The 72089-nt window shown below is 39.1% G+C and overlaps 5 protein-coding genes across 5 annotated transcripts in view; 2 read left to right on the top strand and 3 right to left on the bottom strand.

Moving 5' to 3' along the window:
* Nucleotides 1-15777, top strand: part of itgb8 (integrin, beta 8) — a gene marked incomplete at its 5' end in the record, with an annotated part of 16994 nt that extends 1217 nt beyond the window's left edge. Inside the window, 13 exons of the mRNA XM_079258397.1 lie at nt 1852-2023; nt 2156-2262; nt 2432-2571; nt 2938-3103; nt 4202-4360; nt 4476-4571; nt 4683-4775; nt 5687-5827; nt 6888-7296; nt 7413-7635; nt 7760-7863; nt 11801-11964; nt 14429-15777. Coding sequence (XP_079114523.1) covers nt 1852-2023; nt 2156-2262; nt 2432-2571; nt 2938-3103; nt 4202-4360; nt 4476-4571; nt 4683-4775; nt 5687-5827; nt 6888-7296; nt 7413-7635; nt 7760-7863; nt 11801-11964; nt 14429-14557 — 2103 coding nt within the window. The 3' untranslated portion in view covers nt 14558-15777. The remainder of the gene's footprint in view (nt 1-1851; nt 2024-2155; nt 2263-2431; nt 2572-2937; nt 3104-4201; nt 4361-4475; nt 4572-4682; nt 4776-5686; nt 5828-6887; nt 7297-7412; nt 7636-7759; nt 7864-11800; nt 11965-14428) is intronic.
* Nucleotides 15778-17061: 1284 nt separating this feature from the next.
* sp8a (sp8 transcription factor a) lies at nt 17062-18397 on the bottom strand (the record flags this gene model as incomplete). Its single annotated transcript, XM_079258744.1, has 2 exons — nt 17062-18270; nt 18380-18397. The coding sequence occupies 2 exons, from the start codon at nt 18395-18397 to the stop codon at nt 17062-17064; spliced, it is 1227 nt and encodes a 408-aa protein (XP_079114870.1).
* Nucleotides 18398-35337: 16940 nt separating this feature from the next.
* Nucleotides 35338-40535, top strand: sp4 (sp4 transcription factor; the record flags this gene model as incomplete). The annotated part of the gene is made up of 7 exons (XM_079258435.1): nt 35338-35582; nt 35862-35932; nt 36920-37270; nt 37367-38570; nt 38849-39047; nt 39795-39994; nt 40267-40535. Exons 1-7 carry the CDS (start codon nt 35576-35578, stop codon nt 40533-40535), a joined length of 2301 nt encoding a protein of 766 aa, XP_079114561.1. The 5' UTR covers nt 35338-35575.
* Nucleotides 40536-44189: 3654 nt separating this feature from the next.
* cdca7b (cell division cycle associated 7b) lies at nt 44190-52711 on the bottom strand. Its single transcript, XM_079258619.1, has 10 exons — nt 52688-52711; nt 50918-51043; nt 50728-50825; nt 50335-50554; nt 50137-50199; nt 49018-49200; nt 46054-46200; nt 45797-45946; nt 44770-44906; nt 44190-44260 (listed from the first exon to the last, which is right to left on the bottom strand). Exons 1-10 carry the CDS (start codon nt 52703-52705, stop codon nt 44239-44241), a joined length of 1164 nt encoding a protein of 387 aa, XP_079114745.1. The 5' UTR covers nt 52706-52711; the 3' UTR covers nt 44190-44238.
* Nucleotides 52712-54134: 1423 nt separating this feature from the next.
* LOC306769975 (C-type mannose receptor 2-like) lies at nt 54135-59891 on the bottom strand (the record flags this gene model as incomplete). The annotated part of the gene is made up of 2 exons (XM_079258743.1): nt 54135-54511; nt 59483-59891. 2 exons carry the CDS (start codon nt 59889-59891, stop codon nt 54135-54137), a joined length of 786 nt encoding a protein of 261 aa, XP_079114869.1.
* Between the last annotated feature and the right edge of the window lie 12198 nt (nt 59892-72089).

Here is a 72089-nt window from a genome sequence, read left to right as displayed (position 1 = left end):
GAATGTGCACACCAGTGTGTTTGTGTGTGACAGACAAAAAAGAGGAGCAGGCAAACAGTGGGAACATGGCAGACATTCAGCAGCATTCCTCAGACAACACGCACCAAAGCTTTTGTGGCATCCTCAAATGAGAATATAATGTGTATGTTTGAGCTTAGCGGTCTGCGTTATGACTTGGCTGAGTGTGTCAGTCGGTGTGTGAATATTTCCGTACATGCTTTCTCAGAGATGGAGCCACTCTTTATCTATGTGTTTAGTCTCCACCCACACGAAACACAGCATTTGCCTGTGTGTTTGTCTGTACCTGTCTGTCTTTTGAAGAGCCCACCCCCAGAACAGCCTTGAGAAGCTGGAAAGCCTCCCAGTACAACACCAGTCACTACATATCACGCTGGCTAAACTGGACTGTTAACAAGTGTGTGTATTACAGATTTCAGGTGCTTTCCCACCCTCAGTCTTCTCTGACATCATCTTGTGGGGGGGCTGGCTTGACTGTGTGATTGCTTTCAAACGTCACCTCCAGAACCTCCTACTCACACAAATTCACAAAGCCATGCTTGAGCAAGCAGTAAAAACAAAGCTGCAACGGTGCTTGTGAATATGCATGTTCACATGATGCTCTTAACGCCAAAGGGGACGAAATCTGTAAGGAAAGTCCCAGGAAGTTAAGTTTCTGGCATTCAGAGCTTTTACTAAGCAAATTATTGCTACAGGGATGCCTGAAAATAAACAAGAGTATTCAAGCCTCAGGTTCAGGCCATGGTCACGTATTCTGTTACAGCCTCAGGTCTCATTGTAGATGCTCTGCTGTTTCGCTTCAGTGGCTTTTCTGTCTGAAAAGTTGCAGAAATCCCAAATGATTTTGCTATTGCATTACCTGTCTCCACATTTTTTCTTTCTCTTGCCATGTTCTTTAAATCAGACCCATGAAATGATAATAACTCAAAGAAAACGTGCACATTTATTGGTCAGGTTTTATGCCTCTAGTGCTTCTGTACAGTATTTCTGTGTGTTTTCCTCTCAAGCTGAAGTAACAAAGGTCACTAATCCACTCTGAAGCTAGGAGGTGTGACACTGTTAGCCGCCGCATAGAAATTCCTCATTTTACTAAATGTTGGTCACTTTTTAACTTAAAAAAATATAGATTTAATTTTCCATTTTTCTGTGTGAGGTAACATGGAAATTAGACACTGATGGTGAAACATCATTAGTCATTTCAGCATCAAGTGAAACAGAAACTAGGCTACCTATTTTATGTGTCACTGAATAAACCAGTTGAACAAAAGGCAATGAAATGGAAAATGAAACTGTGTAAAAGTGAAACAGGACTAAGTTTATCTCGTGATTGTTAAACTAGGGACTTCAAAGCTGCTGTACTTTATAAAGATCAAAGATCATACAAAACAAAATGGTGGGTTAATAATTAGATGAATCATAACCTGTAAATGGTGGGTTTATGCCCCACTGCCTACATTTGTGAATGGGTGCAGTGTGATACAGTGGAAAGAGTGATCAGGAAACTTTTCCATCTTACCTTGAGACCTTTCACTACTCTCCCTGCTTTGGAGGGGCTCAATGTGTTTTGACTGAAGCACAAATGAAAGATTACAGGAGCAATAAACCCAACTTCCAGAAGAAATTCAGTAGAATATAAACTTGTGGGACAAAAAGTTGTCATTTGCTCTGTAATGAGATTAATTTGTCCATTTAAAAATATTCGTTCTTTGTCTTTTGTTGTGTTTGCATTATACTCACCAACACACACATGTTTTCATAATGAATTAAGAAGTTGCAAACAAAATATACTAAATAAAGGTGATAAAAGACTGTTTTGAACCTGCTGATCTCCAGGACTTCTTACGCGGGGCTGAGCAAAGCCATCGCTGCGACCTGTCGGAGAACTTGCACAGGAGAGGCTGTGAGCTGGAGTTTATGGAGCAGTCAAAGACAAAGGTGGAGGTCAACACTACCCTCAGCAGTACACAAGTCTCCCCACGAGACATCAGCATCACCCTTAGACCAGGTAGATGCCTGTAACTTACAATCTCTGCAAGTTCATTCAGTGCAAGATGACTGGATTTCTCATTTATACAGAGAATATGTTTTAATTTAAATTTACCTTTCCTTTTTTATGTTTTTCTTTTTCTGCTTCCAGGTTCAGAAGCCAGTTTTATTGTAGCTGTGAAGCAGTTGGAGCGTTATCCTGTGGATCTGTACTACCTGGTGGATGTTTCAGCTTCTATGCAGGAAAACCTTGATCATGTGGGTATTAAGACTAATGCCACGTTACTTCTATGCATTTGGATCATTTTTATTTTGGAAATGTTTGAATTTTTTTTTAACAAACTTCTCATAATAAAAGTTTTGGTTTTTGCTTGAGAATTTCTTTTGCTTCTCTTTTATATCCTTCGTTCTTCCATCTGTGTTATAGCTGAAGACGGTGGGCATAGCTCTGTCCCTCCGCATGACGGAGTTCACCTCAGACCTTTGGCTGGGGTTTGGTTCCTTTGTGGACAAACCTGTCTCACCTTACATCAATGTCCACCCTTCCAAGATCAAAAACCCCTGCAGGTGAGACACAGAATTTGTTGGCTGGATCATCCATTTGGGGAAAAACCAATTCATCTTCCTAATATAACCAGTTTTGTTAAATTTCTTGCTGTAAATGAACAGAGCTGTAGCACCCTCTACACTGTCTCTTATATCTCTCAGATGATATTTAATATTTTGATGAGACAAGGAGAGTGGAGTTGTAATTCCAGTGTTTATTTAAGAAAATCTCCACGAACCCTGTCGCTACTTGTAACACTACTTACATGTGTAACTAAGGTAGAGATCATAATCTGTTGATTAGCTGTGCTCGGACACTAAGACAGCAGCTCTGCATTCCTGAATGTTGCAATTAAAAACATTTGTCTGTTTTGTGTTTCTCACCAGCGACTATGAAATCCGCTGTCCTCCAGCCCACGGTTTCCACCACGTGCTTAGTATGACTGGAAACATGAGCGAGTTCACACGTGTAATCAAACGCCAGCGCATCTCTGGGAACATGGACACACCTGAAGGAGGACTAGATGCCATGCTGCAAGCTGCTGTCTGCCAGGTGAGTGGGACATTGAGGCATGCACATGCAGGAGAGCAAAAGAGACATTTGTTCTGAGACAATGGAAGCGGTCTGACTCAGCAACGCCGGTTCCTAGTGAAATCCAATTCAGCAACAACGCTTAATTATTGCTGTAGTATGACACACAAAGTGTCACAGTTGCTAACACAGTGGCTGCAGTAGACCTGTGAGTCACCCCAATGCAAGGGGGCCAAGAATAACCAGTTTTCAGGGAATCACCTTGGTGGTGGTCTTGTCCAGAAATAGACTCTCCATTACGTCATACTTGTGCATAAGCTCACAAAGTTTCTCTAAATATACACACATGTTCGCATGGTCCCATTTTCTCACACTGTCTACGATGAGTCACAGACAAGAAGGAGACTCTCTGACTGATAGAGGAATTTCTGCTGCTTTGGTTTTAATTTGGCAATATGAAATCAACCTGATCATAATGGAAACTAATCTAATTCAGATGACTCAAATGTTTGAGTTTGCATTTTTCTTTTACCACACTTGTAAATCCTTAAAATATGAAGCATGCACGATTTGCCACATCAGTCTGTTTGGGTGCTGATAAATGGTGATTTAAGACTCTGACAATGTGGAATTTGTGAAACTGTTCTTCAGAGGCTCTGAGATGATAGTTGGTTTAATCCAACCTGCTTCTGAAACATGTTGGAATGCTGATTGTGATCATTGTGATATGTTGCCAAACAGCTGGCACAGAAGCATGTTTACCTACTGTGTTGCATTAGCTCCTCTGTTAGAAATACTTGCCATAGTCTTGAGAGCAAAACAGTTTTATTGTTTCAACACAAACATATGTCACTCAGTATACATGATGTCGTTTACAAATACAATGATGGATTCTGGTTTATGGACTGTGAGTCGATTACAAGTTGAACGTACTTTCCCCTCTTTAAGCCAGAGAATACAGTGGTATAGCTTTCCAACAGGATTGAAGATTTTCATAAATTGGATCACAGGTTAGATGTTCACTTCCCTCCAGTTTAGTAACAAACAGTAAAAATCTGAATCTGAAATATACAACTCAATGCAAAATGACAGCTCGTTTTCTTTCTGTATCTCTTTCAGAGAGAAGTTGGGTGGCGGCCTGAGGCAAAGCGTCTGTTACTCCTGATGACCGACCAACCATCTCACCTCGCCCTGGACAGCCGGCTGGCAGGGATCGTGGTGCCACACGATGGTCTGTGTCATCTGGAGAACAACGTCTACACAGGAAGCACCAGGATGGTACAAAAATGAAATGGGTTTATATGCTCTGATTCTGCCTGTTCTGTACTTCAGTTGCAGACAGTTCATCAAGCTCCAAAATTATATTCTCATACTTGGATTATCTCCCTTTTAGGACCATCCCAGTTTGGGTCAGTTGTCTGACAAGCTTCTTGAGAACCATATCTACTCCATCTTTGCTGTGGAGACGCAGCAGTATCAGTGGTATGAGGTAATCTGTGATCTACATTTACATCATATAATTTGCCAAAGAGAAGATATTACCTACTGAAAAGCATCCATTCTCAGTGATCGACCTTTAACCTTTCTCTTTATTTTGTAGGAGTTGGTGGAGCTAATACCTGGCTCTTACCTGGGAAAGTTAAGCATGTTTCAGGCACCAAACCTTATAGAGTTGGTAGCTGATGCATACAAGGTACAAACCACTCACCCATGCTTTCTCTTTAAGGTTGTATTGTTCTTTCTCTGTGTTTCTTTTTTTCTTTTGAGCAAGATGGGTACAGCGTGCAGTAGTACTGCAGCACATCAAAAGCAAGATTCACAAGAGGACATACTCCTTCCTCTTTGGTGGTGAGGCATTAGTTGGCTGATCAATTGAAGTATCATTGACTTGTCCTTCCTGTAATGGAAACTCTTGAAACACAATTTATATTTTCTGTAGTTTAAAGTTTCTTTTGGCCTAATGCACCAGAAAAATGACAGATGAGGACAGAAGTTTAAGAAGCAATAGACCTGGTATTTGTGTTTGTGAGAGACTAGGGTTTAGTTCAGCTGGCCAAAGCCTGTGCTATAATCTTCCCTCCGGCACAGCGCTCCATTGTTTGGTTCGAGAATCTGCCGAATCCACAGATCTGGGTGTGTAGCTATGCATACGTGCAGGCTCACACACACACACACACACACACACACACACACACACACACACACACACACACACAGAAGCAGCAGAGTCTGAACAGAAGCTGCCATTATAATAGCTATCAGATCCCCACGGAAACCATGAGTCCTAATAATGGATGAACACAAAGATGCTATTTTTGGCCCCCACCTCCTCGGCCTCATATCCCCCCCTTCTGTGTTTCAGAATGAAAGAAAAGACAACACCAAAGGTTTTTTGGGGACATTTTGCAACTTTCAATGTCAAAGTTCCCCCTCTCTGTCTCTTTTATTCCCATTCACAAACTGTTTTACATAAAACTATAAAGTTCTGCTTCTTCTCTCTCTCTCTGTTATACCTCAAAACCAGCCAAAAAGTTTCATTTCTAAGCATCAGATTCTAAACATGATGTCTCTTGTTCCTCTCATTTTTGCCCTCTTTCTACTTAGAGGTTGCTGTCAGAGGTGGCGGTGTCAGTGTCCGTGGAAGACAAGGCAGTCAGCAGGTTCCGGGTGTCTGTGTCTCCGCTCTGTCCTGATGCCTCCACTGCTAAAGGCCAAAGCTGCTCAGGGGTACAGCCAGGCCAGACGGTAAACGCTAAAGCACATGCATGATTATAACAGTGTTTTAATTTAGCCATATATTACAATGTTTTTAACACACATTTTAAAATTAGGCCCACAGCAATACTGGAGAATACATGTTGGGATTACTTTGACATGTACAAACACATCTATGCAAACACGTTACTCGAAGCTTAACATGGCAGAAAAGATTTGGTAAATAATCCGATCTGAGCGGATTATAGCCTTTATTTAACAGTAAAACATTTCCATGTGATTCATGACCTTTTCATCCTAAAACAGTTATTTTATCTTTATGCAAACAAATTGGACATTTATATTTAGAATCAGGCCATTGGATATGTCCTTCTGGTTGAGAACAACTTGAAATAGTATTCAGCCCTGCCTACAGAGAGCTCCTTCCAATGCTTGCTATAATAATAGTAAAAATGACCTAGCATTTTCAGTACATTTGGAAATGTCTGTTTCACCGCTAACTACTTTAAACTTTACTCTGTATGAGATTTCTCTCACATGTAATGTTTTGATGGTCTTTGTCGAACACTGAGATGCTAAATCATGCTCCATAGTCACCCCATTGTGCAAACAGACTAATGCTCAGCCCTTTAATCCATGGGTGGATTAAAGTGAATTATGTAAAGTACCGGAATTTACCAGAACAGTGATAAAAATCAAGCGAAAGGCTTGACGGTAAATTTGAAGCTTCGGTATGCACAATTTTCCACGTCAGCAGGATAATTATTCACAGTCTCATTTGCGAACCAGTTCATCATCCAGCTCTTTAGTACAGTACTTGTTAGAGATTTTTTATAATTGAGCATAGAGGTTAATAATCCCTGAAATATAGTTCCTTGCAGTTATAAGACGAAAAGATAATTTCTCTAAAAGCTTCACTTCAGTGGAGCTGTGCAGGTTTTCTCCTTTGCCCACTTTTACTTACTATGAAATATGATAAAGACATATGTCATAGCCATCCACTCTGGTGATCTTTGAGCTAAGCCGTCGTGGACTGACCAGCTCCTATAATATCCCCCTTTTTTTTCTCTTTTTTTTTTTTGTCATGAAGGTTTACTTCAATATCACCATTGGTCAGGATTCTTGTGATGACGATGGTAAAGATGAAGATGTGACGGTGATGGTTAGCCCCGTGGGTTACAATGAATCCACTGTCGTTAGGGTCCACTCTAAATGTCGCTGCAGTTGTGGACTAATGGGACGCTGCCATGATAATGACCGGGACCCCTGCAGAGGGCCCCAACATGGTGCCAGTCAGGAGCAGAGGCTAGCTCCAATAAAAGACTCAGATCCAGACAGGAGCTGCAGAGCAGATGGGTCGAAAGTAGACTGCAGCGGCCGGGGAGTGTGTGAATGCGGCAGGTGTGTGTGCGAGCAAAGCAAGCTTGGGGTAACATATGGGAAATACTGCGAAATAGATGACTTCTCCTGCCCGTACGAAAGGGAATTACTGTGTGGAGGTAAGGGGACAGACTTATATTACTATGACATTCATTTGTTCCTGTCTCAAGAAGTAGTGTGTCTGAAGCGAAACATTAACGTCTACGTTTTTTCCTTGCCTGTCTGTTCCTCTCAGGTAGAGGTGTTTGCACATCAGGAGAGTGTGTGTGCCTGGACGGGTGGACAGGTGTTAGCTGCGGCTGTCCCACCTCCACAGCAAGCTGCCAATCACCAAATGGCTTGCTTTGCAGTGGGCAGGGCAGGTGTGTGTGTGGCAAGTGTGTATGTGATGACCTCAGACTGTCTGGAGACTTCTGTGAGAGATGTCCTATTTGCCAAAGGACCCAGAAATCCACCTGGTACTTTGAATGTTTCTATTCACTATACCAACATATGACAGAAAACACAACTAAATATATATTTGACCTAAATCTCTTGTATTTCATAATGTCTGTGTGTCTGTTTTCCCTCTTTCTCCCTCAGCAAGAGTGTGAACTGCAACCGTTCTCATGGTCTTTCACAAAAAGAAGCAGAGCACTGCAACAACACTTGTGCGCCACTGATTGACATAGTGGATCATGTCTCAGGTAAAACACAGAAACATGAACTGTATGTCCATGCAGAAGGGTCTTTATTTTCTGCAACCAATCACTCGGGACCAGAGACCAAACATAAAGTTAGCATAGATGTGTTGTCATTCCCATATACCTGTTTTGTAGTGTGTAGCAATTACTGACATCTAGTAGTAAAGATGGGTGTAGAAATGACTTCAAATGCAAAGCACAGTTGTGGATGGACGGTGGCCATCAGTGACCAAAAGTCTTTCAGAAATAAGTCTGCTTTCATGTTTGAGCGAATCCAGCACTGACCGCACCACGGGTAGCTATTTCAAAATTGTGTACATGTGTACTGTATTTTTCTGTGTAGCTTACCTTTTTAGCCATTTCTCATCCTGAAAGGGGCTCTAGCTAGTTATCAAAGGACTGCAGTTTTGAATCTCAGAGAGTTCTTGCTTCACCCATAGAGCTATTCTGGGACACCATTGTAAAAATGGTGGCACAAATATGGCAACTAATGCATGTGGAGCCACAGAAAGTAGATATTGCTTAATATCACTGATATTCTTGTAAAGTGATCAGATAAAACAGTTTTCAGTTATATATAAAAGTGATGTCACTGACCTTTGGCTTTGTAATACACTGCACTGTTAAGGTGAGCTGAGCAAAGTAAAAACCTATTATATCACCTAGTAAAGATATCTAACCCTGTTATGATGTACGGATTGACAACGATGTATTCATTTCTTGTCGTATATGTTTTGACCGATGAAATCATGAGCAAACAGCTTAAAGTGCAAAGCAAAATACTTTCGACTGATTCAGCATAACGTAGAGCTACATTCTCTTGCGTGCACTGGATCGTCTTAGGCCATATTGACATGTAAAATAAGCATAGAAAGGAAGGATGCACCCAGTGTGTATATGTGTCACGGGGTAATCAACCTCCAACTTTGGTTTCTAAGGGGAGCACTTTATATGAATAAACATGCCAGAAGAGATTTAAGTTAGTCTGCAAGTATTTATTAACCTTTGTATTACAAAAAGACTAAAAACGTCCCCAAGGTGAGCTGAAAAGGGTCATCAGCCACGGCCCTTTAGTAGAGTCTCTTTGCGATGTCGCTTCCTTTTCCCCCCCCCAGTCTCTTGACGTGTCTTCGATTCCGTTCTGGGGAGGGATCTGTGTGAAGGACAGGTGATCAGCAACTAAATGGGCCTGCTAGTCTGCCTGAAAGGGTGGGGCATTAATCACCACCCACAGGAAAAAAAAAAAAAAAAAAGGAGAGGCTTAGCTTAGAGGGGGGATTGCCAAACGCTCCCCCTCTGCTGATCCAACGACACGTCCTGTCACTGGCTTCTTCTTTGTCACCTCCAGCTCCACCACAAGATCCTCTTCCCATCCTGACGCGTCCTCACGCGTCCCCGCTGGCATTGTCCTTCCTTCCTGCTACTGGCGCCAGTCCTTATGAGGCCCATCAAGACAGCACAGCCCAAGCTGCTTGCCTTCCCTATTGGTCACATCCTCCTTCAGCCTGTGCCTTAAAAACCTCCTTCTCACCTGTTCCCCGTTGGCCAATTAACTCCCTGCCAACTTAGTGGCAGGGAGGAGGAATGCCAGCTGTGGCTAGTTGGCAATCAGTGACCTTGCCCACAACATAAAATTCACAGCAATTAAAACTCATGCATAAAAATAAAAAAAAAAAAACTATAAAACCAAAACCAGAGGGCAAGGCCAACTGATCACAATAGTTCTGTCACCTTAACATATGTACCAAGATTGTAGAGCCAGATAATTATTTACAAAATTGAAACTATACAGAATTCGCTGCAAACAGACTTAAAATCTATTTATCTGCAGTCAGAACTTTTGTTTACATACTGTCAGTATGCTGTCACGTGACACTCATGTTGATCATTTTTTACCATATTTTAGCTCATATATCATTAATTGTGAATAGATAAAGATTAATTATGACAGACAACCAGCTAAAGGATGTCAGAAGGCCCACGTCAATTAGAAGAATGGTTTGGATCGGCAAAAATATTATCTGATTAATATTATTTTTCACAGTGTATTAGAGTTATTACAATAACATAATATAAACAATGATTATGTAACTTTAGCTGAAAGAGCGGCTACTTCACAGCCTTTTCCCACCCCTACCCTCCTCCCTCATATTTCTGTGGGCTGATTAAGCCTACCATAGATTTTCTTCTGGTCCTTAAGTCTGAGACTTGGTCTGGGTCTTTAACATGTCTAACATGTGGATTTGGACTGTAATGACATCTGTCACTATCAGTTTCCAATGCCCTCAGGTTATTTGTTCACCCTGCGGTCAGTCATACCTAGCTTTGCATAAGCACAAGACTGGGGATGTTATAAACACATGCACACACACACACATTTTCTATCTTGCGAGGGTCACATCCGTTGCGACCACAGCTTCAGTACTACACCCTGGTGAATTCGAGTCAGCAAGCCTGCTGTCAGTGCTACAGCTGTGGCGTTGACATCCCCCACCCAGCTTACTTTTTTTTTTTTTTTTTTAGTTTTTTTCAGCTGCAGACACGCACACACACACACACACACACACACAACCCACCAGCACACGCTTGCCCTGGGTTACACACACAGCACTGCACATCCAAGTGTTACGGTCCGCCTCCCAAATTTTTGGAACAGCGCTGCTCATTGTGCATTACCATCACACCTCCCTCCCACCACCATCACGTCTCCCCTAGTGCCCCCCTCCACCCAACGGGATACTCTCTTCCTGCTCACGCCCACTCCTCCCGGGGTGCAGCAGGAGCCAGATCTCCATGGTAACCCTGTTACAAAATGTCATAGGACTCTTTGGGCTCTTTGTGTCGAGCCATCAGCTCGTCATCCACACATGCTGCCCAGCAGATACACAGCCAGCTAAGTTTTATGTCAGCACCACTGGCACAGCTGCCACTGACTGTGCTAATTGTGTGCATAGAAAATGATATTATGACATTTACCTAAGTATTGCTCTGTAGTTCAATGTTAGGGGGGATTACTTAAGAGGTTTTTGTTTCATGCTATTTTGATTTCAAACTGCTATATGTAAGAGGAAAATGTTATTTTTACTTTAACTTAAATGCATCAATTTCTTCACTCAATATTTTGCATCAAGATCACACATACCTTTTAGAGGCCATACTGAATGTAAAGCAAGTTGGAGGAGATACTAAATGCATAAGAAAAAGCAGGTCCATGTCCTTGTGATTGACAATGCAAATACAAACATGCACATCTTCGAAGTTAACACAAGAAGAAGTTGGTCATTTTAAACATTCAACACAGGTCTTTACATTGATCTCCAGATCAACATGAAAATGTCTGTAAGTCTTATGACTTCAACCTATTAGAACTGCTGAAGTATAAAAAATACATGGCACAGATTTGGATAACTTTGATGTACTTAAGGTTTGTATGAAAGTACTGGATTTTAAGCAGATTTATGGGAAATGATATTAGACAGAAGTGATCTGGATTAATATGTCTCGATATATTATGCTAATCCAATGTTAGTATTTAACTGAAGAGGTTGTCAAGATTAGGATCATGTGTCGTATGTTTTAGTGCCTACCGCTACATGTATGAAAGCTGGATGAAAAAAAAGGAGAAAAATGCAAAAAGTATCACGTTACTCTCTAGAGTTAATGATCTCTAAGCACAAAACCATCGTTCTTCAGGAGAACCCCATGTCCGCCATGTAGCCGTGCAGTGAAAGTTTCTACTTTTTGCTTTCTGTGTGATTTTGGGAAATCTCGGGACATTTAGCTGAAGCTGGGCTTTTGGTTGTTTTCATTTAATACTAACTATGATGTATCTCTGCAGGTTATGCATCATTTACTTTTCAAATGTTCTGTCAATTACACAGAAGATTAGTTTCAGCCCAACATAGAGAAACCGTTTGTGTGTTAACGTGTGCATCCACAGGACGTGTGAGCAGCGGGCGGCTGGTTGGAACATTCCTAAGTGTGTGTGCCCTGACGTTGCTGTGTGGGTTGGTTGTGGTGGCTGTATCCCGACTGTTACTCCAGCAGAGGGGCAGGTCATCGGGGGGTCCCGCTGAGGATGGAGGCTATCATTGCACTGGAAAGGTTAGCTCTTAAATGTCATATCATCACCGCAGCACGATTTTAATTGATGGGAGATTTGGTTTCCCTTGGGCCCTCACAGGGATTAGGGAGCCCTTTATTCATAAGCATATTCATGTTAATGAGTAATGTCCACTGAAACCAGGAGTGAGAAATATGATTCTGCTCCTAGAGGTACAGATGTTTTTTACATTTCCTCTCATCTCCCAGCACAGCATCCAAAGTTTCCAGATTTCTGACCTTACCATGACATACAGCACCTTTGAGAAGTGGATGGAAATTTTTGCATGTAAGGGGGGGAAGGGGGGTGTTCTTGGGACGTGCTTAAATTGCTCTACATGAATTGAACACATCTGCATGTTACCATTTATTGTCTTTTATGGCACAATTATGGATCATCTTGCAGAGGCTGATGATCTATTTAGGCAACATTTGAAATCATGCATTACAGGTTGCAAATCTCTGCTGATGTTTCATTTGTAACACACACTCAAAGGAGATTTAACACGCAGAATTGACTGTTGATAATCTTTACTGACTTCCTCTGTGAATTCATATCAAATTAATAATCTCCTCTTCTTATGGTGAATACTTATAAAATCCACCTAAAACAAGCGGCCACTGATAAATGACTATTTCTATGAGTCAGTTAAAAATTCATACTAAAAAGCCTATATTTAATAAAGATAAGTAAACTTTAATGACACACACACATTCGTCCAACTTCCAAAATAAATGTGCCAAAATCCCCTGCAGTTTCTTGATGGTGGTATGCTTGTTTTGAATTGCTAGCTGAAATTGAGGATTGCACACACTGTAAAAAGGGAAGGAAATGACACATATTGGCTATTTCTACTCTTATTTCATCATACTGTAAGGAGTCTGGATAGCATGTAGAAGATCTACAAGCAGCCAGAACAGTTTAGTAACTTCTTCTCCTCTGGCCGGTGACCAGTTTGTCACCAGTCTGGTCACATTTTGCTGTGGGACAGCATCCCATTTCTGAACCAGGAGTTGTAGAGGGTCAGCTAGCATGGCTGTGTTAGCCATTCTAGCACACACAGCATAACCAAGCTGATCCCACAAGTGTTCAGGTTAAAATCTGAACTTATGACAGGTCCTCCCGTCCTCTCACCACTCCCAAATTCTGGAGATGTTTATGACAATCCTGGTTCTGTGGGAGAGAGCATTGTCATCCTGGAGTGTGGAGTTAGGTGCCAGAATGTGGAGATATGGTCTCACCACTGGCTCCAGAATCTCACTCTGATGTCTTTTGAGTAAGTGTCATTCTGTGACCTGCACACCCCCACCAGCACATGAACCTCAAAACAAAAATTTATACCAACAGGAGAGAATTGCAGAGTATTTTGGCTCATTTTATGGAAGGTACTACCCACATGTTCATCTGTGTTGCTCATTCTGCAAATGTACAATCCTTACAAGTTATACCTCCAAGTGACTGGTCAGCTTTTCTGACAATAATTAATACAACAGAAACTGATTATTAAAAGGCAGAAATAATCAACATGAAACAAATTTTCTAACTTTTCTGCTAAGTTTAGTTGTCTGTAAATAAACTGTATTTATGACATTTATAACACTTAAATATTGCCACCCTGACTGTAATTTTACTGGTTAGATGTTGTTTTAAATCGCAATGCAAATAGTAGAGTGATTTATGTAATCAGTCCGATCCTACAGACTCTCAACAAATAGGCCATGACAGGCACACATTGCTGTGTGGTAGACGTTTCTGACACCTAAAACTAATAACCTGGAAGCATTGTGCACTTTAATTTCTCTGAAAAGCCACCCATGTGAAAACCAGACATGTATAAATGACTTGATGGCTTGAATAGAAACATATGCTCCTGTTTAGGATTAATGTAATTGTTTCACATGTTGACTTTTGAAACGTGGCACTTGGGGTGGGACATTGACTGACATCACTTCTTTGATGAGATTATTTATTTGCATATTTACACTTCTGTCCAGATGCCCTGGTTGTCATATAAGTAATCATACACAAAGGTAATGCTCTCCCACCTGGTTATAACATTTGTGGTTTCTAAGACTAATTAAAATGTTATATGTGATCATCTTTCTAATTTCTAATTTCACTTTTCTTCAATTCACTGAACCCTGAAAGAATTTGTTTTGACCTGTCTAGCAATGTAATCACTCACAAGTCTTAAACAACTAAACTTTTTCTTATGTGTCCCACATATCATAAACATAGATAGCATCATCAAAACAAACTCGGTTACATAACATACATTTTTGGATCTTTTATTTTCTTTTTGGGCTGATTGGATATCACTTTTGGCCACCCAGGAGTCCCCCCAGCTTTATAAAAGAAAAACCTAAATGTTTTTTAGGTTTCAGTGTCTTTTTTCCATAAACATGGACTTGTGTCCTGTTTATGTGTTTGTGTCTTTGCTGACTGGACACTTCTTTTGTCCTCCAGGACCTGTCATACATCCCTACAACCAATGAGAAAACAGTAACGTACAGGAGGGAACGCCCACCTGACCGCCCTGCGGAGATGCACATCCAGGTTCCTAAGATGGCCTTCGGTGACCCCTGGCAATGCTAATCATTGGATGAACATCTGAAGGAAAGCAACATTGACACACAGAAGGAGAGCGGGACTAAAAATGTCTCTGCTTGTCAACCTCCAAAAAAAGTCAGTGAACTGCATGTGGAAAATCCAGTCGATGCTTAACTAGACCATGGAACTATTTGTGAAATGAAACAAGAAAACTATGATAAACTGTTTGACGATTATGGCCAGTATCCTGGAAATGGAGATAAAAACAAATAGCACAAGTCCCACACCTCCTCTTCCTCTGTAGCAACAGGTAGGCTATGTTTTCTACAGGGTAAAATATGATCATTTCTTGCTTTTTAGCCATTCATCAATTACTGCTCTAATTTATATGTGAGGTGTGTATGTGTGTGTGTGTGTGTGTGTGTGTGTGTGTGTGTGTGTGTGTGTGTGTTTGTGTGTGTGGATGGATGCATGTAATTGAGTGTGTTACTGGTAAATACTTATTTTCTTCTTATTTATGTTTTTTAAATTAAAACACTACATATTAGAAGTTCATGTTTGTGACGTCAACGCTCTTATGGTACTGTCTCCCTGTCTTAGTCTGCCCTCATGTGGTCAACGTAATATATGACATCTCCATTAATGCACATGACTGACCTCAGCTGTATTGCCTCGACTACATCAATGACTCCATATGCCTTATTTACTTTTTAAAGTTGTGTTCTATTCTCTGTTTTTAGTGTTTTTAAGTTTTTTTGTCCAGAAATCAACCTAATTATAAACCGATGTTTGAATTTCGTGGCATTTTTATGGCATTATATTGCCTGTTTTAACAACATGTTTAGACTTGCACTAGAAAAGTTGCATTATACTACTGAAAAATATGGCATCTCTGGGAGAGGAGAAGTTTGACAGTGGGTTTGAAATCATACTTGCAAAAGTTTCTATGTGCATTTAAAGTTTGTCACACATCCATCTGAACACTGGAATGACACAAACTGAGTTTGAAATGCACATCTAAGGACTTATGTGCCATCAAACACCACAAGAAGTGACCTCTGCATGAGAACTGTGTTTGCTTGCTCCTGCTGAAGATCTGTTTTCCAAACTATCCAGACAACTTGAGGCTTTAAGAGACTTTAAGGTACAAATCAGCTCCGAGGGTACGGAGATCAGAGATGGGATTCCCCTCGACAGCAACCCTGCACTAGAAGGTACTATCTCAATCCTGATTGCCAACTGCACGGCATATAATGAGACTTTAGCTTGCTCAGTCCTGCTCCTCATTTGGATTCTTTTTTAACAGTGTTGTTTACTGCATCAGCTGCTCCCTTTCACTGTAAATTAGAAACACTAATGATTATTTATTTTGATTATGTTGTAGGTTTTTTCCATTTATGGGTAATAGTGCTATTTTATGAGCCAGTGACAAACATTACAAATATTGACTCTGACAAATGTTCAGCAATAATAATGAATCATCTCATCTATCCTGATACAGAGATTAAGTTAAAGCAGCACTTTTTTGTAGGTAGTTTTTATGTAAATTTATATGTCTATAGTTCATTACTGTTATCATCACAATAAAATTGTGCAAGATTTTTTAAATGGCTGCTTGAGTCGTCATTATTTTCCAAGAAAAATAGTTGCACTTATATTCATGAAGGTCTGCATAAACATGTGTAAAAATAAATAAATAAATAAATAAATAAATAGTCATTGATGTTTCGTGCAACTAAATTCACAAGAAATCTACTTTTTACATGAATTCTTATGAAAGCTGAAAAAGTTGGAGATTCAAAATTTAGCAGCTGACAAGTTCTGCTTGCTATTATGGACATTAAGATGTCCATAACAGATCTTTGAAGATGTCTCGAGACCTATAGTGACTTAAATGACCTGTGTTGTGATGCTTCATATCGATGCAACATAAATCATTTGAGAGCTTTGATCAAACAAATAACTTTCTCAAGTCAGCTGCAGGTTTGTACCCCATCTGATAGAAAAGTCACTAAACATTAAATCAGAGATAAGTTGAGAACTGATTTGCAGGAAACATCAAATGTTCAGCAAAAGATTGAAACTTTCTATAAGGAAAAGATTTATACTAGTTATATAAAAAATAGATACCTGCAAGAAAAAATTTAAAAGAAGAATCCCAAATCATCTTGATTTTATTCAGAACAGTTATTATCATGATTTAGACTACAACCACTGATAAATTATAAATGTATTCTCCCAAATTAATGTATTTTCAGATAACATAAACTTAAATAAACACATTTTTATTGATGATGTAAAAAATTGAGATAATCGTATATGCAATAATGCTTAAAATAAATAAACGTTGTATCCTAACAAAACAAAACTGTAGATTTGTTTTTCTTAAGGCTGCAAACATCAGATGAGGTAAGAAGACAGTTCACTAAAAAACTGAAGCTCAACGTAAAGTGCCATTTCAGCTTAGACAAACAAAAACAAAAATAACTTTCTGGTAGTTGGATGCTTTCGTGTTAATCTGTTTATGTTTAGTTTAGTAAATTATTCCATCAATCTCTGTCCGTCGGTGCTCTGGGCACCATCACCGCAGGAGACTGGCTGGGGCTGCCGGCGACGCTGTTGTCCGTGTCGCTGCTTCCTTTACCTTGTCCCGCTTCCCCGCTATCCTCTGCTCCCTCTGCGCTGTGCGTTCTCGCGTGCTTGCTGAGGTGGTCAGAGCGCATGAATCGTTTATGGCAAATGGAGCACTCGAATCGCTTTTCGCCGGTGTGCGTGCGCAGGTGGCGCTGAAGCTCATCGGAGCGCGTGAAGCGTTTCCCGCAGAACAGCCAGTTGCAGACAAACGGCCGCTCCCCGGTGTGCCAGCGCAGGTGCGCCTTCAGGTGAGAGGTTTTACCATAAACTTTACCGCAGCCCGGGATGTGACAACTGTGAAGTCCTCTTCGTCGAGGACTCGAACCCCCCGGGTCAAGACTCTCAGCCTCTTGGCAGTTCGGGCAGTCGCAGGTGGCTCTGCCCGAATAGCGCCGTGAGGAGGCGCGAGAAGACGCGGGTAGAGAAACGACCGGGCTTCCGGACAGAACAGGTGTCGCTGTGGCCGTGTCTGCGTAGGGAGTTGGGGCGGGTGGCCTGAATCCGTCAAACAAGTGTTGCGCGGCGGGGAGCAGGTGCTGGGAAGCCCCGCTGCTGAAGGCTGGGCTGTAGTCGTTGCCGTAGCCACTCAGAGAAGATGGTAAACCTGTTGGGTTCTGTGATTCCACCCAGCTGGTCCCCATGTCCCACCAAGCTGGGGACCCGTTACCAACCTCCCCAACGGGTTTGAACCATGAATCATATGGATGCATCCTGGGATATATCCCCCCTATGTTTTCCACAGATGAGGGAAACTTAGTCAGAAACACCTGCCGCTGTCCGTAAGCGGCGTCAGAAACACTGTTGTCTGATGGCGGCACAGCAGTCTGGTACTGGGAAAAGTCATTTCCCAAACAGGAGTTGGTGGCTGTGACTGAGAAGGCGCTGGAGGCCTCTGTCATTCCGCTCCCGCTACTTGTAGAAGTCCCAGAGGAAACTCCGAGCGAGGTGAGGCAAGTGTTGAGTTGGCTGGTGCCCTGTCCATTCCTTTTCCACGGATGAAAGCCTTTAATGAGTCCAGGGGCTCCGTCTGAAAGAGCGGGGGAGCAGGAGGGGGTGGGCTCGCCAATTCTACTGCAGGTGGAAGCCAGCATGGCCAGTGGGGTGCTGCCCAGCCGTGGTTCCTCCTGTGGGAGAACATATTAATAACATATTTAGACTCACGGCTAACCAGTAAAATAATTTAATATATAGAAAAAATATGACAGAGTTTACATAACAGCGATATAAACTTACCCCAAGTAGAGCAGCCATTGACTGGTTGATAGTGTGTGTGTGTGTGTGTTCTCTGTGGCTTGATGTTATCACAATGTGATTGGTCTCCAACGGCTTGTGTAGTTGTAGCTTCTTCTTGGCTTTGAAGTGCCGCTGAGGATCGTCTGACCAATCAGAAAGCAGCTCAGTCTGTCTCCAAATGTCTGCGCTTCGCTCGTCATAAAAGTCGAAAAGGTATTGCGTCGAAGTGCAACAAGTAGAGATAGTAAATTTCAGTTAGGACGAGAAATGGAGAGAGGGCACACCTCTTTCCAAAATAAACATGCCTATTTTATAGTTCTTCATCAGAAACGTGACTTTTGCGCAACGCTAGCTTGTGGAAGGCGGTGATTTTGACCACTTTATTTGTTTGTTAGCAACTTTACGCAAAATCTGAAAGGATTTTTGTGATTTTTTTCTGAGAATATGTCTTGATCTGACTTAAATTCCAATTATTTTTGTGAGTGATCTGGAAGGAATTTTGGACACAGCAACTTTTGAAAGGACTCTTCACAAAGTGGGTGGAAATTATCTGCTGGGTGGAGGTCTGTGCTCTCCAAAGTGCTTATTCCAAGTCAGATTATTCATAGCGTAAGACTTTACTCTGAGCCGAGCAAAGGGGGAAACTTGCAAAGCACCAGTTTACTCCCTTAGAAATTAACCTAACATGCATTATAATGAAGTTTAAATCTTGTCTCCCATTTGTGTAAAACAAAATATTCACCAATATCATCAGGTGTTTGAGCCACAGCCTGTTTTTACTGATGCCCACGCAGAGGGGAAGGTTGATAGATGAGAGGCGGTCTCAGGGGCGTTTCCAGTCAACCCTGGGGGTGGGAAGGGAGTACACCACCACTACCTCCTCAATTTAATCTCCTTTAACACAAAACAAATTACTTGGGGGGGGCTTTACTTTGCTTTTCTCCATTTCTTAAAATCCTTTAGGTGCAAAGTCAAGCTCACTGTGAGGAGTTAACTTTTAACACTTGAGAATGACCAGATAAATTGGTAATTCCATTCTTTAATAAGCTGTGGTTAACCAGAATGATGCCATACACCTTGAGAATAACCTAGAATGATTGCCAACCTCTTAATTTATCAACAGAAAGCACAGAGGGGGCATTTCATTTGCATTTTAAATTGAATTAAAAACAAAACAAAACATGTTTTTAATCTATTTAAGTAATTTGTTTAGTTTTAACTGCTTCTCAGACCTCTCTTCATCCTCAACCTATGATAAGCTTAAGTCAACTTAGATGGACACATATGATAAATAAAGTGATCATATCTCTTATCAAGCAAATGCAAACACTGATGCACCACTTGCATCATGTGACCGATCGGGTGCATAATTAGGCTATATTTTGTGACTTTATGTACTTATAAACAGCTCACCCCCCAGTGGTTAGAGGGGCTAGTGGTACCAAAGTACAATACAAAATACAGCAAACTAGATATTTCACAATATTTCCATATAAATGTCATTAGTTAAATAATGAAGCAGTGGTTAAATAAACAAGTAACATTTTCCTGACTGTGCACCACACTGTAAACTAAAGGTGTATAAAGACATTATTTTAGAAGACCCTCTTATACACACCTTTTGCTGAACTGGACAAAATGATAGGCTCCCACGCTGGCATCCCCCCAAAGCCCGAGGCATGGCCATGTGCACAGGTGGAGTATACAGTAGGCCCTCCTCCCTTTAACCTGATCACCATCCTCACAAGCCACCCAAACAGCTGTCCCTCTCTTTCAGGGGCATTCTTTTCCCACACCAAAAGTGTGTGTGTGTGTGTGTGTGTGTGTGTGTGTGTGTGTGTGTGTGTGTGTGTGTGTGTGTGTGTGTGTGTGTGTGTGTGTGTGTGTGTGTGTGTGTATGTGAGTGCTTTCAGCCCCCCACCCAATGAAACCCTGTCTGAGCCTCAACCTGTTCCTTTGGTGGCGATAATGACCACATTATCACGCACTATTGAACGTCAACAAAAAAAGATTGTCGTGTGCTTTCCAGTCACTTTGTGGGGATTGAGACAGAAAGCGGAGAGCAAAAAGAGTGAAATAAAGATCTGGCACTTCTCAGGGAGAGGGGTGGGTGAAGTATTTTATTTCTCTTTGCTGCCTCCCTCCTCCTTGCTCTCCTCCCTGGGTTGCCCTGACAGCCATCTTGATCAGCTGCCCTGCTGAGACAATTAGCGGGAGTATCACAGTCAAAAGACAAGCTGCTAAACATGGCACATTAATATTAATTGTAACCAGGGGGTTCGCCATCGGTTTGTGTCAAAGAAAGAGTCACATGTGACTGCTAGGTATGGAGACTAATGTCAAAGTTTCTTTTTATTTTTGCAGTTTGTCTTCTCATGCTCTTAAAACTTGTGTTACAGTTGAGGGAAGTCATCCAGGTGAGAATTGTGCCAGGATGTGCCTGGAGCAGCTCCGCCTTTGCTTCCTGTAATTATTGCTCTGAGAGGGCATGTCCGCTATCTGTCAGCGCCAGGCTGATGGACGATTGTGGTAGCGGAGTTGGAAAAATTTGTCCAGGTTGCTCTGATGACATTATAGGATCTTTAGTCGTTTGAAGTTCCAATAAACAACCAATAATTCTCTGCGAAAACCTTTTACTTTTTTATCACGTTTCAGTGCCTCATTGTGATGCCAATTTAGCTTCAGTTGTATGGATACAAAGAGCAAAGCAGTGACTTGTTGATTAACTCGTTGGTTGTCCCTGCAGTCCAGGAAGATTTTCATCAGTCTCTGATAAAATCTCCTTTCTTTATCTATCTGTCTCTCAGATATACACATGCAGGAATCGGTGAGAACATCACTAATCAGCCTATGAGGAAGATGGAGGGAATCCAGGCCTATACAATTACACTGTTCAACTGCTTCATTTACATTCATGTATAAAACATATCTGCATATGCACCAGCTGACACACCCATACATGCAATAAGAGAACAAAAGTGTTGAGACTTCTGAAAGTGTGAGACTGGATGTGAATTGAAATAGCATTTTATGAGTAGCCGGTCTTTGTTCAAAACACACAAAGACACACACACACACACACACACACACACACACACAACTTTAGTTTGGTGTTGATGGATGCTCTGGGTTTGTAAAGTCATACATCACAGAGGTCATTTGACCTGCCAACACATCTGCTGTCTCTGTCTTCAGAAAGAGAGGAAAAGGTGGAGTGTGGAGAGAGATTTATAAAGGCAAGGAGGGGAATTATGCAGGGTGAGAGAGAATGAGGCTGTGATTAGTAAGTAGAGTGGATGAAAAGCTCGGATTCAGTCTCTCTCCCTCTGTCAGACACACACACACTCATTGCACTCCAAAGCGATCGTTTTCAAAGACTATTTTCACCAAAGCTGCTTGAGTTCGGAGTTTTCTTTTCCTCCATCAACTTTACTTTGTCTCTATTAACTGCTGACAATAAAGTATCTTTATTACGCCACGGAGCGACATAGTAATGAGAAACATCTGAGGAGTCTTCATTGATTTCTAGATAAGCTGCTGATGCTCGTGAGGTGTCGTTGTGAAATGAATATGCATGAGTTTTTTATAGATTGGGGTCAAACGAAGAATTTAGTTGCAGAAATCATCCAAACACCCCAACCTACGAGGCTTGCATGCATTTTATTTACAAGCAGACAGCTTCGAGCCGGGCCCTAACTTGGCAGGACCTGGGTTAGTCCTGAAGTCTTCTCTCAGCTGAGTACAGCAGATTTCTTCTAAATGTTAGCAATGCAGCTAGATCTGACAATAACTTTGCTTAAATCCAGTTGTTTCAGCTAATGATGACTTTATTTGCAATAATTCAGAAATACATTCAAGTAAGACTTCTCTGACTTTACTTTATTCCTCCTCCTAAACTGCTCTTTCCTTTGTCATTGGGTCAGTCAGAAGCTACTGTCAATCGTGACCAACATCAACAGGTTCAGAAGTTTATCACAACTTATGTCACTATCTATAACTTTTCTGCTGCTGAAGTAAATTTATTTTCTTTTTAATGCATCATTTATTTTATTTAATTTTCACTTATTTTTATTTATCTGTAAAATCTTGCACATATGGTTCTTAAACTATGTTAATATCACAAAACCTTCAATGAATCAAAACTTTATGTAAATCAATAAATCAAATCTCCCCCTTAAACTTGCCATGATATACATCGCATGCAGCTAACCTGAGGTTTGCCCCTTTTTACCATTTCTAAATTGCTCACCAGTGGGGTTCTGAAAGAGGGAGGGAGGCATGAGGGAGGGAAAAACAGAAAGAGAAAGTAGATGAAGATTTAATGTAGGAAAGGCTCACCGCGACGCCACACTTCGCATGCTTCCGTTTCTCTGGGCTTTTTTTTTTGAGCTGCCACACCGTTTTGGGTTTTTTTTCTGCTCAGCTGAAGCTGGAAGCATCGAAGAATTCTCATGTGAACTTAAGTACAGCCACACACACTTACACAAACTTCCTCCAAGTCTCTCTCCTTGATTAAATCCTGCTCTGACCGTGATCTCTGTTCTCTTCACCAATAAAACTATTCATCGCTCTTCAACAGCACACACACCGACACACAGCTCCCAGACAAGGAGATTAATTTACCCCTGCTCATTTTTCACGTTTTTTGCGTTCTCTGTATTTAATGTGTGTGTGTCTGTTGATTGATGTGTAGAAGCCCAGGAGCATAATCATACACTTCCAGACGTCATTTTTCTCTTTCAGTATTGATGGATGGACTTGCTGCATTTGATCACTGCTACTTCAGTGTTGGGGGTCTAGGTCATCCTGAATATGTGTGTGTTTGTGTGCCTATGTGTCTTCTTGGCCAGCAGTCCATCTGGTTGTCTGAGGCTAGAAGTGATTGAGTAGACATCCCCCCTCCAATCTCCACCAGAGATGCTGTTTGGGAGGTCTACCCCTTCGTACCTGGAAGGCAACCAGCCTTGGCAGAAGGCTGTTGTGGATTCTGAAGTGAGAATCTGGTCAAGGTTTTTTATGATGGCATGTTTGTCAGTGTTATTTTTTCTTCTTAAAACTTGGCCAAATTTTTTGGGTTTATTTACTTTATTTATTTATTTATTTATTTATTTTTATTTGAAAGACTTGTATGAATTTCGAAGAAGTATTTGCCAGCACCTACAGCACCTTTTACTGAAAATCTACCACATCTTTATTTGTTTATTTGTTTATTTTTATATAAGCCAGGCAGGTTTAGTTCAGGTTTAGGTCAGCCTTCCTGATAGTCAAACATTGAAACCAACAGACACTTGACGTGACTGTAGGTTTAAGTCATCTTAAGCATTTGTCAGCAAAATAAACACTATTAGTTAGAGAAAAAAAAAATGCATACACGTCTAATGAAACTATTACTATATATAAAACTATATATAAAATGTCTCCCTAAAAAAAACCAAAAAAAACCAAGAAATTGATACTTCGAACAACTTATTTTACTGCAGTTACCTGTTGAAAGGTTATTATCAGTATGTATATTTATATCTGTATACACAGTATATATATATATATATATATATATATATATATATATATATATATATATATATATATATATATATATATATATATATATATATATATATATATATATATGTATATTTATATCTGTATACACAGTATATATATATATATATATATATATATATATATATATATATATATATATATATATATATGTATGACTTTTAATTACAAATTATGTATAAATATTATGCATATATTTTAAAGCATCCTTCAGATTTTATTTCACTTCTGGTTTAGAGCTTCTCCATCCATTTAATCGTGTAATTGAAAAAATGTCTGTCAAAGTTTTATCAGAAGATTATCTGTGCTGATTTTTGTAATTATCTGAAAAAGTCAATTTTAGTCTGTTTTTCTAGCATGTGAACATTGTGTGTTATGTTTATGTCTCCATGTAAGGTTACTGTCACATATTCCTTTAAGATCTTTTCAGCGCAACCTCACGCAATACCATTCAGCCATGCATACATATGCATGGTGCCAGACACTTACTCACACATACACACACACACACCATCCATCCATTCTCCCTTCCTGGCTAACTACTGCTCCTCCCACTCATTGCGCTTCACCTCTCCACAATGCCTGTCCTAAAATTAAGGGGTTGGGGGAGCAGAGGCGGAAAAGGGTTAAGAAAAGCACTGAGAGATAGTTTGATGTTAAATTGACTGGAAAGGAGCTGCTTGCTTTTTCATGCTAATCACATGCAACAAATTGTTAATTTATTCCACAAAGAAATGCAAAACACCCCCAAGATTTAGCTGAAAATTGTTGCAGTTTCCAAAGTATAGTTTAAAAGGGACAACTAACCTGCGCATGTGGCAGTCTAACATTTGCACAGTGAAACAAACGAATCAAGCCTTGCATTATCATCCATCAGGGCCGGTTGGATGAAGGTACAAAATACATTCAGAAAGAAAAAAAAAATTACAGGTCAGTGCACATCTTCGAGACTCTTTGATTCTCTCCCTCTCACACAAATTCCCCCACACTTTGTCAGACCAGGTTCAGGTGGTTTACAAGTCATTTCATGGTTGCAGTTTTTTTTTTAATGGTTCCCGTCCAACATGAAACATTTCTTTTTCCTCCTAACCACACTCATATGCACTGCCTCTGGGCTGTCATTCAGGACAAACACAGACAGTCAGGAACAAGCGCTTGGCGTCAGCTCCGCTGGGCCTGCAAGTCATGTCAAGCCCTGCCTGCGCTACACACACACACATTTACACACTTATCTAGGATCTTTATAGTTTGCTGCACCCTCCACTTAGTGCTGCTGTAAAGGTCTTCCTCAACTCATACGAGAGTACCATCTTCAAAGAAGTCTGTGCACACATACACACCAGCACAGACTGAAGATCCATGCAAACTTCTAAGTGGACTTAATCATTTCACATTTAGCTTCAAAGAGACTATTTAAACACATACTTGCTCACTGTCTGAAAGCAGCCCAGCAGGGGTCCCGTCCTCTTTAATAGTCTCTTGGTTTCATTTATTCTGCATCCTTCAGTTGTGCTACATTTAGGCTTTTTACTTATAACACTGAAACTATAGCACAGATTGCACATCTTGTAAGGCTCACAGGAAATTGCCTGTTGTGCTTTCAGCTACTTCTTATTTGAAAGTCAGTGTAAATAATATCCAGATCAGCTATCATGTATTACTAGCTTCATATAAAACTCTAAGATGATAAATGGAGTCACAATTGAACTCAGAGTTCATCCTCAGTTCAAGGTGTTACTCCTACGTTTCTCAAAAGCATGTTACATCTCCGATCATCTCATCTTCCATCCTCAGGAGCTCTTTGTCTTGACCTGTGAACTCCAAGGGTCATATGGCTCTGCAGGATGACTGCAGGTTGACTTTTCCCCTCCCTTAATGCATCTGTAATGCCTCTATGTCATCTGTGCAAATGTGTATAGAGAGGGGGAGTAGAGGGTGTCTGACCTGGAACACGGCGATACTGTATGAGCTGCAGATGAATGGAGGCATGAGCCTTTATGCTCTGAAAGCATAAATACCTGCAGTTGTCGCCAGCAGACATATTCTGTACATTCTGGTCATTCAGACTCAGCCTTTGAAGGTGCATTCTGACAAGCAGGACCTTTAATTACAGACAGTTTTGGCCGAACAGTTGATGCTTCACAAAGATCTTTAAACAGAGCAATATTAGCTAATTTCACTGTTTGATGCAATGTTTATACCCATGCTAAAGAGTAATCCCAAAACATTATCTGCTGCTGATCATTGCTTCCATGTTAATCATAACCTCAATCTTCATCTTAACGTTATTGTATTTAAAGCTTGTCCGCAGTTTGAGTCAAATATGGATCAACTAATGTTGAGTACTAGTACTAGTACTAAAGAACTAGTACTAATGATTCTATCCAGTAACGTCAGAAAATTATGGAAAATGTACATAGAAAATTTCTCAAACTCAAGTTGACCTACTTAAATGGCTACTTTCTTTTGCATAACAGCCTTAACTTGCACCACACCTGGAAATTATGACCATTAAGACCTGACCAGTGTCTTCACCATAAGATTTAGCATCAGAAATTTGCATCTGAAAATCTCAGCATTGCTGACGATGTCTAAAAACAACTGATGTGGAGTAATAGGATTAGCCTGGAGTTTTATTTTCCTTTTGGCTGCAATGATCAAGTGTATCTTTAAAGAACAAAGGGTGAAAAACTTCATAAAAAAAAACATATGTGTGTGGATATTTATGGACAGATGATTCTTTGGGCTGGTGCTGCTGCCAGCAACTTGGGGAACATGTAGCTGCAGCCGCAAGAAATGGAAATTTTAGAAAATTGCTGAAGGTGTTCAACACTTAATGTTTAACTGGGATTTTTTTTTTTTAAATGAGATCATCTCAAAATGGTATTAGCTTCCCACAGAGACAAAAATTCTAACCACTTTAATTCACATTGTTATGAATAAATATATATCTCCTATAAATCTGCATAGCTGCAAATTTTCCCTTGGGATTTCCAGATCTTATGCTTAATGTTGGTTTGGACTCACTGACAGGCAATTTTTTAATTGTATATGGGTCACTGAATGCACCTTACATCCCAGGCTGTGTTGTAAATCAGTTAGGAGAGTAGCTTGAACAAACTGTAACTAGCACATGGCTAATAGTTAGCATTTCTATACAGAGGTAAATTAGAGAATCTAATGGTCAGAACGTCATGGATAATGTACACACAGTATTTCCTCAGCTGAATAAAACAAGTAGAAATACCTAACTATTTTTTTTTTTACAAATGGCAAACCGCAGTATAAACTTTGACTCTGCATTTTAAATTATATTGATAAGGACAAATTCTTGTGAAAATGCAACCAGTAAAGTTTTTATATGCATTTGCAGATGCATTGCATACTCAAAATGTCAAATGGTTCTCTGTCAACCAATGTTCTTTTATTCATTTTTATATGTTACTTTATAGCTTTTGGAGACAACTTTTCAATTATTTTCACATTAATGTAAATTAAAGCATCATTTACAACATCTCAGTATCACATCCAAGCTAGATTCTGACCTGGACTTTGGAGAAGTCTCAGTGTTTTCATTATTTATTCCCCATATATAATTACATTATATGCATTAACAGCTTAATTAAAAAAAAAAAAAAAGTTCAACTGATTTACTACAATTTGTTGTGTTTGTGCTCACATTTCCAATTCCAATGATCCCTGATTCTCTCATTACTTTATTTTTTGTTTGACAATAAATTGCAGACTAAAAAGAATATCTTCTGGTCTGTCTTGATTTTCTGTTTTTATATAAAAAGAACTTTCCTTATCTTGGATATGCACAACCTCAGACCCTTGTCAAAAGATGCTTCACTTGTTAATACTTGGTGTCATTTACAATTACAGAAGAATTCCTATAGAAATGTTTCACCTTTGAGTATGGACAGGCACACTCAGTGCACATTCAATGACACACAAATGAATTTTAAGCATTAAAAACTTATTGTTCCAGACAATTAACCACATTTAAAAGAATCTTTGGGAACTGGGTCGAATTTGTATCCTGCTGACACGCCTGCTTACACACAGAGTAACACAAATGAAGCAAAGAGAATGTGTTATTTGCTTTTACAGCCAGACACACCTGTTTAATTAGAGTCTTTTGCTCTTTCTAACAGAGACAGCATTTTATGTAGGATGTGACAGCCAACATTTGATGTCACAGAGTAGATTTCTGCATTTTGACAGTGTTTCTCAGAAGAGATCCAATCTTATTGATTTGTTCTTTACAGCAGTTAGAATGAGCCAAAACACAAAACTAGGTGAACCAACTATAAATCATTGGTTATATCATATTATATGACCCTATATATATCATTTAATCATTAATAATAATAGTTATCATTATTATCATTGTTATTATTATTATTGTTGTTTTTGTTATTATTGTCTTTATTGTTGTTGTTGTGGTTATTATTATTATTATAATTATTATTATTAATAATAATAATAATAATAATAATAATGATAATAATTTAACACTGACAATCCTGCGTGATAATAATAACCAGAGGCGATTGCTTTAAAAACTGCTGTAATATTTCAACCCTTTAAAGTGGCAAAGAAGTCTTTTTTTTTTAATCTGATGTCTTTATTTGCCCCTTTAACAAAATGATAAAGAAAAGAAAAAATTTTTTATTTAGTTTTACATTTACTGTATATTACTGTGTGATTTGTCAAAGGTGTTGAAGGACATTATTTTTGACCTAATACTTTTTTATACTTTATTTTTTTTACCATGAAGTCACCAAAAAGGTCTCAGAAACTGTACGTATCAAACATAATACAAAGGCATTTTAGGGTTTAATGTGCAATTATTGCCATTATCTAAACAAAAAGGTAGGGTCTTGTTTCTTTTTTAAACTTTGCAAATATGAGGTTTCAACAGGCAATCAACAAATGAGGGAATATTTTCACTTTCTGTCTAGTGCAGTGATTTAGCATCCATAAGTAGAATAAAAAGATCCATTGGATGTTTTAAAACAGAGTACAAGCAAAGCTGTTTCATGAATAAAAATGATAATTTCTTAAAGGCATTAGTATGTGCATGGAGATTAATGAACACCAAAGAAGTGAAATATATTTATAACCAAACAAGAAAGATCTTCTTAGGAAAAAGTATTATAGTTGATTGACACAAGTGAAAATATGTATTCTCTATAGCTTGTGGAAAAGTAAATAAGAGTGCTGACATTACATTAACATATTGAAAGTTGATGCCTGGGATTTCAAAGTATAACAAGTGGTGGTCACATAATGATGCATTTTACCTAAACACTGTACGTCTTTTCTAACTGCTGATATTTGCTGTTAAATTTAATTTCTTTTTCGGACTTTTCTCAATTTTTGGTTGCAATTCTGCAGAATGAAAGAATATAAGCAACTTGAACCAAATTTTTAGGCTTTTTTGGAAATTAAAATATTTAATTACAACTGTTCACAATAAAAAAAAAAAAAGTTAAAATGAATAATCTTTCAAACTCTTATTGCTTTTTAAATTAAATTAAATTAAATTAAATTAAATTAAATTAAATTAAATTAAATTAAATTAAATTAAATTAAATTAAATTAAATTAAATCAGAAAACAAAACAAAAAAAACCCCAAATAAATCAAAGTCACCTTGACAGGTCGCCTTGAAAATCAGACACACGTGCTACTCACACCCTGATCTGGCACCACTGAGACATTCTGGCTGATCCAGTTAGCCAGAAACATCCGTGACATTAAAGTGAGACTCATCAGGTCTTACATGATGGGCTTTGTTTTTAAGGATAATCACTTTTAAAAAGAATATTCCCTTAAACCAGGATACATCCATCCAGTTTCATAATTGATTGAGAGATAATGTATAAATTAAAGTCAAACTAAAGTCTGTGTGTGTTTTGATGGCACATAGAGGAAGTTATGATGATGAGTCACATCTAAGCAGTGACAACACCTGTGTTTGATCATTTTTACTGACACAAAAAAGTGAGTCAGGAATGATCATCTGTTCTGTCTGTCCATATATCTGTCTACGTATAACCATAGCTTGTCTATCATTGTCAAAGAGTTATGCGGAAATATGTTTTCACTTGTCAACAAGTTCTTCAGGTCTGCATACGCACACACAGACACACAGGTGCTATGAAAAGCATCAGCAAATGCCAAAACATTAACTCATGTTAGAAGTCATAAATTTCTGGATGTTTACAACCTAACCTTCAGAAAAGGGAGACATCCTGACGCCAGGGTTGCATGTGACAAATACACACTTGCGTAAATGTGTGCATAGAAAGCTTGTGGATAACACGCAAGAAATACTACTGCAAGGAAGCATGGACTGACTCACACATGCAAACATGCACATGCATTTGAGTGCCAACTCCACTGTACATTCCTCTGCACTCACACACCTCTCTGATTTGTTTTAATGAATGATTTAAATGTCGAGTGGGCAATGCAATCACCTCAAAACTCCAAATCAATTCCATCATAGCTTTCAGACATCATGCTGTCATTCAGAGGTGCAGCACTGGGTGCAAGGTTGATGCCTGGACACTTTACCAACTCACTTAAAATCACTCTTTGAGGTCATTTAGTACTTAACATGTACTAAATGCTGCGACAGATCAGCGATCCTGTCCATGGTGTACCCTTCCCCTCGCCTGCTAATTGCTGGAATAGGCTCCAGCTTCCCCACAACCTTGAAATGGAATAAGCGATATAGAAAATAAGTGGACTTGCTAGAGTAAGTGTTTTTAAATCTAGGACAATTTATTTTGTTCACTGCTGGTTGATGACAGAAGGACATAATACAACCTAGGATGACAACTTTTAAATCTTCAAATGTTGTGGTTCGGCTTTTGAAGTACTTACAAAACAAATGATATTCACAAATATGACTGAATTAAGGAAACAACATTTTTGATGGTGGGATACTCATTCAAATATAATTTTGGAGGTATAAAGTATATAACCTGCATATTTTCAAGAAAACATATTGTATGTAATAAATGGAATCTATTCATAAATATAAATACATAATATCACTGAGCAAAAATAGTATTCAAGAGCTAACTAATAGAGTTGATGAAGTTTAATAAAGCTTTAACTACGTTTAAATAATTGTGTACAGCTATAACACAATAGAGCACAGCATGAATTATTTGATGGATACAGTTTCTGAGACATTTTGCATTGTAAAATCTTTGCTCAAAGTCCTGTTTAATACAATGTGATACTTGTCTTGTTCTTCCTAAGATGCCAGAAAACAGAAGATTAAACTAAAATAACTGTGATGTCTCACATAGCAATGAATGGCAATTATCCCTTTGACATTTTTGTAAATTAGTTTTTTTTGTTTGTTTGTTTTTTACATTTTGTTAAGGAAAAAGGTGTAAAATTTAAAAAGAAACTTTTTGCTTTTTTTAATTTATTTATTTATTTATTTATTTTTAATAAATATGCCCTAAATTATTATAGTGCATTAGTCTTCTATGTTTATTTTTCAGCTGTTCCTTTCAGGGATTGCCAAAGCCTCTTATCTGTCACCATCTAACCTTGTATCATGCATCCTCTTCTCTTACACCAACAAACTTCATGTACTCTTTCACTACATCCACAAATCTCCGTTTTGGTCGCTGATGGCACCAACCTTAGCATACTCCTCCCAAAACTCATTATCCCTTCTCAGTTCATGCCCACACCATCACAGTCTGCTCTCACTGACTTTGTCTCCAAAGCATCAAACATGTGCTGTCCCTCTGATGTACACATTCCTGATCAGATCTATTCTTGTAACCCCAAAAGAAACTCAACATTTTACTCTCTCCTACCTACAGTTCTGCCTCCTGTCATTTCCTCTGGAAAACTATCTCCAGGCCAAACAACAACCTTAACATACCTTACTATTTTAAATTTAATATTACTTCACACTTGAGTGTATATTTAGAAAGTATTACTACCAATAGCAGAGGCATACTTTCCAAATTTGTAAGAACACAAGAAATAAGCTAATGAAAAAGGTAATTTATCACCACTTTTGTAGATCTACCAACCATTTACAAGCTTAATACTGTGAATAATAATGTAATAGTGAAGAAGAAAAACAACAAGAGGGAGAGGAGGAAGGAGGCACAGTAGAAGCAGAAGCAGTAGAAGAAAATAGACCATTTCAACTTTATGATGCCGTCTGATGCTCATATGGTGAATATCTTTTATGTGGTGTTTTAACTTTTACACGTCTGAAAACTGAGTATTTCCTCCACAGAAACAGGTGCAAGTTCAAGTTACAGCCATCACTGGTACATGGCGCCATCTAGTGACAACAGTTGGAAAAAACCGCAACTATACTTCATCCCGTGGATTTCAAGAAATGTTTATTTTTCTTTCTTTCGTGCCTTTAATCTTCCCTGGATCTAACAAGTAAATCTATACAGTTCCTAACAGATTTTTTTCTCTTCTCGAAAATTAAATATGAAATATAACTCAAATTAAGTTTACAGCTGAGGACATTGCCACCTGGCAGTGCTTTTACAGAAAATACAGCTGTTCAGTGGTCTCATGTACATGTATACTTGTACCACACGTTTCTTTCTACCACAGCACTTAAATCATCACCACCATACATTCACACACAGACAACACCACTTCTTCAGACCAGTTCCCGTTGCCTAGCAACGCCCTGCCAAGTGGCCCAGGGGGCGGGAACAAGGCACCCAGCTTCCGCAGTAATTACAGTGCACGTGTGGATGACTCTGGGCCACATCGGGTGTGTGTGTGTGTGTGTGTGTGTGTGTGTGTGTGTGTGTGTGTGTGTGTGTGTGTGTGTGTGTGTGTGTGTTGGGGGGGGGGGGGGGGGGGGGGGAAGCAAAGTATGTTGTTAGAATTAGTTGTTGTTGTTGTTTTTTCTTTAGGCCTTTAGATATTTAATAAAAAATCAAAAGAAGAGTTGGCAACAATTCTTTAATAAGGTCATATTTATAAAAGAAAAAGCACAGAAAAGTCCATCTAAGACACAAGGCTGTCAGATGACATTGTGACTTGTCACCATTAAACAAGCATACACAAAAAATATGTCGCATCTCTAATGGATGACTTTTGATCACCTCCTGGATGAATGTTAGTGATTCAGTACCACTATAGTGCCTTCACTGCATTGCTTGACCAACTACAAGTCTAAATATTTCCATTGTGTACCGGAGGCATATCCTCAGTTGGATTCCCACTGATGATGCTCCTCACTTGGTGAACTGGGACTGTGCCTCTGCTTAACTGCAGCCAGTATGGTGGAGAACCCCTTGCCTAGACCTATACAGAACTATAACAGTATGTCACAACATGCAGAATGGTGAAATTGCTGAAATAAAATATAAACATCTTTCCATCACATTTGAAATGTTTTGTCACTCATTGCAAAGTTTGAACCTATACCTACAGCTACAGGGCACACTCTGGACAGGTCACCAGTCCCAACACACCACCCAAACACAGGGAGAATTTAGAGACACCAATACCCAAATGTGCATGTTTTCGGACTACAGAAGGAATCAGGCTAAATGGCTTGAACCATGCTTACAAGAGGAGTACATGCATTCTTCACATGATAGTTCAATATACATTTGAGCCAGGGACTTTACTGCCATTAGCCAACAGTGTGATCACCAAATCTCCATCGACCAAAATAAATGTACTGATGTGCAAAAATCTATCTATCTATCTATCTGTATACATATACATGTAATTATATGTATGTAATTTTATATATATATATATATATATATATATATATATATATATATATATATATATATATATATATATATATATATATACAGATAGATAGATAGATAGATAGATAGATAGATAAAATTAGACTCTCTTGCTGTTGTCTTATCACGGAACGCTGTTGATCATCCTGAATGGCCCTTTATTTGATCAGTCATCAGCAATAAGGTTTGGCCCCCAGTTTGTTAATATGGTCAAAGTGCTTTATGAGATCCCAACAGCCATATAGTACTTATGGGTAAAATAGCTCTCCCCCCTTTGCTATCTGAAGAGGATCAAGGCAGGGTTGTCCTCTTAGCCCTTTGCTGTTTACTATATCCTTTGAACCCACTCAGAGTGGGGAGGGCTGGGTTGGAGGGTTGGTTTTTTCTGTAATTTTGAATTTTGTCCTCACCTCTTTTCTTGTATTTTGACTGTTGATTCTTGTCAAGTATGTTATAATTAAAATGTATTAATAGATCTATAATTAAAATCATAACTGTAAACTTTATTATCATTGATAAGGCTAATGACGTATTGGAACAACTGCTGAAGATCACTTTTCCATGAATCTCTTGATGAACATTATTAGCTCTAAACATATCTGATTTTCATGTTGAACCAGCAGGATAATATTAAATATTCTGATCACCCCCCACCCCACAAAGAAAAATAAAGTTTGACGCCTATGCTGGATGAAGGACTTTAACGCAATTATTCAATAACGCCATGAGTTAGATATTCATGCTAACTTGTTAGATTAACTAGTTTTAGCTGTATAATACTGTGTATTCTGCAAAACCTCTGCAATGCATAACTTTTAAAATCTTTAAAGTCTATCAAACATATTTGACCAAGTTTTATAAAAAAAATAGTTATTTTAACACAGATGCTGCATTAACTATTTGTCAATTATTTAACCTCCCAAAAAAACATTAAACCATGACAGTTTCAATGTTTTGTCTTGTTCTTGTCAAACCAATACTGCCATCGAGAAACTTACACACACACACACACACACACACACACACCTCTTTCTCGTTTGCCCAACCCCCCATAAAACAGAAGTCACCACCCTTCTCTGTTGCTCTCACACCAACATGACTACCAGTACCATCGCTACAACTCGTTCCCCGCCCAACAGCATCATGGGAGTTGTAGTTCACTTTGCATTAGCCTGTTCGAGAAGGCGAGGCCTCATCAAAATACAACTCCCATCTCGACCCTCGCACGCCGAGCCTCGTCGTCCAATCTGAATATGTGGGAGGAGCGCGTCCGCCCACAAAAGCCACAGCTATCTCCCCGTATCTCCCCCTTAAAAAAAATCAATTGTGCACGAAAAAAAAAGGGAACACGCTTAAATAACAAATATTGGTGGCGGCTGTTTTTCGATGCACGACGGACGGCGACGAGGCGTCCCCGCGTCGTGTGGCGAAAGGAACGGCGGTGACAGGCAGGAGCTGCGAGGAGGGTGTTGTCCTGATGCTTAAATGGAAGTGGGTGGGCCTCTACGGTCACAGACTGCCAACTTCTCTGTGGATATCGCTCTGACAAGCGTTAATTTGCTCGTTTATGGACTGTCTATCCGGTAGAAAAGACATAAGACTGGACTGCGAGGAGTCCAAAGGAGCTGGGACGATCGCTACGCTCTTCGTTGTTTCCGTTATTTGGAGCTGCCTGATTGTGCCTGCGCTTGGCACCGCCCTTCCTGGCCGGTGGGTGGTTTCGTCAAACGGGCAGATCCGCCACGGCCCAGATCCGAACATATAGGCCGTCCTCCGTCTCTGTACCCGGCCGGCCTTCTACCGTGAACTACACCCTCTCCCCCTCGGTATATTAATGCGTTATGAGTGGTAGGTACCCTCCCCCTCTTCGTCTCCACCCCTCTCGCCTTTTCTATTCGTGTTTCAGATAGGAGGCTTCAAGCCCCTTTGATATTGATGATGAGGTTACTAGTTTCTCTTCTGTCTTTATTGATCACCTTTGTTATTCGATATTTGCTTTATACTCAATTTATTTACAGTACAGAGCACCTTCATAGGACTTGCTGATCTTTAGACTTTGTATTATTCAGGGAAACTCGTGTTGAATGTTAAATGTAGAGATATTTTGACATTTCTCTCCTTTCACAGACTCGAAGAAGGAATCATCTGGAACTGAAGGAGGGAAAGCATCTAAAAGGGGGAAAAGTTCTGGATCACAGGTAAAAAAATTAAAAAATTTAAAAAAAAATTAAAAAAGAGAGAGAGAGAGAGTTTATTATAGTTCATTAGTTTTGCCTTGCCTGTAGGCCAAAAATGTTCTCCCTCCCTCTCAGTCAGGCAGCCAGACACCTCTGGGGGCGTTTCTCTGGTGAATTCCACTTCCTGCTTCTGTGCAAGCCCTGCTGAAAACCAACCCAAAGCCTCATGAATAGGCTTATACGGCTGTCACACACCAGCCTCCTTACTTTTGAATTGTCTGTTTGAATTAAAATCAAAATAATTCAATTCTGCAGATGGATGTTTATTAAGGATCTGCGGTTTTGGTATGTGGCTGTGCAACTGTTGATTTTCTATTTTTAGCAGGTTGTAGAGGTTGTATATTCATGGTAGAGATTATTCTTAGCTAGGCCATTATTCCTGTGCACATCCTCTGCTGTTGAATGGGTTTGACAGGCCTTGTTGCTGCATTTTTTATTTATTTATTTTTTTTGCCACGCTGTTGCAGTTTGTAAAAATTCAGTGCTGTTTTTGATGCAGTGTTGAGAGGTGTGCAGCATTAAAAATTTGCCTGCGACCTAGTTCTTCTGAAAGGGAGGAGAGAGAAGGCGGCATTTTCTTCCAGTGTTCTGAGAAAAGAGAAATGTGGTTCTCACACACCCACCCACTCGCTTCCTGTAATACCGCCCACTTCCACTGACAGCTCTCTGTCTCTTAGCTTTTTGTGTTTCTTTTTTCTGCACCCTGTATTCCCCACCCCTTTCTTTTTCACTTTTTCCACTCATCTTAAAATGTTCATTGTGTAAATGTGCATAATAATACCTGCTCATCTTTCTCCAATATATATATATATTTTTTTATATCTAAATGATGTACTTTTTGTGTGTATGCATTTGAGCTCTCAGTGTATTTGTCTTGTCACTTGTGTTTAACTGCTTCTCTTTCTGATCCTCCTCTCCGACTCTCCTTCCTCTTTCACTCTCCTTCAGGATTCATCTCAGCCCTCTCCGTTGGCTCTGCTAGCAGCCACCTGCAGTAAGATCGGAGGGCAGGGAGGAGCAGAGGGGGCCCAAGCCCAGGCGGGTACCCAGCAGATCCAAGTCCAGGCTGGTCAAATTCAGCTGCAGGCAGGTCAGCTTCAGGGTCAGATAGTGGTGGACGCAGCTGGGGGTCAGGCTCTTGTGCCCCAGCAGCTGGAACTAGTCCCAGCTCAGTTCACAGGGAACGGCTGGCAGATCATTACAGCAGCACCTGCTATGGCCAAGGAGAACACCAGTCAACCTGTTGCTGTGACAGTGGCCACTACTTTGGCCAATGACAGTTCACCTGGTGGACGCAAGGTAAAGGACTTTTGGTAGAAAGTGGATTTGAGCTGGGGTTTTTTTTTTTTTTAACTTTTCTTCTTTTGACTCACCTGGACTCTTTCTGTTTGGCAGGTAAAGGCAACAGTTGGTACCAACAGCGTCTCAACCAATCAGCAGCCGCAACAGTTTCAGATCATCCAGGTTCAGAACCTGCCCAATGCTGGAGGCGGTGTCCAGTATCAGGTCATCCCTCACCTGCAAACTGCAGATGGACAGCAGATCCACATCAGCTCCCAGCCGGCTTCCATCGGGGCTTTACCTGAACAGGTTCAGCTTATCCAGTCCCCAACCTCAGGCCAGACTCAGGCTATCATCCAACCAGCCAACCAGCAGGCTATCCTACCAAGCACAGCCAATCAGACGGTCCCACTGCAGATCCGTCCTGCACAGTCATTTCCACTTCAACTGCAGACTCTGCAAAGCTCGCAGACTCCTGTTATGACCACAGTACCCATAAACCTAGGTGGCATGACCTTGGCTTTGCCTGTGATCAATAATGTTGGAGGGGGTGGGGCAGTGCAGCTTATCCAATCAGCAGATGGCACATTCTCTGTTGTTAATGGCAACCAATTGGTGACAACAGCCGTGTCTGGAGCAGCTCCTGCTCCAGCTGCAGCTGGATCAACCTCAGTGGTGGCTGAAGGTGACAGCGTTCCTGATGGGGCTCAAGTCGCTGCTGCTTCATCAGAGGTTGGGTCGGCTGACACCCAAGTGCAGAGCAATGAAGCAGACTCCCAGAGTCAGAACCAGGCCAATGGTCTACAGAACCAGGCAGATATGACAGGAACCATCCAGCAGGTGATTGTGGGCCAGGTGGGACACCAATTGGTGCAGCAGATCCAGCTACAACCCCAGGCTCAAAGTCAGGGTCAGGCACAGGCCCAGCAGCAACCTCAGCATATTCAGACCCTCCAGCTGGCCCCAGGACAGACCTTACAGCCAATTCAGGCCTTCCAGAACCCAGCCCAGGTTCTTATTCGTACACCAACCCTGTCACCCTCAGGGCAGATCACCTGGCAGACCCTGCAGCTGCCTGGGGGAGTTTCTCTGCAGGGTGGATTGGGGACAGCTGTGCCACAACAGCTGACACTGGCTCCAGTGGCTGGGGGGACGGCAGTAGGAAGTGGAGGACTTGTGTCCCTGAGTGGAGCTCCTTTGACACTGAGTGCAGCCCAGATCAACCCAGGCTCAGGGGTGCAGACTGTCAGCATCGCAGGGCTGGGAACAGCTGGGGTTCAAGTGCAAGGTGTACCCCTCACCATTACTGGTCTACAGGGTAAGTACACAATGAAAGTACCTTTATGAGCGTTAATGCATGCTGATAATTGTGGATATTTTCTGGACCTCCACATAATGTGATTTAAGGATTTTCACTGTGATGATTGCTTTGGCACAGTGTATACTTTCACAAGCTGAATGTCACGAGCATGTCATACTCTTTCCCCCTTAAATTGTTTTTATTGTGCTCAAAGCCATGCTGGATCTTGTTTTCTAATTTATTCTGCTGGATGAGTGATTATTTTATATACTGAATCATTTTCTATAACTGTTTAGGTCAACCACAGGGTCAGGATGGGGTCAAAGTTCAGTCATCTCCTGTGACTGTTACTGTTGGCAACGTGGCTTCAGGTTCATCTATGAGTCCAGACCAGCTGGGTTCTGTGCAGAGTTCCTCTGACCAGGAGGGGCCACCAAGCAAGAGGCTAAGACGTGTCGCCTGCTCTTGTCCAAACTGCAGGGATGGAGAGGGAAGGTATGGACAGATAGGTGACCAAGAATATGATACATAAGTGTGGACCGGGATTTAACATGCATTAATTTAGGAGTAGTGATTTTATCTTGCCATAACAGCAAAACTATTGAAAAGATGGTGCTTTAAAATATAAAAGTCGCATAAATTCAATAATGTCTTTCCTTGTTCAGTTATTAAAATAATTGCAAAGTGTTTAAAAAAAGGAGGTACTAGTGACTTATTGCTCTTTCATAAATCCACAATTGCATGTTTATCATTTAAAAAGTCAAGCATATATTTTCACAAATATTCCAAAATCAGAGGATTCTAGACAGATAGAAAGAACAGAATGTAGATTACATCCTTCAGCTTGTCACGTCAGGTGGTAATGCAGAATCTCGCAGCCAAAACATGCAGCTCCTGTCAAATTAACCCTTTAAAATTCATTTGTTTTAAAGGGAAAACCTGTGTTTCTTTGCATTTATCTGTTTCTTTGGAAAGTAATACTAAGAATCAATATTGGTAGAGATGACATTAAAAAATTGAAAACACTTTTGGGATTATATACAAACACCAAGTACTAGTGATATCTTAGACAGGTTTATTTCCACACATTTTTTAATAAATTCTCTGTAATGTTTGGACTGAAGATTATGATAACAGAAATTCTTAAATAAAACAAAGGAAAACTAATTGTAGCTTTATTTTCTCTTTCCCCTGAAACAAATGCATCCTACAGCTTAATCTGAGCTCACATGTGTGTTATAGGAACAGTGGAGACCCCACAAAGAAAAAGCAGCACATCTGCCACATGGAGGGCTGTGGGAAGGTGTATGGCAAGACATCCCACCTAAGGGCCCACCTGCGCTGGCACACCGGTGAGAGGCCGTTTGTCTGTAACTGGATCTTCTGTGGCAAGAGGTTCACCCGGAGCGACGAGCTGCAGAGACACCGGAGAACACACACGGGTAGGAAAAACACACCCAGACCAATGAGGCAGGTCAGCCATGTCTTAACAGTAGACCTGAAGTATGAGATTTTTTTTCCAAACATGAATCTGTTACCAAATGCGAACTAAGACTGAAATGTTGACATCATCAGTCCACAAATAAATGGACTCAAGGAGTGAAAATGGTTCATTCAGAGCGAAATAAAAGATTCTGGGGGTCCCTCTGTGATTTTTATGTAAGATTCTCTCCCACTCAATTTTTGTTTTCAATCATTTTGTTTACTTTTTTAGGAGAAAAGCGCTTTGAGTGTCCCGAATGCTCCAAGCGCTTCATGCGCAGTGACCACCTTTCTAAGCACATCAAAACCCACCAGAACAAGAAAGGTGGAGCCGCTGTGGCAATCATCACTACTGATGATGTGGAGGAAGACGCCGCCGAGGGGCTGGGCGACTCCCCTCAGATCGTCTCCGTAGGAACCCTCACGCGTGACTCTGATCCTGCTACACCCACCACCTCCAATCACCTGGAGGAGGAAGAGGAAGAAGAAGAGTTTGAATAAGTCACTGACTCCTGTTTCTTGGCTGAAAGCAGACTTCCTGTTTTTTTGGAGGTCTTTGCAGGGACTCTAAGGATTATTTTAGGTTGTTTTCTTTTTTTTTTATTTTTGATTAGTTTTTTCGTTATTTTACATACTTTTTAAAAAGTTCATTCGTGAAAAGGGACTCAAAACAAAGATAGACTACAAATTATAGATATCACAATCTAAATAAAAACCTAATGTATAATAAAAAATTTAGACTGAGTGTATGAAAGATTAGTTTGGCATTTATAATATTAATATATAACAATTCCATGAGTAGTGGGGAAAGGATTGTAAGTGGTTTAGCACAAGACAGGGGGACTTGCTGAATCTCAAACCATCTGACAGAGAGGCATTTTCCTAACAGAATCTAACTCTATGCACAAAGTTATGTTCCCATTTCACACCTGTCAGACAGTGCTGAGGGTCAATCATGGTACAGGGCGGTTGTAGAGCAGGGGCAGCTTTGGGATGGGGTGTGTGTGTTTATGAATGGATAAATGTGGTGTGTTTGTGTATGTGTACATTTGTCTTCTCACGCTGTCCCTGCCAAGGAACTACCTAGCATGAGCTTAATTTGTGGTTCAGGTCCTCAGATCAGATTCAGGTGTTGATTCCTTTTGATTTGTCAACAAATAAAATTGTTCTTTACGAGGACAGATAAGGAGTAATTCTAAAAGAAAGGAAGAATAGAAAAAAAAAAGCACATATAAAAAAGATTTATGAATAATGCATTCCTATTGAAGCGCAGTGGCCATAAAAAAAGAAAAAAAGGTTCTATAGAGAAAAACAATCTAGCTTTCTACAACTTTGTTTGTGTAGTGAAAGCAATACTTTAACGACAATCCTAGTGAAACCATGTTTACATTGTCAGGGGAAGTTTTCTTTAATTAAAAAAAAAAAAAAACAAGCCAGTTTGCTACAATATTCGGGAAGACATCGGAAAGTAATGCCGTCGTCTGAACAAACCTGGCTGCTTTGCATTTACCAAAGGGCGGCTTCGACAACAGATCTGCACAGTCCAGCGAGTGCGTGCTTGTTATTTTTGACAGCAGGTAGATGTGACACTGCGTTTGTCAGGTGGCAGCACTGCCACTGATGCTACCTAAAGCTTCCTGTGCTCTGGTGAAGACCCCTCGCCACCTCTAACCCTGTCACATGACCGATGTACCACAATTGCCTTAACACAAGCTGTTGTACAAAGGGCACTTCAGAGGGAGGTGGATGGAGAAAAGAGGGGAGACCACAGCACAGGCAGATGGAGTAAGGCGGTGAGGAGAGCTGCAGGTGGGTCGGGCTCTTTAGCTATGTGGATATAAGATGATTTCTGGTGATGTTGCTCTTTGTTAGTTTAGTGCGTACATTCAGTTTAACTTAAAAGATATGTTTATTTTAACAAATTTATTGGTTGTTTTTTTAACCCCCCCCTCAAAGTGTGTTGGTACACAGGACCCCCACTGTGTACGGCTAATTTATTTATCCTTGATTTGTAATATTTGCCTTTTGCTGGACTTGTATTTGTGTGCGTTGATTCTAAGGTTGTGTACAGCATGTTTCAGTTGTTTGCCGTAGTGCTGCTTTTCTCTCTTCTTTAATCCTTGTGCTTCAATTTTTCTTCCCCCCCCCCTTTTTTTTTAATATTTTTTTTTACGTCTGACTTCATTTCTTCTTTTCTCTTTGCGCCATAATGTGTTTTTGGAGAAAAATAAACAAAAGAAGAAAAGAAATTTAAAAAAAAAAAACTATTGTTTAAAGTTGAAACGGTTGATACCAAACAAAATTTAGATGTTTTTTGGTAAATTTTTTTGTGTGACAACCAGCTGTTTTTTTTTTTTCTTTGATATTTTGTAGTGACATCTCATTTGTAAATCTTTTTCTAAAGATGTCTGTTCGTCTCCATGACATTTGATAATGGGTTTTTGCCAGGTTAGCCTCAAAGGCTCCAGTTTATTGATATTTTTAAAACTGGTTTGTACAAATGTGTTATGTCAATAAATAAAAGACATCTTCAAGAAAGAAATATGCTTTGCCTGCATAACACTTGACAATAAAGTGAGCGTTAAACTCTCTACACTGATATTTGTGTGCATTAATAAAATGGTGGGAGAAATTCAAACAACAAAGAAGCAGATGGAGATATAAGATAGCCATCCAGAACTTCTGCTTCTTTATTATTGAATATTCGCTCAGCTTTGTTGTTACATATGCACCAAAGCTCGAGTATCTCCAAACCCCTTGGGAACATTTACTGCTCTAATGTAATCTGTTGCTGAAGAATGTTAAATTGACCACAAAGGTCACAACTTGAGACTATTGAGTCACAGAGCAGTTTGTTTCCTCTTCTAACACCTTCATCTGGATATATTTGCAAACAGACTTACTGAAAAAGAGGAAAATAGTGCAACTCAGATGGGATCCAAGTGATCATTTCTGGGCAGATCAGAGCAGTTTTGAAACATTTAATGTAAGAATAATTTTTTTTTTTTTAAAATTCTTTCTCCCCTTTAATAATACCAGTAGGTGTTGTATTATGCATTGCTAGAAAGTCTGATTAGCACCCCTCCACCCGAAACTTTCAAATTGGTAGATAGTAGACAGGAATGAGATTCTGGAGGCAGTGGTGACCCTACATTTCCAGAATGTGGCACCTGACTCCATCTTCCAGGATGACAATACAGAGCAGGATCATTCCAGATATCTCCTGAATTTGAGGCTGCACAGGTTGGAGTAACCTGCTCTGACTCCAGACCTCAACCCAATTCAACACATGTGGGATTACCTTTGGTGTACTAAAAATGACCAGTGAAACCTGAGTGCTTGACCTTCACTTCTGGCCGAAGAATGGGATGCCATCCCACAGCAAAATGTGACCAGGCTGGTGAGCAGCAGGTGGTGTTGAGCTGTGTGGTTGCATATGGATTTCCCACATGTAGGCTATTGTGTTGCCATATTCAGTCCATCTGAAGGCTTCATAGGGATAAACGTATACACACAATTTTCTTTTTCTTTTTTTTATTTATTTTTTTAAAGATTTCTTTTGACGCTACTTCACACAAAAAAACAACAACAACAACACAAAAACACTTAAATTTTAGGTTCTTATAGACTCCTCAAAGTTACAGTAATGATAGGAAAAAAAATACAAAGAGTAATTTTGTGCTTTTGCAAGCCACTGTATTTGGAAATCATTGTCATCAGCTGCTAAAAACATCTGGACTCCACAACAAAAAGGACAAAGGAAACCGTAAATTGTTTTCATTATGCCAATTTTAATTTTAAAAAAAATACAGTGGACCGACAAGAACAGTAAAAGGTTTTTCAGTTTTAAAAAAAGTCTTTTAAATTTGCATCTATAACACAGATTGAGGACATTACATTTACCCCAGAGATTTTAGAAATGCACCAAATAAAATGTACAACTCAAAACTGAGATCTGGCTTTAAAAAAAAAAAGGAAAACCCAAAACCAAAAGCCAACATACAAAAAAAAGATTCATGCATTTTATGCAGCTTGCCTTCAGGTTATATAAAACGTATTATAAAGTAAATGTGCCTTACCTTAAAGTTAATTAAAAGGAAAATAAAAGCTTGAGCTAACCTAAAAGAAGTGCATTGAAATGATATCTACAGTACTGTGCAGCACCAGAACTCTTCCAGGCATCAGCTGTTCAGGTATCATGACGTCACTCCAGCTCCTTCTTAATACTACAACAACATAAAAAAAAATGTCCAATGAGTTTGTAATCAATCTACAGCTGGTGGTTCTGGTCTATCTAAATCTGTTAATAATTTTTAACATGTGTATGACTACACAATGTTATTCTTTAGGGTTTAAAAAAAAAAGTTTAATAATTTTTTAAAATACATTTTTGTCCAACATGTTTCTTCAAACCCAATGACGCTTGAATCAGTATTTACTTCATATTCAGCAGCCAATCTGAATGGCTGGAAATTTCAGTACATGCCTTCACACATAACAAGAGTTCATTTGTTAGCACAATTCAGGGCTGTTTTTTTTCAAGTAAACTAAACTAAACTAAAAGCAATCACTACAGACATAAATACATAAGTAGTCATGTTCCTCGTGGCTTAATCATGGTAGATATTGGTTCAAATCAGCTGCACATGTCTCTAAAGTCTAAACCTGTTCCCATCATAACAGTTTGATCCCTATCCCTAGGATTAAACTATACAATGATAGTAGAGGGACTTACCTTTCCAAATACTCATGGACATTGTCGTGACCATTATAACGCGCCAAGCCCACCAGTATACCAGTGGCACAGCGGCCCTCCTTCTTGCGACACAGACTGCAGTTACACATTCCTCGGCAGATGGGACATGACCACGTCTAAACAGAGACAAGACGGCCCAAATTAGAGAAATGTTTGCTTTTCTGTTTTTGTTTTTTTTTTTTTGCTCTGAATCTGGATACAATCTTTTTGAGCCATCTGCTTCTTCAGTTGTACTTTCACCTCTTTACTCCTAACTGTATCAGACAACTTCAAAATCTCTCAGTGAGCCATGTGTGAGCTGTGCTATTTGTTAAAACAACACAACAATCATGCTTCTGCTCCCCACAGTCTTTTCTGTAATAAATAACTGTAAATACTGTAAACAGAGTACAGAACAGAAAAAAGTAACAAAGATGCACATGTTGATCTGTGAGGAGGAATAAGCCCCAGCAAAAAGATACAATTCAATAACATGATTGACAGTTTTGTTTTTTTTTTAAAAAAGACCTAAAATGAGCACAAAGTTTGCATTGATACAACATGTTTTAAAATAAAAATAACTGGTCCAAATATGAAACCCCTGCAGATTATTCTCTAATACGTATATACAATGAAATACCTGGATTAACTTTGGTTTGGAAGTAGAGCTACATCTCAATCACACAGCTGGCAAACTTTCTTATCTTGTGTTCACTTCCTCAGCTGTCTCATTCTATCGACATGTTTCAAACTGGAAGCAAAAGCCCCACTCAGGACCATTTCTGCATCACAGAAACTGGTTGACAAGCTACCTTAAGAACATGTACGAGCAAGCACATTTAATTTCCCAGCAATTAAGATTATTCAGACCAACAAGAGAAAAAAGGGAAAAAATAAAATAGCTAACCCCCCCCCCAATATATATATATACAATGTCTATAAACATCCTGCATTACAGGATAAAATAGCTTTTATAAAACTGCCCTGTAATCACTTAAAGTTTACCACACAGGTTGTGTGAACTGACCGGGTCAAGCAGCACAGTGCGCACATCCTCTCCGTATCGGTTCTTCAGGCACGGTCCACAGAACTGACCTTTGACCCCAACACAGAAACCACTGCGACACACTGTCTTTGTGTCAAGAGTCTTCTGTCTACACTGATGACATGAACTTCCCTGGAAGAAAAGGAATAAGGTTTTAAAAAAAATCCTCAATAACACAGGAGATCTGACAACATCACAATGCAAACAGCACAACATGATGAAGGCCTGACATGACTCACATTCTCTTTGTCCCAGATCTTGTCTTTGCTGCGGTATGCTATGTTGTCCAGGTCCTCTTCAGTGATTTCGTCAACAGACCTCACCACATACCCACTCTTCCTGCAAGTCCTCTTTTTCTGCCTTCCCCCAACTCTCTCTTCATCCACCTGTTCGGTTACAGTTGACAGATTACCGATAAAACTGAGAGCCCGCATACAGGAGATTATATTAAGATGTAATGTGCAACATAATGGGTTTTTAAAAGCAACATTTCAATTCAACTTCTGTAGAAACAAGGCCAAGATAAAAAAAAAAAAAAAAGGACTTTAACTAACTCATGGCAGTAACACCATTACCGGTGATCCCTCAAATCTAATATATATAGTTAAAAGAGCATAAATCTAAAATTTGATCAAGCTCAACCACTAAACTGTCTTCTGTGCTTTGAGAAATGTAATTAAAATCTCAAATACTCCCATTTTATTTGTGCAGTTTTTACTAATTAGTTCTCCTCTGTTCCATTTTCCACGCTAGAATGGGCTGCATGATGGCAGCAAAATGGAGCAGGTCCAACCTAAAGTAGATACAGTCGACTTGTTTCTAAAATCAATCATCATCAAGTTTATTTTTCCAAAAGATTTTTACACGCTGGTTCGGAGGCTATGTTGCTCCAGGGATTTCTCTGTCATTTAAACTATTTCAGGACTTCGTATCATGAGTTTCCATAATAACAGAAGAGTTATTCACAAACTGAATCAACTGATTAAGCTATCCAAATCCAAGATAATTACCAGTAGTGAAATAACTACAAATCCCAAACATGCTGAAAAAAGAGGGAAGAGGATGCAGGATAGGTGCGTAACAGAGAGACAAACAAAGGAGATTCAAACAGTTTCTTCCAACCTTTCTGATGGGTAATATGAGATCATAGCTAACAACACGGATGAGCTTTAAGTGCTAACAAAGTGGCAAAAGGAATACAGGCAATGCAGTATTATGTACTTCACCAAGACATGGCTACATGAACACATCCCAGTCTGTAATGTATCTTTGCACAGCTTCAAGACTGTGTGGGGGCCGCAGTACCATAAACAGCAGAAAGCTAAAGGGAGGCGGAATTGCAGAGATTTTGAACCAACACTGGTGCCATCCTGGACATGTCACTGTAAAGGAGAAGATCTACACAAAGGACATCAAACTGTTAACTATGAGTCTTCGTCCATGTTATTTTCCTGTGTTATTTCGGTACGGGTTTAAGTTTTCCCTGGTATCACTGCAGATGCAGCCTGTGACGTCACCAGCACCATCATTGCTTGGCTACAAATGCAGCATCCTAGAGACTTTGACAACATCTTCCTCTCTGTAACTTTAGCAACATTCACTTCCACCTACAAGCCGCCATTCAGCAGTAACCTGACTATTATAACCTGGTCTAATGAAGCTGAAGATGCCGAGAGGGTGCTTTGAGGACACATACTTGACTGTTCTTTGTGAACCACATGGAGAAGCGATCAATGCCATGACTGAGTGTGTGGCAGATTATATTAATTAATTAATCTCATATTAAGCTGTGGACAGCATCATCCCAACAAGAACATGCTTTCCCATTAAAAAACCTCGGATCACCACTGACAATGAAAAAGCAAATAAATAAAAAAAAAAGATTTTAAAAAACCCTTCTGGGAGGGAGACAGGGAATTATTAAACACACAACACAAAAACAACTAAGAGAGATCACCAAGGGGGATCAGACTGACTGAAGTCAGGACAGAGCTAATGAACTGAACGCGTTTGTCATTAGGTTCAGGTCCCCTCCTTCCTCCAGCCCACACACGCTCCACAAGAAAACGGTTTTCCTGTCACACCTCCATTCCGTCACCCTGCAGCTCAGTCATGCACTTTAACACAGGCTCATAATCTGCTACATCCGAACATTATGACACCTCCTCTTTCTCCACCTCTAGCCTGTCTGTCTCCTGCAGTCAGGTGAATAAACCAGCTGGAAAAACTGAATTGGACTAAGGCTACAGAACAACATGCGTCAGCCCCAGAGTTCTGAAAATCTGCACAAAACAACTATGTCAGGGTTTTCAGCACCTTATCAGCACACGCCTGAGTCCGAAAAGAGTTCTCGTGTATGGAAAACACCTTGCATTGTTCCAGTATCTGAAAAAAACCCACTCCCGACCAGTTTCACAAACATTTTACACCCTGAAAGTCTTTGCGATACTGTTTTTACCTCACCTAAAAATGCAGGCGGATACCTTTCAGGACTCATTACAGTTTGTTTATCGTAATGGGCTTGGGGTTAAAACATTATCTACCTGCTTCAGGGAGTCCAATCTCATCTGAACCAATCAGGAAGCACTTTGAGGAGCATGTTTCTTTTCTTATTTCCCAAGTGCTTTTAATACAATTCAGCTTGCTATATTATGTGAAAAACTCCGAAAATTCCAGGTAGATGTCTTCACAACCACATGGATTTATGACTACCCAACAAACAGTTGTGTTTGTGACAAAGTAGTCAGCGATACTGGAGCACCACAAGGGACAAGACTCACCATTTCTGTTCACACTATACACCTCAAACTTCCAACACAGCTTTGAGTCTATCTGCAGAGACTCTCTGCTGGCCCTGCAGTTGTCAAAGACAAGAAGCTGAGTGCAGAGAACTGGCAAATTCGTAAAAACAATCACCTTGAATAACACAACCTACAACACGGATGAAAAAGTGGAGGTGATGGAGGATTAAGTGCCTTTGGAGTTCATCTAAACAACAGACTAGACCGGAAATGTAACAGAGGCCATCTACAAGAAGGGACAGAGCAGACTCTACTTCTTAAAGAAGCTCAGATCATTTAATTAAAACAGAAAAAAAAGTCTCCTACAAATGGATTTTCCTCTGGGATTAACATTTTTTTCATGTCTTTAGTTATAGACGAGTCTACCACAGTGGAAAATAAATTGTGCGTTGCACATTATACCTCCACCAGCCTTTGGATGTCCACAGTCCTGGGGGTTCTGTGATTAATTGTCTCACTCTTTTCCTCCACTGCAAAGTTCTCAGGAGGCCGAGCTTTGCGGGATGGATTCCTCCTTTCTGACCCAACATCTGATTCAAACTTGCGCTTTTGTGGTGTTGCCCTCTGTGACACTCGTTTCTTTTTCTGTAGAAAAAAGTAAAGAGGGTGTTTAAATGTCAGAAGCATGTAAGAAAAGGTAGCACAACATACAGCGTGTGCAACAATAATGCAACGTGTGACAAATGAAAGACAATGCATCTATCTACATACTCACAACCTCTGGGATAAAGCTGAAAGCAGCAAATGGCTCAGCAGAAAGAAAACTCTCACAAGCATGCGATCATCCACAAAGTGACATATTTACACATCAACTCACTTCTCCTTTAGTGTTTGAAACATTAAAATCAAGACTAGTTTTACATCTGAGATGAACAACTATCTTACGTGACTCAATTATAAGCTGAAAACAAGTCATTAAGTTCATAACTGGAAAATGAATAATTTCTCTACAAAGTGATTTGTTGTTGGATTCTGCTTCTGTGAATCTAAAAACAACAGCTATGTGATATTCACTGCCAGCTCTGGGAAACACACAGAACACGATAAGAGCTGCTTGTTTTTAGCAAAATCAAGAATTTAAAACTTTACTAGCCCCTTTGGACAGTTTCACTTGAGGACATTAATACTCGGATCTCCTTTGTGTCAGCTTATCCAGGACACTGCTGCGGGAGCTTTGACTAGGACTAAGAGATCTGAACACATCATCTCTGTTTCATCTTTATACTGGCTCCCAGTCATTCACAGAACAGATCTATAAATCACTACTGATAATTTACCAATCCCAGAAGGGTTTAGGCCCAGAATACATCTGTGATATGTTCTGAGAATATAAACCTAGCAGGGCTATCAAATCCAACGACTCAGGTCAGCTGGTCCAGACCAGAGTCCAGACAGAACATGGAGAAGCAGCATTTAGATGTTATGCTGCAAACAAGTGGAACAAACTGCCAGTGGAGATTAAACTTTCACCAAATTAAAACACTTTCAAAATGCAGATTAAAATCATCCATTAAAACTAACCTGTGGGGTGATGGGCAGAGTCAGGTCGGCCATGGAGCTCAGATCAGCAAACAGTTTTGCCAGCTGAAAACCACAGGGAGAAGCAGAGTCAATAGTATCTGACAGAAACTGGGTTCGGTATAGTTTAAATGTTCACATCACTAATTACGCCAACAGATGGATACGCTCATACACACACACACAAACTGAGTTCATTACCATTGCTTTGTTTTCCTGAATGTTTTTGTTTCGTTTTGTTAGGCTTGAAGGCTGAACTTCCTTTTCCTCATCATCCTCATCATCTATGTCCTCCTCTTGCTTCTGTTTCATGGTCCGTATTCTTCTTGCTCTCTGTGACGGAGGACTTTCTTTCACCAGCTTTTTGGATTTTTTCTCTTTTGCTTCTTTTTTTGGGGGAGACTGCTTTTTGATCGGAAACCTGGGACAAATTTTAAATGAGAACCGAAATAGACAACTTATTTTTACCTCATCAAATGTCAACATACACAGAAATCCAGAGACTTGATATTAAAAAAACACCTACATTTTTTCCCAAAAACAAAACCATGAAACTCCTTAATTCAGTGTCTGTTTGTAATAACTTCCACTCACCTAAGGGCGACTAAGAGACTCCTCCTTTTTGGGGGAGCCTCCTCACCATCAGAGTAAAACCCTGTGTCCACATCGCTGTCTTCTTCTGAATCTGCTGCCTAAAGCAGAGAAAAGAAGCACATAGGCTGGGGATTTAGCAGCAACAATCAGTAACAAGCATCTTCATCATCAAAACACTAACTTTTCATACCTCAGTGTTATAACTTCCTCTGTCCTCTTCCTCCTCACTAAAACCTTCAAATTCCTCCTCACTGTCTGATTGGCTGAATAGACGTGCCAGCTCAGCAGTGATAAACTTGGATTTGAAACATGGAGCCTGTTGGATACATCAAGCAGTTTCGTTTGTTTAAATGACACATCTAACATGTATATAAATATTATTACTTAGATGTTAATGCAACGGTATGTCTTCTTGTCAGTAAGTCTTCAAGGAGCAGCAGAAAAGGTAGTGACAGATCAGAACTTTATAGGACACTTATTAACCAGACTCAGTTAAGCCACATAACATTTCATATCTGATACTTTACACCAGTCTATCAGTTGTCTTTGACACAAAGGGAAAGAAGCAATAAAAGAGTTATCATATCAGATGTGCCACTGGGAAGCTTACCAGATCAACATAACTTGGGCTAGCTGCCACCAAGGCAAACTTATCTGGAGTTTGTACCGGCAGAGACCAACCTAATCCTGAGAATAACCTTATCACTACAGACCTCCTGTACCAAAGCATGGTAACACAGTTGAAAGCAATGACAAGATTAAGTGGAAAAGGAAAAGACCATCAGTCTAAGTTTTGTGTTCACTAGATTTACTTCCCCATTGAAGGGGTCCCACGGATCCAAAAGGTCTTTTTTATGAATAACTAATAATTCATCCAACCCCCCACCCCACTTTCCTTCCCACCTAAAATAAGTGGCAGAGCTGATGCAGATATAAGGCATTCTTTTCCAAATAATTATTACAACTCCACTATGTAAATAGTGCAGATGCAGATGTATATATCTCGTATGTATAGACAGATGTATATATCTTATATATAAATATATATTATATTTTATATATATATTGTATATCACATCTTTAATGTGCATTGTATATAGTATTTTGCGCGTTTTGCTTGTTCTTTAGATTTTTTTTTAACTCGTAGTGGATTTTATTTATATTTTTATTTTTATTATTATTTACTACCTATTTGCACTATTTCATTGCACCTTTCATTACTATTTGCACCCTCCTTGCTGTTTCTGAGAGACTGTGTAACAGTGAATTTCTCCACTGTAAGATAAATAAAGTCTTATCTTATTACTACTAACTGCAGGCTATCCATGAGCAATACACTACTAAAACATGCATCGACATCTTTCTAGTTGGGCCTATATTCAATATTGATAATCCCTGATATAACTGATAATCCATAATGTTGATAAGGCCAATAACTGATCAGCTAATCTGAAAGAAAAGAAATTTTTCATTATTTTTTCATGAATTAGTCACATGATCACAGTGATATAATTCTGTTAAATAATCTATTTGTCAATAAGTCATTTTGGATGGGACAAAAATTTCAATTCTGCTCCTAAATCTGATGAGTAAATTTAAGAAGCCTTTTCTGGTGGCATAAAAAAAGATATGATACATGACGCAATGACCTCTGACCTAGCTCCTCACAAAAACACCAAACAAAGGTTTCAGCTTTAACACCAGTTTACTTAATCCAAAGATTCGCCTGGGCACTGATTGTAAGATCGCGGGTTACACCAGTTTGCAACAAATAGCATTGAGAAGATAATCTAACATGCTACTAACAAGTACTGATCTGTAGCCAACATGACCTCACTTGTGAAAGTCTGTTTTGCAGCTTCAATGCATGGCTTCATTCAGACACACTACCATTTAAAATTACCTCAAAAAACCGTGAGAGAGAAAACAACTCATTAATATACATTGTACACGTTCTTACCTTGGACGTGAGAGTCATTTTTATTCGTTTAATGATAAGTTTACCGGTAACTTTAGTTTTAGCCCGTAAGGCGAAATCAATACAGGAGGTGGGTTTAAAAATCAACCGCTAGAGATGTCCCGTACGCGTTACAGTGGGGGTGGTAGTTAAAGCGCACATGTAAATATTTTGTCAACTTCAACTAACTTTAATTTTACCCTTAATAAAAGAGCTTATGCTAAGTAAATAATTAGTTACTTTAAATTTAAATTATGTGATTTTTCTCTGAGGTGTATAAGCGTTATCATTTAATACGCCGCCCCCCTACATTCCTAATGGTACCTTCCATATTTTCGCGCGAAAACGGGTTGAAGGCGTGCTCAGATATTTTGCACAAACACTTTTTACCCACGGATGAGCAATTTTTAATTTAGTATACCAGACCGTACAACACACACACGCGCACCCCCCCATTAAAAAAAAAAAAAAAAAAAAAAATTTATATATATATATATATATATATATATATATATATATATATATATATATATATATATATATATGTTTTTTTTTACATTTACATTACTTTTTTTTTTTTTTTTTAACTTTTTTTTTTACATATTTAGACATATTCAAAATATGTCTGTGTGTGTTTTACAGCAGTGCAGTTTTAAATGTATACTGAGGGGTACATACTAAAAGCTTTGTACCACTGTATAAATGTGGCGTGTTACTTCTTGCCAGTGTTGTGTTGTTGGTCATGTATAGGAAGAATTGGAGGGAAAAACTGAGCAAGAACAGACTGAAAGTGACGGTTATTGATCCATGTCTAGATACTGTTGTGTTGCGTACAACTTAAATTTATGCCAAGAGGATTTAGCCAATAATAATTTACAACATTGCAAACACCCTCTATGAAGGATATAAAAGACAGCAGCATGTCATCTGCTTCAATAGGATTCTTTATAACATCCAACAGTGCAAGAAAAAGTCTGATAAGACATCTCGCAATACAGAGCTGGAAAGTGCCAAGATCAAAAGCTACTTATTATTATATAGTAGTTATTTAAAAATATATCACTATAAAGCTGGACCTGACAAATATATTTTATTCTTTCATGTTTTGTTGCACGGAATGACAATAGATAAATGATAACATTTGTTTGACAATAAGTGGACCACAAGGAAGATCTGCTGCATTGTGTTTTTATTATCATTCTTTATATCTTTTGTTCAATGTACCAAAGAACAGCCTGTGTTTCTATACCTCTTTGGTTATATAGACAGCAGAAATGATTTTTTTTTTTTTATTTCTCCCAAATAAATAAACAATACAGGAGAAAGTATGTTTTTATTTAACAGAAAAATTATCCAACTTTTACAGTGGATTATTTAATTATAGTCATTTTCTGAATACCTGCCTCCTGTAGCTTCAGGTCAACATAAGTAAAGTCATTAGGTGGAACTTTCACTTCTGGCAAACTGAGTAAGATTTACAAACAAAAGCAACAGCTTTTGAGCACATATCATTGTTACACAAAAAGCTGTCGAACATCAAGATGTGTCCACAGTTTTCATTTCCATTAGCGTTATAGGGTTGTCCTGGGCGCCACAAGGTAAAACTGAACTTAAACTCATCAGACCACATCCATCCTCCTTCCTTGAGAGCATCAGTGAGTCCAATCCAGGTGAATCCCCAAGCAGGATCAAAGTTCTTGATGAAGAAATTAACAAAATTGTGTTCTTTTAGACTGTGGATGGACACCAGGTTGTCTCCTTCTGACACACAGTGGAGCTTTGCTTCACCCCAGGTCACATGGTAGGCAACATACTTGTAGCAGCGGCCTCTTATTTGTACCAGAATATGGGACAGGTGTCACGATGAAGTATAATTTCCTGCTCATCTGATGGATACGCCCAAGTGAAAAGGTGCCTATTTCTTTTTCAACCAGATGTTGATGTATGCTACCAGTTCCACATGAGATTTCACTTTTTATATATCAAACAGAGGGTGTCTCCACTGTTGGTGTGATGCCATTGGCTGTCAGCAGTAAGTAACTAATGCAGAGATGCAGTAACTGTTTACATAAGATACTAAGCAGTTATTTACCAACATTAATTATGGTGTCGAGTTATTCCTGAAAGATAATTCAATAGATAAATTAGTCACAAATGTTACATAAAACACACATACACAATCACTTGTTGAATAAAATGTTAATTAAACTGCATGTGAATTGTGTATATTTATAAAATATTAATTATTTATCAATTATTTTATTTTGTAGTATATTTATATCTTTTATATCTAATTCTGTTTTATTTGAGCTTACTTTTACATTTAGTCTCCAGCAGAGTCCGTCCCGGTCAGTCCATCACAGAAGTGCCACGGAGAGACTAATAATCTGTCACAGATATAACCTAAATGAAGAAATGCATTTTCTTTAATTTTTTTGTAAGGTTCTGAGCAACATGTCAAAATGAGTGAGGCAAAGATGAGGCACACTGGGAGCAGTGGACATATGTTAGAACCAGAACCATATGGGTTGTTTTCAAGGCTTGGAGGAAATCCACAACTCCCAAATCTATGTTTGATAGAAAAATTATTATCACACATTAGTTATTGGTTGGACAAATTATTTGAATTAAATGGAATTGAATTAAAAATATATCTTTCTCAGTGTGTTTGTTCTGTTATATGGATGAGCACCAAGAGAGGGCGCTATAGAACTGCATGTGATAAGAAGAGAGTCACTGTGAGAGGAAGAAGAATAACCTGAGAAGTGAAGCAAAGCTTTCCGGCCAGTTCTTTTTATGTTCTACAAAATATCACATGATGTCAGAGTGTGTGCTTTACAGCACTGCAGTTTAAAATGTAAACTTCATGAGGGGTGCATATTAAAAGCTTTGTACTATATTAAAGTGATGTGTTACTTCTTGCCAGTGTTGTGTTTTTGTTCATGTATAAGAGAAAAAGGAGGTAAAAACTGAGCAAAAAACAGATTGAAAGTGACGGTTATTGATTCATGTCTAGATACTGTAGTGTTGTGTACAACTTTTATGCCAAGAGGATTTAGCCAATAATAACATACCCCACTGCAAAAACCCTCCATGAACGATATAAAATATAACAGCATGTCATCTACCTCAACAGGAATCTTTGTAACATTCAAGAATGTTACTAAGTCCTATTAGACACCCGGTGAGGTGTCTAATAGGACTTTTTCAACAGTGCATGGAAAAGTCCTATTAGACACCTCACCATGTGTCTCCAACACTTCAGCAGGAAATAACTCTCGTGGTAACTGTCCAAATTTCTGGTATGACTTTAGCAACTGCTGTTACAAATGTTGCCACCTTGATCACCTGGATTGATGCAAAGCTTCCCTGTTTGTCACAAGGAGCCAACCTAGGGGTCCATCCACAGTCAGAAAGAAGAGGAATTTGTGAAATTACTGATTAAAAACTATGATTCTGTTTAGGGGGCGAACTGGATGCGACTCTGATGCTCAGAGGGAAGGAGCATGGCTGTGGTCTGATGGGTCCAAACTCAACTTCACATTTTGGAACAAGAGAGAGCCAAACAACTCTGGGGAAAGTGAAAAGTGTGTACACACCAACTGGAGCACAGAGAAGAAATAGAATGACAAAGAGTGTTCGGGAAAATTCACTTTTGTTTGTGAATCTTGTACAATTATTTGAGAATGGAGTATTGTTATTAAGTGTTCAAATGAGACACTTAATAAAAATCTTAAAACAAGTTTATAGTCTTCATATATTAAATGTGTAGTTTCAGTAGGATTTCTGCTAAAGTAGTGTGTGGTCCAAACCTGTTCTGGAGAAGCAAAATGTAACACATCTGTACGATTTAGTCTCCAGTAGAGGTCAGCAGAAGAATGTTCTCTGATGAATCACAGTAATCGTCTGTTTAGGATTATAGTGACATCTTGCAGTAAGATGTCGCTATAATAATACCTACCTCTGACATTACCTCTACCTGACCTCACCTGAGCTCCTCTGAACATAAACATCTTCTGCTCTCCTGCAGTGGTGGCGTGTTACCATCCCGTCTTGCTGAGACTTTTGGGTTCTCCGTTGTCTGTCTGATAAAGGCCTTAACAAGATTTCAACTAACTCACTAACAGTCTGATGCAAGAAAAGTAAACAGAAACAAGGGAATTATGAGACATTGTCAACAGGATAGGATGAAGCCATCTGCATCTTCTTTTTTTTTACTCTCCAAGTTTCTAAGACTGTGAGGAAGTCATAGATGATTTTTTATGGGACTTGGAGAAATTTTACTTTGTTTGTTTGTGTTTCATTTTGACAGTAACGTGAGATATAAATTATTTCCTTATATAACGTAAAAGCACAAACCCCAGTTGAGTATGTTTGTATTGGTCTGTTCTACATTGATTGTTTGGTGATTTGCATGAAATGAAACAACAAGAATAGTTTTGGATAGTTTTGGATTGTCAATCCAAAACTATCCATTCTAACTAACTATTATATGAACAAATAAATGGGCCCACCCCATTGACTGGATGGACTGGCGACTGTCCAGGGTGTACCCTGCCTTTCGCCCAAAGGCTGCTGGGATAGGCTCCAGCTTCCCCGCAAGCCTTCATTGGATTAAGCGGTTAGGATAATGAATGAATTTATGAATGAATAAACGGGTCCAAGCAGATGGTTTATGGATTTTAGAGCAAACTTACAGACGTGGGGTCTCAAATCAAGCATCAGACTGCATGATGGTCAAATTCTTTTCTGAGACTGTGTGAATAGTTATAGAGAGGATCAGGTGACCATTCCAGTTTAAACCAGACATCACTATCTTTTCTGACAATGGCAGATTATGCAGGTAGCACAAACAAAGGGTTAAAAAAACATAACAAACAAATGCAGTGTTGAACATAAGCACTTATTCCACTCAAAATAATTAATGTGTGCACAGTGTGGTAAAGTAGAGATACCCTTTTTTCCAGCTGGCGAAGTCCACAGTGGAACCATCAAACCACATCCATGTGACTCACTGATACAGATAAAGAGACAAAGAGGCCTGAAGGTCTCAGGTCACATGGCACTACTGCCAGGAAATAGAAGCAGTTTAGGCTCAGGGTATATTGGGTTTGAAAATATGCCAAAGGTGGAAAACTGCATTTTAATAGCAAGAGGTAATTCAATCCTACACATTCAAGGGAAGGGAGGTTTATTTGTGTAGCACATTTCATGTACACGACAAGTCAAATTACATTATATTAAACCGTTACAAACATTACAGCAGGGTCTAGGAAGCATTTAACCTACAAGGCCAAACATTTCATACTTGATACACATAGTTTCTGAGACATTTTACATCACTTTCTGTTAGAAACTTTAATCAAACTGTTGTTTACCATCTAATAACAAAAGGCCAAATATAAAACTTAACATTTTAAAAATGGGATTTTTTTCTGCCCAGTGGTTCTAAGTTTGGGCTTTAAAGGATTAAAAAAGAAATCAGTGACATTAAATAAAGAGTAAAAAACTGAAATAATGTAAATAAAATCCATTAAATAAAAGTTAGTGTGAGGAATTCATTGTTATTTTGATAAATGCAGAAAATATAGAAACATTGATTTGATTTAAAGCAGCGATGAGTTTCAGTTTCAGCAGACCTTCAGTTTTCTGGGAGTTTGTCCACATGTGAGGAGCAAAAAAACTGAACTTTGCATCCATGACATGCCATCTCTCACTCAGCAAACAGATAGCAGACTTGACCTTGATGACCTGAGGGATCTGGCTGGCTCAAAACAAAGAAGATCCTGAATGTATTTTTCCTAAACCATTCAGTGCTTTATAAACCAACAGCAGGGTTTTGAGGAGCACGCTAGTTGGTACTTTTCATTACTGCATGTAGCAGTCAAGGTCAATAAACAAACAAGTAAACTGAAACAGAACATGTGGAAATACATGGACAGAAAAGGGTATACAAACAAAGAGATACACAATCACAGGAAATACATCAGTGTCATCACTATTGATGTATATGTGTAAATGTGTATATGAGAAAAACATTTAAAAAAAAAAGAAAGCTATTATAATTAATCAAAAGCAGTGGTAAAGAAAAGTTCCAAAACCTGATTTAAAGGTTTTGTGATTTTTTTTGTTATCGGTTCTCATTTTCAGCCTCAGACAACCAGGAACTCAACAGGACCGCCTGTATATCCTGCACTATATACCAATGTCTTGAGCACTTTTTGTTTTGCTTTACTTATTTTTTTTTTTCATCTTTTTTAATCACAAACAAAAAAACTCTGACATTTCACTATTTTTTATTACACAGGAAATGAGGCATTTTCTCAATATCTCAATGTAAAACTTAAACCATGATGTATTTATTATCTTTCTCTAGAAAAATATGCATGGACAAGTAATCAGGGGGCCCTTGAAGGTGGCTTTCACATAGGAACCAGAATTTTGTGCTATGAAGCCTCTATATTTTCAGATATATGTTGATCATCCAGGAAACAAGTGATGAAATAATGTCTTCATTTACATATCAGAGACCCCCGTTCAAAATCCATTTCACAATTACAGCAAAATTCTGATATTGTTCATATTTTCTAAAAACAAGTTAATGTTTAGTAAAAGATTTCTGCACATAACATAAAGTTAAACACTTTTAGATGTTATTTTCTGGATTTATCTTAACATGTGAACTCGGCAAGAGTCAGAATAAATTTCTCTGCAGCTTTGCACAAGCCGCACGAGATACACAAACAAAAGAGTATTTTGATCCACAATGTATGTCGTTCCATCCCCGAGCGCCATCACTGTTGGTGGTTCCACAGTTTTCGTGTCCTTCTTTGTTGTTTGGCTCTCTACTGTTCCAATTCTTGAAGCTGATTTTGGACCCATCAGACCAGAACCATGCTCCTTCCTTCTGAGCATCAGTGAGCCCAATCCAGTTCACTCCCTCAGCAGGATCAAAGTTTTTGATCAGCATTTTGACATAATTCTCCTCATCCAGACTATGGATGGAAACCAAGTTAGCTCCTTGTGACAGACAGTACAGCTCTGCATCAGCCCAAGACACCAGGGAGGCAACATATTTGTAGCAGCTGTTATTGAAGCTGTACCAGAACGCGGGACAGCCAGCTCCACGAAGAAGCTGCATTTCCTGCTTATCCGATGGAGACTCAGCACCCAGAGACAGACCAAACAGGAAGAAGAACAACAACATGATGGAGTTTTATGCCTGGAATCAGAAAAGGTGTTGACGTTATGTTATAATCCACACAGATGCAAGAAAGATGAGAAAGATGACAAACTGCAGTCTTTTATATGTTCAGAGAAGGCGTTTCCACGGTGACATCACTGGTCAAAAGTACTTGAGAAGCAGATATTCCATATCATTCAGTTTTACGACTTTAATCTTTCAATTTATTTTGAACATAGTTTATACGTCCTAATGGTGGATTTTAATACTACATGTTCATGACGTTTTATCTACATTTAAAAAAAAAAACAACAACAACAAAAAAAAACCATTTCTTAGTCAAACAGAAAAAAGAAAAACTTTAGGAGTGTTTGTTGAAAAATCAGCCTGGAGCCGAGCTAAAAAAAACCCCAAAAAACAGGCTAATTCAAAGTAAGCAATAAAAGCTTGTGATTATCTTCACCTGTGCTGCTCATTATTTTAACACCTGCTCCAGACCTGCTCAGTGGGAGATCTTCTATCTTTGTGCAACTTTCAAGCCTTGTTTCATGTGCCCTGTTTCTAGAAGATTACCTGGTTTTGACCCTGCCTATCCCCAACTACTGTCTCTGCTTCTTCCTTCTGGTATGAGAATTGACCTGTTGCCGAACCCTGCCTGTTCCTGACCCTGCCTCTAGTCTCTGCTCTTTGGATCCCTTCCCTCTTCTGAGACCTGTGTATGACCCTGGACTGCCTTTGGAATCTGAGTATTTAGATTGGGGAGATCATTTTCCCTGCCCTGGAGGGTCACTCTGGGGCTTCCTATTCACCCAGCTCCTGGTAAACATTTGTTTTGGCCTCTTCATTATCATTCCACCCCTGTTTTTTGCTCACCTGTTTTTGTCTTCCAGAATGGCAAGACCACCTTAAACACCTTTTTTTTTTTTTCCAATAAATCTGTTTTACCTCCACTATTGACTGAGTTTTGGGTTCTGGCTTCGTAATCCTTACAAATGTACTTGTTTCAGTAGAACAGTGCACTCACATCAGGATAGTCCATTAGAATTGGTCCGATTGGGTACTTGACTCAGTTTTAGAGGGCGTATCGATGCAAACCGAGAACGTGTTTATGCTGCACTTTGGTCAAACGAGCCAAACCATTAGAGTAATGTATCCCCAGTCCCACAAAAGGTGGGAGTATGTAGTATTTAGCAAAAGAGAGAACAAGACCCACGTGAAGAAAAAAGCTGATGCAAGATAAACAAAACTATCGTTGTATTGGGGTTTTTAATTTTGTTTTATGCTAGTGTACTGCAGAAACACACTGCAACAATAACCACAGTGTGAGCAACAGACAAGGCAGAGGACCCTCAACACGATCAATATGTATTCACTCGCAATGCTGTGTCAAATGTAGGAAGTGACTTTTTTGTGTTTGTAGGCGGACTGGACATATAAACGTTTGAGTGTGTGTATTCATGCATGCATATGTGTGGGTATGGAGTGGGGGAGGACATAGGGGGCAGTGTTTTTAAATGTGTATATCACTTTGTGCTATCTTTTTATTATATGAAAAATACTTTATAAATAAAATTTGAGTGGTTGATTATATTATTGCATTTGTTCTAAGATCATGCTAGAATACAAAGATCTGCGTGTCTCCTATAGTTGTCGAACACTGTGATATGACTGCTTTGGACAAAAAGCTGTAATAGGACCCGTGAGTTTAGGGACTCATCTTGGAATGTCACATTACATGGTAATGTTGATATTGGGCAAGCTGGAGTCAAAGCTTTGCCATACAATGCTTCAGGTGGTGTGCTGGACCACTGTCTTAGAAGCTTAAATTTTCTCAGTCCATTTCGCACAATGTAACATTGTAGCAGTAATATCCAGTTTGAGCTTGTGAAATTGTAAATTAAATCACATTAAAACAAATGTTGTTCTACTTTAAAGTGGAAGTAGGTTATTATGTCAAAGTTTTTAGCCCTGATCTTCAACCCAACATGAGAGTTGTTACTGTGTTAAAGGTGGAGTATGTAAGATTTTCAATATTTTTAAAATAAATTAACTAAAAAAATAACTACAATCATAATTAGATTGTTTTTTTTAAACATGTAGGTTCCAGTCTGTCCATATTTGATGTGTTATTAAATTACAAGTTTAATTAATAACAAAGACCTTATTAAATGTTTGCCTACGAGTAAAAAAAAAAGTGCTTTTTGTCATTTGTCACAAATTAAACTTGTAATTTAATAACGCATCAAATATGGACAGACTGGAACCTACATGTTTAAAAATCTAATCTAATTATGATTGTAGTTATTTTATTAGTTAATTTATTTAGAAAATATTGAAAATCTTACATACTCCTCCTTTAAAGTTCCTTTGAATAAAGTTAAGTGCTGTTGTTTATTGTAGTTATAAATCAATCTGGGGTTCAGCTGAAAACAAGCAGGAAAAAAAGGAAGCAATAAAGATTTGTTAGTCATTCACCTGAATATGTCTGCTTTTATTATTGTGATTATTGCAACACTTATCTTATTACACTTATCCAAATAAATAACATGAGATTCAGTTTATGTTCATTGGTGTGTTTATTGCATACAATTTACTTCAAACTTGAGATATATATATATATATATATATATATATATATATATATATATATATATATATATATATATATATATATATATATATATATATATATATATATATATATATATATATATATATCAGAATTTAGGTTTTAAAGAAAGTTCTAACATTTAAACAAACACTTCATTACTGTATCACTGTTTGTCTCAGTCATGTAGTGCATTCTGGGAAACATTTCTTCCTGGTATTACTTCCTGTTGGCCTCCGCATCTATTACAAAAATAGGAAAATGTTAGATGCTTTTCAAATAAAGGAAATACTCTGGGTTGGACCTGGTTAGACTACACCAGGGGTGCCCAGCTCTGGCCCAGCTCTGGCCCAGCCCTGTCTCTCCCCTGCAGGTTTTCCATAAATCCCTGTTCCAACAAACCAGACTCAAACTAATCAGTCCTTGTGCAGAAATGTATTGGCTGTTGGATCCATTTAAAGGAATGTTTATCAAAAACCTGCAGGAACACATCGGGCCTCAAGGACCTACTTTGGGCACCGTGGATTTGAATTTATACTGACATCTTTAGTAACATTTTCATTTGCATGTGGTGTCATGAGCCCAGGCAGAGCAGTGCAAAATGCAACAAGTCACCATCAATGAATTTCATTAGGTTAAACAGAAACAGGAATACTTTTGTACATAAATATTTATTTAATTATAAAAAATCATTGTCTCTCTTTACAATATATACATCATGTTTTTGTTTCATAGTTCAAGCAGATTTTTATTTTTTTTATTTATTTATTTTTTTTTAACATTTCTGTTTAGCTGTTGGCACCACTTTTCATTAAACCCTGAATATTTGTTGATATTTTCAGAGTAATTTAAAGATTTGTTGAACCTAATAGAAAAAACTTGAGAATTGGAGCAAAGTTTAAAGCCACACAGTTCAAAGCACAGAGGTTGGTGGTGTGACTTTGTACATTTATGGCTTCAACGTGGTAGCAACATACACTACTCACAAAAAGTTAGGGATATTCGGCTTTCAGGTGAAATTTATGGAAATGCAATATGTTCATGCTACAGTGATATAATATCATAAAAGTAAGACATTTAAGTAGAAGGATGCACTTCTGATTTCCTCATCTCAAAAAATTCATTCAACACAAAAGGTAACAACAATGGTAGTTACACCACAACAAAAAATTTGAACGTCTCAATATCTGGTCATGTGCCCTTGAGCATCAATTACAGCTTGACAACGACGTCTCATGCTGTTCACAAGGCAACTTATTGCCTGCTGAGGCATGGCATCCCACTCTTCTTGAAGGGCAGCCCTCAGGTCATTGAGGTTCTGGGGTGCAGGGTTTCGAGCCTCTACACGACAGCTCAGCTGATCCCACAGGTCTTCAATGGGATTCAGGTCTGGAGAGAGTGCAGGCCATTCCATTTGAGGTACACCAGTCTCCAACAGCCGTTCCCTGATGATGCGGCCTCGATGAGCAGGAGCATTGTCGTCCATGAAGATGAAATTAGGCCTGTGCTGTTCATGTAGGGGCACAATCACTGGATTAATGATGTTATTCAGGTAGTATGGGCTTGTCACTGTACCATTCACAAAGTGTAGGGCAGTTCTGTACCAAGTGGACACCCCTGCCCACACTGTAACACCGCCACCACCAAAAGCTGGCCTGCTGACAACAATGGCTGATGTATAGCGCTCTCCCTGACGTCTCCAACATCGTTGCCGGCCATCATTTCTGCTCAGTGTGAATCGACTTTCATCAGAGAACAGCACTGAGGCCCACTGGTTCCTCGTCCAGCGTAAATGCTCCCTGGCCCATGCAAGACGATGATGCCTGTGCCTGGTGGTGTGGTCAGGTACCCGTGCAGGTCGTCTAGCACGCAGACCACGCTGATGGAAACGGTTTCGAATGGTCTGACGTGACACTTGGGTGCCTCTCACCTCTCTTAAACGTGCCTGGAGTTGAGTGGCATTCATCATCCGGTTTCTCAGGGCAGTGTTCACAATGTAGCGGTCATCAGCACGGGATGTGGCCAAAGGACGTCCACTTCTAGGCCTTTCTGTGACTCTTCCAGTCTCTCCATATCTCTGTTGCAACCTGCTGATGACACTCTGTGACACTCCAAGCTCAGTGGCCACTTCTGTCTGAGAACGTCCTGTTTGAAGCATCGCAATGGCAATGGACTGTTGTTCCATTGTTAGGTGTCGTCTTGGTCTCATGATGTCAAAATGTGAACAGCATGATGAGGACAACTGTTTAAACACCAGCTCTAATTGAACCAGGACATTTATTGGTCAATTCAAGGATCACACACCTGCCGTGATTTTTGCCGTTAAGCTCCTTGTTAGAGAATAGCAACTTGTGCAAAATTTTTTGAAACATTTAACAGTTGGACATGTGCATTTAAAAGCTTAGAGAAGATCACATTAAGTTCACCTGTACAGGTTTGAATGCATTTTAGGCTTGTTGTGAAATTTCACCCAAAAGCTGAACTTTTTGTGAGTAGTGTATATATTATCACATAATCAGGTCAGGTCACATAACAGCTCTTGACTAAAAGGCAAAGAGACTTTCGGAATTAAAAACAAGGAAATAAAAAGAAGCAATAAGTGTTAAATATTAACACATATAACTCAATTTAACTTCCTAGTTGGATTCCTGTGAAAGCTTCATCTTCCAAAGAAGCTGTACCTTTTTTCTGCTGTGTACTTATGATTTTATTGCATTATAAAAGTCTAAATATTACTGAGTCAAATTGTTTAGCATGGATCATCCCAAGTATTTATAAGCAGGCCCACTCAAAGTCTAAAGTCTGAAGTTATTGTTTTTCTTAAAGGGGTGCTATTATGGTATAACTACAATCATAATTAGATTGTTTTTTTTAAACATGTAGGTTCCAGTCTGTCCATATTTGATGTGTTATTAAATTACAAGTTTAATTAATAACAAAGACCTTATTAAATGTTTGCCTACGAGTAAAAAAAAAAGTGCTTTTTGTCATTTGTCACAAATTAAACTTGTAATTTAATAACGCATCAAATATGGACAGACTGGAACCTACATGTTTAAAAATCTAATCTAATTATGATTGTAGTTATTTTATTAGTTAATTTATTTAGAAAATATTGAAAATCTTACATACTCCTCCTTTAAAGTTCCTTTGAATAAAGTTAAGTGCTGTTGTTTATTGTAGTTATAAATCAATCTGGGGTTCAGCTGAAAACAAGCAGGAAAAAAAGGAAGCAATAAAGATTTGTTAGTCATTCACCTGAATATGTCTGCTTTTATTATTGTGATTATTGCAACACTTATCTTATTACACTTATCCAAATAAATAACATGAGATTCAGTTTATGTTCATTGGTGTGTTTATTGCATACAATTTACTTCAAACTTGAGATATATATATATATATATATATATATATATATATATATATATATATATATATATATATATATATATATATATATCAGAATTTAGGTTTTAAAGAAAGTTCTAACATTTAAACAAACACTTCATTACTGTATCACTGTTTGTCTCAGTCATGTAGTGCATTCTGGGAAACATTTCTTCCTGGTATTACTTCCTGTTGGCCTCCGCATCTATTACAAAAATAGGAAAATGTTAGATGCTTTTCAAATAAAGGAAATACTCTGGGTTGGACCTGGTTAGACTACACCAGGGGTGCCCAGCTCTGGCCCAGCTCTGGCCCAGCCCTGTCTCTCCCCTGCAGGTTTTCCATAAATCCCTGTTCCAACAAACCAGACTCAAACTAATCAGTCCTTGTGCAGAAATGTATTGGCTGTTGGATCCATTTAAAGGAATGTTTATCAAAAACCTGCAGGAACACATCGGGCCTCAAGGACCTACTTTGGGCACCGTGGATTTGAATTTATACTGACATCTTTAGTAACATTTTCATTTGCATGTGGTGTCATGAGCCCAGGCAGAGCAGTGCAAAATGCAACAAGTCACCATCAATGAATTTCATTAGGTTAAACAGAAACAGGAATACTTTTGTACATAAATATTTATTTAATTATAAAAAAATCATTGTCTCTCTTTACAATATATACATCATGTTTTTGTTTCATAGTTCAAGCAGATTTTTATTTTTTTTATTTATTTATTTTTTTTTAACATTTCTGTTTAGCTGTTGGCACCACTTTTCATTAAACCCTGAATATTTGTTGATATTTTCAGAGTAATTTAAAGATTTGTTGAACCTAATAGAAAAAACTTGAGAATTGGAGCAAAGTTTAAAGCCACACAGTTCAAAGCACAGAGGTTGGTGGTGTGACTTTGTACATTTATGGCTTCAACGTGGTAGCAACATACACTACTCACAAAAAGTTAGGGATATTTGGCTTTCAGGTGAAATTTATGGAAAATGCAATATGTTCATGCTACAGTGATATAATATCATAAAAGTAAGACATTTAAGTAGAAGGATGCACTTCTGATTTCCTCATCTCAAAAAATTCATTCAACACAAAAGGTAACAACAATGGTAGTTACACCACAACAAAAAATTTGAATGTCTCAATATCTGGTCATGTGCCCTTGAGCATCAATTACAGCTTGACAACGACGTCTCATGCTGTTCACAAGGCAACTTATTGCCTGCTGAGGCATGGCATCCCACTCTTCTTGAAGGGCAGCCCTCAGGTCATTGAGGTTCTGGGGTGCAGGGTTTCGAGCCTCTACACGACAGCTCAGCTGATCCCACAGGTTTTCAATGGGATTCAGGTCTGGAGAGAGTGCAGGCCATTCCATTTGAGGTACACCAGTCTCCAACAGCCGTTCCCTGATGATGCGGCCTCGATGAGCAGGAGCATTGTCGTCCATGAAGATGAAATTAGGCCTGTGCTGTTCATGTAGGGGCACAATCACTGGATTAATGATGTTATTCAGGTAGTATGGGCTTGTCACTGTACCATTCACAAAGTGTAGGGCAGTTCTGTACCAAGTGGACACCCCTGCCCACACTGTAACACCGCCACCACCAAAAGCTGGCCTGCTGACAACAATGGCTGATGTATAGCGCTCTCCCTGACGTCTCCAACATCGTTGCCGGCCATCATTTCTGCTCAGTGTGAATCGACTTTCATCAGAGAACAGCACTGAGGCCCACTGGTTCCTCGTCCAGCGTAAATGCTCCCTGGCCCATGCAAGACGATGGTGCCTGTGCCTGGTGGTGTGGTCAGGTACCCGTGCAGGTCGTCTAGCACGCAGACCACGCTGATGGAAACGGTTTCCAATGGTCTGACGTGACACTTGGGTGCCTCTCACCTCTCTTAAACGTGCCTGGAGTTGAGTGGCATTCATCATCCGGTTTCTCAGGGCAGTGTTCACAATGTAGCGGTCATCAGCACGGGATGTGGCCAAAGGACGTCCACTTCTAGGCCTTTCTGTGACTCTTCCAGTCTCTCCATATCTCTGTTGCAACCTGCTGATGACACTCTGTGACACTCCAAGCTCAGTGGCCACTTCTGTCTGAGAACGTCCTGTTTGAAGCATCGCAATGGCAATGGACTGTTGTTCCATTGTTAGGTGTCGTCTTGGTCTCATGATGTCAAAATGTGAACAGCATGATGAGGACAACTGTTTAAACACCAGCTCTAATTGAACCAGGACATTTATTGGTCAATTCAAGGATCACACACCTGCCGTGATTTTTGCCGTTAAGCTCCTTGTTAGAGAATAGCAACTTGTGCAAAATTTTTTGAAACATTTAACAGTTGGACATGTGCATTTAAAAGCTTAGAGAAGATCACATTAAGTTCACCTGTACAGGTTTGAATGCATTTTAGGCTTGTTGTGAAATTTCACCCAAAAGCTGAACTTTTTGTGAGTAGTGTATATATTATCACATAATCAGGTCAGGTCACATAACAGCTCTTGACTAAAAGGCAAAGAGACTTTCGGAATTAAAAACAAGGAAATAAAAAGAAGCAATAAGTGTTAAATATTAACACATATAACTCAATTTAACTTCCTAGTTGGATTCCTGTGAAAGCTTCATCTTCCAAAGAAGCTGTACCTTTTTTCTGCTGTGTACTTATGATTTTATTGCATTATAAAAGTCTAAATATTACTGAGTCAAATTGTTTAGCATGGATCATCCCAAGTATTTATAAGCAGGCCCACTCAAAGTCTAAAGTCTGAAGTTATTGTTTTTCTTAAAGGGGTGCTATTATGGTATTTTGAGTTTTCTGAGCTTTCTACAGTTTTACAGTGTTGAATCCTCATCAGACATGTGAACGGCACCGTTTTTTTTTTTTATCACCTAAACGCATGTTTGAGTTTGAGTTTGAGTTCCAGCACGCTCTCCGTTCGGTTTCCATAGCAACGAAAAACGCGTCGTTTTTTTCTACTTGGAAATCCTTGTGACGTCCTGGGGAATAAGGTTCGGTGATTGGTTACCTTCTACTGGTTAACAAGGGCATGTACAAATACATCAGGCGGGTGGAAAACGTGGGATAAAGTTATTTCGAACGATGGCTGGTGAGTTTACCAAAGGGAGACATCCTGCTGCATTCGTTGCTGTGGGTTGCTGTTTTCCACTTCGTTTTCAGGGTCTGATGCTATGTGTTGACATTAATTTTTTTTTTTTTTTTTTTTATTGATTTCACATTAGCCTAATCCTTCTGTTTATGAGAAGTTACAATGACAGCGAAAGCAGTTGCGGTGCGCGCTCCCGATGTAGTGCAGTGGCGGGAGGCGGAGCTTAATGCGGAAGAGTCTCAATCTACTCGTTTTGCCCACAGCCTGATCTGACGGGCTACGGAGAGGGTCGGTCTGAAGTAAATAAAGCGATTTGTGACAATAACTCGATCAATCCCAGCCCTTCTGGGCTCAAAAATAAAAACAAACTAGCCTGAAATGCGCATAATAGTTCCACTTTAAAGAATAATTTTCTTTGGAAATGTGACCATTAATTTTGTTTCAGTGTCTAACTTGGTTTACTTTAATATTTTTCCCCAAGTGTAAGCATTAAAGGTAGAGTATGTAAAATTTTCATTATTTTCAAAATAAATTAACTAAAAAAAATAACTACAATCATAATTAGATAGTTTTTGAACATGTAGGTTCCAGTCTGTCCATATTTGATGCGTTATTAAATTACAAGTTTAATTAATGACAAAGACCGTTCTTGAATGTTTTCTGACCAGTAAAAAAAATACTCCCCCTACTCCACCAGTAGGGGGAGTATAAGCCAATTTATTGCAGAGCGGCTCTGAGCTACAGCTCACAAGCGATTACTGCCCTCATTGGAGCTGGCAAGGAGGAGGGGTGAGGGGTGAGTTTTGCTCATTACTGCCAACCTGTGGTCGTTTGTGGAGGTAGCAGTTTTGTGGTTTTGCTCACGACCTGGTGTTTGCCACCTGGTGGTGGAAAGAATCGCCTTGAAATACTCTGCCTTTAAAGGCAGAGTGTGAGCAAAACCAGGTTGAAACCTGTTCTTTTATTTAGTTACTTTAGGAGACAATTATAAATTTATTTTCAAAGTGAACAAACTTTTCCAGTGCAATAGATGTACCGACCAGAAGAGAAAATATTCCACAATGGTGGAAAATTTACAGCGGGGGTTTGGTATCAGCCCTGTCACAAATGTAGGGATGCACCAGAATATCAGACTGTTTTCACTTATAATCATTAAAAGGGGCCGCTCTACCCAGAATGAGACTAAACAAATAATAAAGAAAATCATGTAATGGTGAGAAGTTTTATCCCGTTCAGTCTGTTGGATGCTGAACTTGCTGGGAGGGTTAGAAGCCCAACTTTAACACATCTGCAGAGTGCAGCACCTTAAACCACTCACAATTCCACATTATATGAATATCAAGAAAAGACAATTAAGTAACCTGTAGATGTCACATAAAACCTATAATTTATTCAGTTTCAGTAAAACTTTGACATAGTAAAACACAGCTTTAGAAAAGACGTGTGACTTCAGCTTTCTAAAGGTTGGTGGGAGCGAGGGGAGACATATTGCTATGTGACCAACATTGTTTTCATTAATAACAGATAAATAATAACAACATAGCAAACATCAGTAAATATTTACACATCAACAATATTACAATAGTACAAAGCTTTCAATGTGTCCTCTCTTGCACTGTGAACTTTGTGATTTTTTTTTAAAATTTGTTATTATTGTTTTATCATGCAAACAGGTTTAGAACAACATTGATTTTAGGAAACTTTAACTTTACACAATCATGACAGTAGCTGGTAAAACACTAAATACAGCCTCTCATTTGTTTGCTGTTCTTAGCGTTAGACAGCAGAAAACAGGAGCGTTGTCACACTCACTAGCTCTTCTGCTGCCACCAAGTGGCCACAAAACACATGAAAAAGTGCCTCTAAATCTCCTTTTCTCAAGTATGCATGTTCACACTGCTGAAGCTCTGAACATGGCACAAAAAACTGAACATTTTGTCACCATAAATAAACAATATAGTTCAATAAATAACCAACATAAAAATCAATCTGCTCTTGGAACTTGTTAAGCAGAGGTATGTGTGTGTGTGTGTGTGTGTGTGTGTGTGTGTGTGTGTGTTTGTGTGCACATCATGTACAGCCTAGCAGTAAAAATGGCCACAAGTCCTTTTTTATCACACTGAACATGAAGAGATCATAGCTTTGATTGATCAGGTTTAGCAGTCAAAGAATCACGGACATGGTTTAACCAAAAGCATCTTTAAATGACATGAAAATATGAAGCAACACAGGGTGCCACATAAAAAATAAGAAGTTACTGGAACACTGTCGTTTAGTTTCAGTAGCAAACTTTCGGTACACATAAAGATAATTCTAGAGGGCACGGTGGCGCCCTGTCAGTCAATGTTAATGTTGGATGTATTACTTCTTAGATATCCATCACTGGAGATTTTCTTAGATTGTTTTGCTTTGCTTTTTTGTGACTGATTTGGCTTTGATATATTTCCAGTTTGAATTGATACTTTGGATGACAACAACAGGATGAAACCTTTTCTTTTAAATCATTTTAGATCATTTTCATGAAGTTAGAAAAGGTGCATAACAAAACACAAATCTGTTTTCTTACTGTGAATTAAAATTGTTGATGGAACTTAAAATTATTTGAGAAGTTTAAATTATTTGTCTTAAATCCAAATCATTATTGTTAAAGCAAAAAGTGTTTTACTCTGAAAGGCTTTATGTAGAAATGTCGATCAACACGTGCAGTATCATCTCTACTGTATTGCACTTCATCCCCAACTTTGCCTCGTGATTATAAAAAAAAGATGTGGCACACGCATCACTGTGTAACATTTAGGAATATTACAGAAGAAATGGACCAGTGATGTGACCAGTGAGCAATAAACAGACACGAGGCAAGAACATTAATGATAAAAACACTGATAAGGTCTGTCAAACATGGTTTCTTGACATAAACTGGGTGCACTGTGATTAGTCTCAGAATTCCTAATGGTTCTCTTGTTTCAATGCTGCATTTTTATCCCCGAATGAGGCAAGATTATTAAGTCAGACATGTCATTTGAAGAACAAATAAATATCTCTCACATCTTGTGGCTGTGCAAAAAGGACCATGTCATTTCCTTGTGCAGCCATCTTCCTGTCTGCACCTGTGTT

The sequence above is a fragment of the Telmatherina bonti genome (genome assembly GCF_933228915.1).
Source record: "Telmatherina bonti genome assembly, chromosome: 19".
Taxonomy (NCBI): Eukaryota; Metazoa; Chordata; class Actinopteri; order Atheriniformes; family Telmatherinidae; genus Telmatherina; species Telmatherina bonti.
This window is presented reverse-complemented; position numbering and strand designations above follow the sequence as displayed.

What these genes read in the sequence shown, in the direction of transcription:
- cdca7b (XM_079258619.1), bottom strand. An exon ending in GAGGAAGTTATAACACTGAG is followed by an intron (nt 50,826 to 50,917) that starts GTATGAAAAGTT and finishes TCTCTGCTTTAG; the next exon opens with GCAGCAGATTCAGAAGAAGA. An exon ending in TTCAGGAAAACAAAGCAATG is followed by an intron (nt 50,200 to 50,334) that starts GTAATGAACTCA and finishes TGTGGTTTTCAG; the next exon opens with CTGGCAAAACTGTTTGCTGA.